This window comes from Heptranchias perlo, chromosome 10 (genome assembly GCF_035084215.1).
Source record: "Heptranchias perlo isolate sHepPer1 chromosome 10, sHepPer1.hap1, whole genome shotgun sequence".
NCBI lineage: Eukaryota > Metazoa > Chordata > Chondrichthyes > Hexanchiformes > Hexanchidae > Heptranchias > Heptranchias perlo.
Window position 1 is genome coordinate 78,076,679 of NC_090334.1, and position 72,089 is coordinate 78,148,767.

General features: G+C 47.7%; 1 protein-coding gene across 2 annotated transcripts; it reads left to right on the forward strand.

The window, feature by feature from the left end:
• Nucleotides 1-18,058: 18,058 nt before the first annotated feature.
• Nucleotides 18,059-38,857, forward strand: kcnk13a (potassium channel, subfamily K, member 13a). 2 transcript variants are annotated; one of them, XM_067991067.1, is made up of 3 exons: nucleotides 18,059-19,061; nucleotides 37,829-38,246; nucleotides 38,342-38,857. In XM_067991067.1, exons 1-3 carry the CDS (start codon nucleotides 18,734-18,736, stop codon nucleotides 38,697-38,699), a joined length of 1,104 nt encoding a protein of 367 aa, XP_067847168.1. In that variant the 5' UTR covers nucleotides 18,059-18,733; the 3' UTR covers nucleotides 38,700-38,857. The 2 variants fall into 2 exon arrangements, with proteins under 2 accessions (XP_067847168.1, XP_067847167.1); XM_067991066.1 differs by having other exon boundaries at nucleotides 37,829-38,857.
• Nucleotides 38,858-72,089: the final 33,232 nt, after the last annotated feature.

Consider the following 72,089-nt stretch of genomic DNA (forward strand, 5'->3'; position numbering starts at 1 on the left):
TTGTTCATCACGGTACAGACACTCCCCATCCCACCCGGAAGCCATGTGATCTCCTGGGAGAGGCAGCAAACCATAATTAGGGAGAAAAAATAGAATCATAGAATCACAGCACAGGAGGAGGCCATTCGGCCCATCGAGCCCATGCCGGCTCTCTAAGAGCAATCCAGTTAGTCCCATTCCTCTGCTCTTTTCCCGTAGCCCTCCAAATTTTTTCCCTTCAAGTATTTATCCAATTCCTTCTTGAAAGCCACGAATGAATCTGCTTCCACCACCTTTTCAGGCAGCGTATTCCAGATCATAACTACTCGCTGCACTAAAAAGTTTTTCCTCATGTCGCCTTTGGTTCTTTTGCCAATCACCTTAAATCTTTGTTTTCTGGTTCTTGACCCTTCCGCCAATGGGAACAGTTTCTCTTTATTTACTTTATCTAAACCCTTCATGATTTTGAACACTTCTACCAAATCTCCTCTCAACCTTCTCTGCTCTAAGGAGAACCACCCCAGCTTCTCCAGTCTATCCTCATAACTGAAATCCCTCATCCCTAGAACCATTCTAGTAAATCTTTTCTGCACCCTCTCTAAGGCCTTAACATCCTTCCTAAAGTGCGGTGCCAAGAACTGGACACAATACTCCAGCTGTGGTCAAACCAGTGTTTTTTAAAGGTTCAACATAACTTCCTTGCTTTTGTACTCTATGCCTCTATTCATAAAGCCCAGAATCTGGAAGATTCCTCTCCACCCGCTTTAGGCAATCAACTACAACAACTTGCATTTATATAGTGCCCTTAACGTAGTAAAACGTCCCAAGGCACTCCACAGGAGCGATATCAAACAAAATTTGACAGTGAGCCACATAAGGAGATATTAGGACAGATGACCAAAAGCTTGGTCAAAGAGGGAGGTTTTAAGGAGCGTCTTAAAGAAGGAGAGAGGTAGAGGGGCGGAGAGGTTTAAGGAGGGAATTCCAGAGCTTAGGGCTTAGGCAGCTGAAGGCACAGCCGCCAGTGGTGGAGCGTTGAAAATCTGGGATGCGCAAGAGGCCAGAATTGGAGGAGCGCAGAGATCTTGGAGGGTTGTAGGACTGGAGGAGGTTACAAAGATAGGGAGGGGCGAGGCCATGGAAGGATTGGAAAGAATGAGAATTTTAAAATTGAGGCATTCCTGGGAGCCAATGTAGGTCAGGGAGCACAGAGGTGATGGGTGAACGGGACTTGGTGCGAGTTAGGATACAGGCAGCAGAGCTTTGGATGAGCTCAAGTTTATGGAGGGTGGAAGATGGGAGGCCGGCCAGGAAAGCATTGGAATAGTCAAGTCTAGAGGTAATAAATGCATTAATGAGGGTTTCAGCAGCAGAAGCTTACAGACCCATTCTGCAAGTTTATTAATGTCTTCCTGTATTTTGTCACAATCTTCCTCGTTATTAACTATACCCCCCAAATTGGTGTCTTGTGCAAATTTTGAAATTGTACTTCCGTTTCCCGAGTCCAAATCATTAATGTAAATTGTGAACAACGGTGGTCCCAGAACCGATCCCTGTGGAACACCACTTCCCACCTTTTTCCCACAAGAAGGTTCACTCGGTTAATCCCGGGGATGAGGGGGCGGACATATGAGGAGAGGTTGAGTAGATTGGGACTCTACTCATTGGAGTTCAGAAGAATGAGAGGCGATCTTATTGAAACATATAAGATTGTGAAGGGGCTTGATCGGGTGGATGCGGTAAGGATGTTCCCAAGGATGGGTGAAACTAGAACTAGGGGGCATAATCTTAGAATAAGGGGCTGCTCTTTCAAAACTGAGATGAGGAGAAACTTCTTCACTCAGAGGGTCGTAGGTCTGTGGAATTTGCTGCCCCAGGAAGCTGTGGAAGCTACATCATTTAATAAATTTAAAACAGAAATAGACAGTTTCCAGAAGTAAAGGGAATTAGGGGTTACGGGGAGCGGGCAGGAAATTGGACATGAATTTAGATTTGAGATTAGGATCAGATCAGCCATGATCTTATTGAATGGCGGAGCAGGCTTGAGGGGCCGATTGGCCTGTTTGCTCCTATTTCTTATGTTCTTATGTAACCCATCCATCCTTTGAGAATAGGAGACTATAAAAGCAAACTACACCTAATTTGCCCATCCATAAGAGCTTTTTGGCAACCAAAGGTATTAAGGGATATGGGCCAAAGGCAGGTATATGGAGCTAGATCACAGATCAGCCATGATCTTATCAAATGGCGGAGCAGGCACGAGGGGCTGAATGGCCTACTGCTGTTCCTATGTTTTAAAAAGAACTTTTTATAAAGAACAAAAAGAATATTGCGCCTTGCATGACCTCAGGACGTCCCGAAATGCTTCACAGCTAATGAAGTCCCTTTGAAGTGTAGTCACTGTTGTAATGGGGTGAAACTTGTCATTGCTGGAACACCTTGTGTGATTATGTGGGTCTGGGTGTCCCCTCCCTGCCTCCCCCCCCAACCAAGGGAGCCCTAACCTTCGAGTCGTGAGTCTACAAGATTCAGGCAGGCAGGCACTGAATGGATTCAGAGAACGTGACTTCACCCAGGCACAGAAGGAAGTTCAAAGAGCAAATCACCTTGTATGTATCTCATACAATTGAGGGCCAATTGAGTGCACGTTCTCTGGGCTGGGGAATGCTGCACCAACGGGGTCACAGAGAGGGGAGGGAAATATTTTAAAAGGGCACCAACTCAAAGAAAAAGCAAATCTTAAAAACAGAAAGTGTTGGAAACACAGAACACACGACAAAAGTCTCATTAAATCTCATCACGTCACTTGTCTTTTGTTTTATTAAGAAACGGATATAGGAACATAGGAACAGGAGTAGGCCATTCAGCCCCTCGTGCCTGCTCCGCCATTTGATAAGACCATGGCTGATCTGTGATCTAACTCCATATACCTGCCTTTGGCCCATATCCCTTAATACCTTTGGTTGCCAAAAAGCTATCTATCTCAGATTTAAATTTAGCAATTGAGCTAGTATCAATTGCTGTTTGCGGAAGAGAGTTCCAAACTTCTACCACCCTTTGTGTGTAGAAGTGTTTTCTAATCTCACTCCTGAAAGGTCTGGCTCTAATTTTTAGACTGTGCCCCCTACTCCTAGAATCCCCAACCAGCAGAAATAGTTTCTCTCTATCCACCCTATCTGTTCCCCTTAATATCTTATAAACTTCGATCAGATCACCCCTTAACCTTCGAAACTACAGAGAATACAACCCCAATTTGTGTAATCTCTCCTCCTAACTTAACCCTTGAAGTCCGGGTATCATTCTAGTAAACCTACGCTGCACTCCCTCCAAGACCAATATGTCCTTCCGAAGGTGCGGTGCCCAGAACTGCTCTCAGTACTCCAGGTGAAGTCTAACCAGGGTTTTGTATAGCTGCAGCATAACATCTGCCCCCTTGTACTCCAGTCCTCTAGATATAAAGGCCAGCATTCCATTAGCCTTATTGATTATTTTCTGCACCTGTTCATGACACTTCAATGATCTATGTACCTGAACCCCTAAGTCCCTTTGGACATCCACTGTTTTTAACTTTTTACCATTTAGAAAGTACCCTGTTCTATCATAGAGTCATAGAGTTATACAGCACGGATAGAGGCCCTTCGGCCCATCGTGTCCGCACCGGCCATCAAGCCCTGTCTACTCTATTCCCATATTCCAGCATTTGGTCCGTAGCCTTGTATGCTATGGCATTTCAAGTGCTCATCCAAATGCTTCTTGAATGTTGTGAGGGTTCCTGCCTCCACAACCCTTTCAGGCAGTGAGTTCCAGACTCCAACCACCCTCTGGGTGAAAAAGTTCTTTCTCAAATCCCCTCTAAACCTCCCGCCTTTTACCTTGAATCTATGTCCCCTTGTTATAGAACCCTCAACGAAGGGAAAAAGCTCCTTAGTATCCATCCTATCTGTGCCCCTCATAATTTTGTACACCTCAATCATGTCCCCCCTCAGCCTCCTCTGCTCCAAGGAAAACAAAACCCAATCTTCCCAGTCTCTCTTCATAGCTGAAGCGCTCCAGCCCTGGTAACATCCTGGTGAATCTCCTCTGCACCCTCTCCAAAGCGATCACATCCTTTTTTGGTCCAAAGTGGATGGCCTCACATTTGTCTACATTGAATTCCATTTGCCACAGTTTTGCCCTTTTTAAAAATTTGTTCATGGGATGTGGGCGTCGCTGGCAAGGCCGGCATTTATTGCCCATCCCTAATTGCCCTTGAGAAGGTGGTGGTGAGCTGCCTTCTTGAACCGCTGCAGTCAGAGTGGTGACGGTTCTCCCACAGTGCTATTAGTGGTCTGTCCGGTATTATTCTTATTATGACTTTTCATAGTGAGATTTTACAGCTGAGTGGCTTGCTAGGCCATATCAGAGGGCAATTAAGAATCAACCACATTGCTGTGGGTCTGGAGTCACATATAGGCCAGACCAGGTAAGGACAGCAGGTTTCCTTTCCTAAAGGACATTAGTGAACCAGATGGGTTCTTACGACAATCCGGTAGTTTCATGGCCACCATCACTGATACTAGTATTTTAATTCCAGATTTTTATTTAATTAATTGAATTTAATTTCACCAGCTGCCGTGGCAGGATTTAAACTCATGACTCTGGATTTTAGTCCAGGCCTCTGGATTACTAGTCCAGTAACATAACCACTATGCTACCGTACCCCCCATTCACTTAATCTATCAATATCGCTTTGTAATTTTATGTTTTCATATGAAGTACTGTTTTTTTTTAAATTAATTCCTGGGATATGGGTGTCGCTGGCAAGGCCGGCATTTATTGCCCATCCCTAATTGCCCTTGAGAAGGTGGTGGTGAGCCGCCTTCTTGAACCGCTGCAGTCCGTGTGGTGATGGTTCTCCCACACTGCTGTTAGGAAGTGAGTTCCAGGATTTTGAGCTGAGCCCCTGGTGCAGGATAGCAACCACAGCAGAAGATTAGGAGAGCAAAATGACACAAGGGCTTTTCTGTATCTCCAAACAAACAAAGATTTGCCAAACACATTTTTATAAAGATGCCGCCTCTTTAAAATGGGAGCCAGAGGTAATTATGTTTTTTAAAATTCCTTTATGCTCAAAAGACAACTTCAGTCAGGAGTGTGATGGAATATTCTCCACTTGCCTGGGTGAGTGCAGCTCCAACAACACTCAAGAAGCTCGACACCATCCAGGACAAAGCAACCCCATCCTCCACCTTAAACATTCACTCCCTCCACCACCAGCGCATCGTGACTGCAGTGTGTACCACCTACAGAATGCACTGTAGCAACTCGCCAAGGCTTCTTCGACAGCACATCCCAAACCCGCGACCTCCACCACCTAGAAGGACAAGGGCAGCAGGTACATGGGAACAACACCACCTGCGCGTTCCCCCCCAAGTCACACACCATCCCGACTTGGAAATATATCGCCGTTCCTTCATCGTTGCTGGGTCAAAATCCTGAAACTTCCTACCTAACATCACTGTGGGAGAACCTTCACCACACGGACTGCAGCGGTTCAAGAAGGCGGCTCACCCCCACCTTCTCAGGAGGCAACTAGGGGATGGGTGATAAATGCCGGTCTGATCAGCAACGCCCACATCTCCAGAATGAATAAAAAATAAGGTTGGTCTCAGCGTCAATGGTTTAGATATTGGTGTTTGGCGATGTCAAGTGTATGTCCTGTGGGCCTGTAATGGCGCCAACCAACAATGAAGTGGGAAACACTATTTACACAGTAAGAATTGACATTTTTTTTTTACTTGTTGGTGGGGGTGAGGGTACGGTTTTGCAGCGGACGGCTGGGCAACCTCACCCAAGTGGCTTTCATTCACGCCTGAGCTTAGGGAGAGTGGCAAATCTGTTTAGCACCCAGTTGACGTTTGCACACACACATTTCCAGCAGAGGTGTCAATGAGGAGCACTCATTTTCTCCTCCCTTACCTGGTATGGGGGTGGAGGGGCGGGCACGGGGGTGGGGGGTGGGTGCGGTGGTTGTAGCCAATCGTAGCGCCCCAACTGCTATCCTGGCTGAGATCAACTAGCTCGGCAGAGCCCAGGGATGGAACGTGACCCCCCCCCCCCACCTCTGCACCGTATGACTTAGCACTTCACTGAACACTGCACTCACCCGCACAGAGCCAGTAATGGAGGACTCCTATTTTTACCCTCATTCTCAGGATCTGGGTGTCGCTGGCAAGGCCGGCATTCATTGCCCACAGCCCTGTACTGAGTGGCTTGCCATGCCTCTTCAAAGGGCAGTTAAGAGTCAACAACAACAACTTGCATTTATATAGCCCTTTTAACGTAGTAAAACATCCCAAGGTGCTTCACAGGAGCGATTATCAAACAAGATTTGACACCAAGCCACACAAGGAGATATTAGGACAGGTGACTAAATGCTTGGTCAATGAGGTAGATTTTAAGGAGCGTCTTAAAGGAGGAGAGAGAGGTAGAGGGGTTTAGGGAGGGAATTCCAAAGCTTAGAGCCTAGGCAGCTGAAGGCACGGCCACCAATGATGGAGCAAAGGAAATCGGGGATGCGCAAGGGGCCAGAATTGGAGGAGCGCAGAGATCTCAGAGGGTTTTAGAGTTGGAGGAGGTTAGGGAGATAGGGAGTGGCGAGGCCATGGAGGGATTTGAAAACAAGGACCACGTTGAAAACCACATTGGTGTGGGGACTGGAGTCACATATAGTCCCAGACCGGGTAAGGACGGCAGGTTTCCTTCCCTAAAGGACTTGGTGAACCAGTTGGGTTTTTAATGACAATCCGACAGATTCATGGTCACTTTTTACTGATACCAGCTCTTTATTTTGTATAAATCTCAGCCTATATTCAGGATTGGTCAAAAGATTAAAAAGCATTGGACTTGTGTGATGAACAATGGAATAGATTATGGTGAGGCCTGTTGGGTGGAGTGACAGCTGCTTTGCCATTGGCCATTGCTGAAAACCTTGACCTAAGCAAGCTATTCAACCCTGCAATGATATATCAGTTTGACTATGAACGTTACTGCTTCATTCACACTGCAGTTACCCATCTGAGTCGAGTTTTCAACTCTGGTTGGACGAATCCCAGGAGCTTATGATTACCTGATCTCCTGCCTCCATCCGCCCCGCCCCCGCACTCCCGCCATTGGTCTCCCGGACACGTCAATCCTCACAGGGCCCGGCCATCCCATGGCCAATTGGAAGGCAAACAGACTTTGTTACCCGATTGGATGATTCTTGACTCACAGTCAAACAGCCTTATTTCCCCATCTCCAATATTTTTACAACTAAAACAAAAATGTTCAAAGAAAAAGAAAAAAACCCACAATCTTGTTAATGCCCCTGTGATTTTTCTCCTGGCTGTTGATCGCAGCAGTGTCCTGGAGATTAATCTTTAATTCCTGGAGAATCCAGGCCAATCCTGGAGAGTTGACAACCCTACTTTTAAGGCCCTTAGTAGCCATCCTGATCGAGCAGTAACCCTGCTTAGGCTGGCTGCAAAGGCCCAACCATCTTCAGCTGCTTCATCAATGGCCTTCCCTCCATCATAAGGTCAGAAATGGGGATGTTCGCTGATGATTGCATAGTGTTCAGTTCCATTCGCAACCCCACAGATAATGAAGCAGTCCAAGCCCGCATGCAGCAAGACCTGGGCAACATCCAGGCTTGGGCTCATAAGTGGCAAGTAACATTCACGCCAGACAAGTGCCAGGCAATGACCATCTCCAACAAAAGAGTGTCTAACCACCTCCCCTTGACATTCAACGGCATTACCATCGCTGAATCCCCCACCATCAACATCCTGGGGGTCACCATTGACCAGAAACTTAACTGGACCAGCCATATAAATACTGTGGCTACAAGAGCAGGTCAGAGGCTGGGTATTCTGTGGCGAGTGACTCACCTCCTGACTCCCCAAAGCCTTTCCACCATCTACAAGGCACAAGTCAGGAGTGTGGTGGAATACTCTCCACTTGCCTGGATGAATGCAGATCCAACAACACTCAAGAAGCTCAACACCATCCAGGACAAAGCAACCCGCTTGATTGGCACCCCATCCACCACCCTAAACATTCACTCCATTCACCACCGGCGCACAGTGGCTGCAGTGTGTACCATCCACAGCATGCACTGCAGCAACTCACCAAGGCTTCTTCGACAGCACCTCCCAAACCCGCGACCTCTACCACCTAGAAGGACAAGAGCAGCAGGCACATGGGAACAACACCACCTGCACGTTCCCCTCCAAGTCACACACCATCCCGACTTGGAAATATATCGCCGTTCCTTCATCGTCGCTGGGTCAAAATCCTGGAACTCCCTTCCTAACAGCACTGTGGGAGAACCTTCACCACACGGACTGCAGCGGTTCGAGAAGGCGGCTCACCACCACCTTCTCGAGGGCAATTAGGGATGGGCAATAAATGCCGGCCTCGCCAGCGACGCCCACATCCCATGAATGAATAAAAAAAACACATCTGCCCTCCTGGAAGGAGCCCTGGATATACCGCACTGCTCACAGAGCTCCTCTTAAATATGGAGAGTGTGGGGTGAGAGCAAGTGCACTTTCTATACGTTTTTAAATAGTTCACACTGCTTCCCTCCAGAATCGGGCTGGGTCCCGATTAGGGAATGCAGCTGCAAATTTAATATGATTGTGAAGTGGAAACTGCTTCACAGCCTCACGACTGTTGTTGTATAAGTGGATTAACAGTTAATGTATGACATAGTCAGTGTGATCTCTGGGACTGGTTTTGATCTCCTGGACTGATTTCTGATCTCCTGGACTGGTTTGTGATCTCCTGGACTGATTTGTGATCTCTGGGACTGGTTATTTGTGATCTCCTGGACTGGTTTCTGATCTCCTGGACTGGTTTCTGATCTCCTGGACTGATTTGTGATCTCCTGGCCTGGTTTGTGATCTCCTGGCCTGGTTTGTGATCTCCTGGCCTGGTTTGTGATCTCTGGGACTGGTTATTTGTGATCTCCTAGACTGGTTTGTGATCTCCTGGACTTGTTAGTGATCTCCTGGATTTGTTTGTGATCTCCTGGCCTGGTTATTTGTGATCTTCTGGACTGGTTATTTGTGATCTCATGGACTTGTTTGTGATCTCCTGGTCTGGTTTGTGATCTCCTGGACCGGTTTGTGATCTCCTGGACCGGTTTGTGATCTCCTGGACCGGTTTGTGATCTCCTGGACTGGTTTCAATCGTCTCAGGAAGTCGGAGAGGAATTTTCCAGATATTTTTGCCCTTATTGTCCCTGGGTTTTTCTCTTTTTTTGCCTCGTTCAGGAGGTTATATAACTGCGGGGGTTGGGGGCGGTATTATAGTGGTGTAGGAAGTGTCTCGTCACAATGCTGTAGGCATCATGTGTGTGGGGCAGGCTTGATGGACCAGCTGGTCTTTTCATGCCCATCATTTTTGTATTTTCGTATGTTGTACGAATGCACCTTTGGAGATATTCCCTTCGGTATCAGTGCTTCAGTTAAGTGGCATGTGTTTAGATGTAGACTGCAGTCGGTCAGTCTGCAAAATGGACTTTGTAAACTAGCAGTCAACTGTTTTGTACTGACCAGTGATTGGTGAATCCCAACAGAGCATCTACAAATGCCACCGCTAAGAGTCTGCAATTTCAAATCTGATCTCACAAGGCAAATCAATCCCACATGGCACTCACTGGACCAGTGGGCACTCTGTGCTCCCAATGCTGCCAACCCTGGCACGTACTAAAGCTCTAACCATGGATGAGGAATCAGAGGCACCCTGCCTGGTGATCCGATGCGCCCTGGAGCTGTGAATTGCCGAATTAAACAAGACCCACCGGTGCACTGTGGCTGCAGTGTGTACCATCCACAGGATGCTCTACAGCAACTCACCAAGGCTTCTTCAACAGCACCTCCCAAACCCGCGACCTCTACCACCTAGAAGGACAAGGGCAGCAGGTGCATGGGAACAACGCCACCTCCTAAATTCCTCGCCAAGTCACACAACACCACGACTTGGACATATATCGTCGTTGGGTCAAAATCTTGGAACTCCCTGTGGGAGAACCTTCACCACACGGACTGCAGGGGTTCAAGAAGGAGGCTCACCACCGCCTTCTCAAGGGCAATTAGGGATGGGCAATAAATGCCAGCCTCGCCAGCGACGGCCACATCTCGAGAATGAATAAAAAAAAGATCTGTTAACGTACTCAACCTGCGAAGCTGCTGAACCTTGATAAGCCTTCGTGTTTCTTATCACTAGATGCAGGATTCTTACAAACCCTAGCAACAACAGAGACGGAGAGAAACACCTGCCAGATTTATACTTAGCTACCAGTTTGTGCTCCATCCATCTCCGCCTCGCATTCTGCTCAAACTCCCCCATATTTAAGTGTCTTGTCCCTACTCAGCCTTTCAATGACCGTCCTTTACTGATGACTTAACTCATTTATTGCCATTTCCCCGCCCCAAGTCCCCCTGACTTCCACGATGTTGACCGCTTTACATCATTGATGACATTTGTTGCCTGGCAGGGAAATGTAAACAGTAATTTACAAAAAGAATCTACATGCATTTCAAGAGGGAGAGGGGGAGGGGAGGGAGAGGAGGAGGGAGTGCAGTGGAGAGGGGGAGAGGAGAGAGGGACAGGAGGGAGAGGAGAGGAGGGGAGGGGGAGAGGAGAGAGGGAGAGAAGGGGAGGGGAGAGGAGGGGAGAGAGGGAGGGGAGGGGAGAGGAGAGAGGGAGGGGAGAGGAGGGAGAGAGATGAAAGGAGAGAAGAGGGGAGAGAGGGAGGGGAGAGAGGGAGGGAAGAGGAGTGGAGAGAGGGAGGGGAGAGGAGAGAGGGGAGAGGAGGGAGAGGGGAGGAGGGAGAGGAGAGGAGGGGGGAGAGGAGAGAGGGAGATAAAGGGAGAGGAGAAGAGGGGAGAGAGGGAGGGGAGAGGAGAGAGGAGAGGAGAGGAGGGGAGAGAGGGAGGGAAGAGGAGGGAGAGGAGAGGAGGGGGAGGGAAGAGGAGAGGAGGGAGAGGAGGGGAGGGGGAGAGGATAGGAGGGAGAGGAGAGGAGGGGAGAGGAGGAGAGGAGAGGAGGGAGAGGAGAGGGGGAGGGAGGAGAGGAGAGAGGGAGAGGAAGGAGAGGAGGGGAGAGAGGGAGGGGAGGGGAGAGAGGGAGGGGAGAGAAGGGAGAGGAGAGGAGGGGGAGGAGAGGAGGGGGAGGAGAGGAGGGGAGGGGGAGAGGATAGGAGGGAGAGGAGGAGAGGAGGGAGAGGGGAGGGGGAGAGGAGAGGAGAGGGAGGTGAAGTTATCAGCTATAAAGATAGTGAGATACTGGATTTTGTTTCAGTGGAGTTAAAACACAAGGAGAAATCCGTGGATGCTTGAAGTAAAATTTGAGATTGGATTTATTTAGGTGGGAGGCAGTTATAAGACTTTAATTTAGTCCCGATTACTATTTTTAAATACACAGTTTAATGCAGTATTCATCATCCTCGTCCTCATTCTGCATCCCGCAGGTTTTATAGCATCTCTTGGACATCAAATAAAGTGACAGCAATTGCAATTGTTTTTCAATTTCAACACAACATTTCACAAGTGCAAAATTAAACGAACTATTCTGATCTAAATAAAGATCGAGAGGCTTTGTATATAAAAGTACCAGCTTTAAATACCCAGTCGCACTAATCCAGTTAAATGTGAAGGGAGGAAAGGAGTAAGGAGGGAGGGAGGAGGGAGAGGGAGGGAGGAACGAGAGAGTGAGGGAGGGAGGGAGGAATGAGAGAGTGAGGGAGGGAGGAAGAGGGAGTGAGGGAGTGAGCAAGGGGAGGGAGGGAGGAAGAGAGAGGGAAGGAGGAGAGAGTGAGGGAGGAGGAGGGAGGGAGGGAGGAGGGAGTGAGGAAGGGGAGGAGAGAGGGAGGTAGGGAGGAGAATGGGGAGGGTGGGGGAGGGAGTGAGGGAGGGAAGGAGGAGAGAGGGAGTTTGGGAGAACAGGGAGGGAGGGGGAGGGAGTGTGGGAGGGAAGGAGGAGGGTGTGAGGGAGGAGGAGGGAGGAAGGAGGACAGAGTGAGGGAGGGGAGGGTGGGAGAGAGAAGGGAGGGAGGAGGAGGAGGAGGGTGGATTGAAGGAGGGGGTAGGAAGGGATGAGGAGGGAGATCAGAGGAAATGGGAGGGGAGGTGGAAGTGAGGGAGGGGCAGTAGAGAGGAGGGAGCAACCGATGATGAGGGAGGGAAGGGAGAGGGAGGGAGGAGGAGGGGAAAGGAGGGAAAGAGGAGGTAGGGAAGGAGGAGGGTGGGAGTGGAGGGATGGTGAGAAGGGAGTGAGGGAGGGGAGGAGGAGGGAGGAAGGTGGAGGGAGTGAGGGAGGAGGAGGGAGGAGGAGGAGTGGGTGATGAAGGGATGAGAGGGGATGAGGGAAGGGAATGAGGAAGAGGAGAGAAGGTGGAGGGAGTGTGGAAGAGGAGGGAAGGAGAAGGGTGAGGGAGAAGGAGGGAGTGAAGAAGAAGGAGGGATGAAAGGAGGAGGGAGTGAGGGAGGGGAGGAGGAGGGAGGGAATGAGGGAGAGAGGAAGAGGGAGAGAGGGAGGAGGAGGAGGGAGGTAAGGGGAGGGAGGTTGGATGGGGTGGGAGGTGGAGGGATGCAGGAGGAGGAGAGGTGGGAGGAAGGAGGAAGAGGGTAGGTGGGAGGAGGTGGAATGAGTGAGGGAAGGAGGGTGTCAGTGAGGAGGAGTGAGGGAGGGTAGGGGAGGGAGGGAGGTGGAGTGAGGATGAGAGGAGGTGGTGGGTGAGGAAGGAGGAGTGGTGAGGGAGGAGAGGAGGGATGTGGAGGGATGTGGTTGGGTGAGGGAGGGAGGCATGGTGAAGGAGGGAAGGAGGAGGGAGGGAGGGAGGGAGGGAGGAAGGAGCAGGGGATGAGAGAAGGAAGGAGGAGGGTGGTGGAGGGAGTGAGCGAGGGAGGAGGAAGTTGAGGGAGGAGGTGTGGTAAGGAAGGATAGATGAGGAAGAGGAGGAGGGAGGATTAGGAAGGAGGGATGATGAGGAGGAGGGGTGAAGGAGGAAGCATGAGGGGGTGAGAGAGGGGTAAGAGGGTGGGGGTGGAAGGATGGATTAGGAGGAGGGAGGAGGAGGGGTGAGGGGGTGGAAGGAGGGAACAGGAGGAGGAGTGGGTGAGTCAGTCGTGCTGTGACTGAGGGTCGAGTCTGGGATCTCCCGAATGAGACATGAACCCACAGGTGACCGGAGAAATGGGAAATCTTTCCCGTCCGCATCTCAGGGAGGGGGAGAAATGTTTGAAATGTTTGAAATGCAACATCAGGAGTCCAAATAAATGGAAGAGTTGTTGAGAGTTGGAGCACAAGTTACAGATCGGTGAGAGGAACATTCATTCTCTCTCCTCCCCCATTCTCTCTCCTCCCCCATTCTCTCTCCTCCCCCAATCTCTCTCCTCCCCCATTCTCTCTCCTCCCCATTCTCTCCTCCTCCCCATTCTCTCTCCTCCCACAGTCTCTCTCCTCCCCCATTCTCTCTCCTCCCCCAATCTCTCTCCTCCTCCCCAATCTCTCTCCTCCCCCATTCTCTCTCCTCCCCCAATCTCTCTCCTCCCCCAGTCTCTTTCCTCCCCCAATCTCTCTCCTCCTCCCCAATCTCTCTCCTCCCCCATTCTCCTCCTCCCCCATTCTCTCTCCACCCCCAATCTCTCTCCTCCCCCAGTCTCTCTCCTCCCCCAATCTCTCTCCTCCCCCTTTCTTCTCCTCCCCCAATCTCTCTCCACCCCCAATCTCTCTCCTCCCCATTCTCTCTCCTCCCCCATTCTCCTCCTCCCCATTCTCTCTCCTCCCCCATTCTCCTCCTCCCCATTCTCTCTCCTCCCCAATCTCTCTCCTCCCCATTCTCTCTCCTCCCCCAATCTCTCTCCTCCCCATTCTCTCCACTCCCCCATTCTCTCTCCTCCCCATTCTCTCTCCTCCCCCAATCTCTCTCCTCCCCATTCTCTCTCCTCCCCCAATCTCTCTCCTCCCCCATTCTCTCTCCTCCCCCAATCTCTCTCCTCCCCATTCTCTCCCCTCCCCCATTCTCTCTCCTCCCCCATTCTCTCCCCTCCCCCATTCTCTCTCCTCTCCCAATCTCTCTCCTCCCCATTCTCTCTCCTCCCCCAATCTCTCTCCTCCCCAATCTCTCTCCACCCCCAATCTCTCTCCTCCCCATTCTCTCCCCTCCCCCATTCTCTCTCCTCCCCCATTCTCTCTCCTCCCCATTCTCTCTCCTCCCCATTCTCTCTCCTCCCCAATCTCTCTCCTCCCCCAATCTCTCTCCTCCCCCATTCTCTCTCCTCCCCATTCTCTCCCCTCCCCCAGTCTCTCTCCTCCCCCAATCTCTCTCCTCCTCAATCTCTCTCCTCCTCAATCTCTCTCCTCCCCCAATCTTCCCCATTCTCTCTCCTCCCCCAGTCTCTCTCCTCCTCCCCCAATCTCTCTCCTCCCCCTTTCTTCTCCTCCCCCAATCTCTCTCCTCCCCATTCTCTCTCCTCCCCCAATCTCTCTCCTCCCCATTCTCTCTCCTCCCCAATCTCTCTCCTCCCCATTCTCTCTCCTCCCCCAGTCTCTCTCCTCCCCAATCTCTCTCCTCCTCCCCAACTCTCTCCTCCCCAATCTCTCTCCTCCCCCAATCTCTCTCCTCCCCCAGTCTCCCTCCTCCCCCAATCTCTCTCCTCCTCCATTCTCCTCCTCCCCCATTCTCTCTCCTCCCCCAGTCTCTCTCCTCCTCCCCAATCTCTCTCCTCCCCCTTTCTTCTCCTCCCCCAATCTCTCTCCTCCCCATTCTCTCTCCTCCCCCAATCTCTCTCCTCCCCATTCTCTCTCCTCCCCAATCTCTCTCCTCCCCCAATCTCTCTCCTCCCCAATCTCTCTCCTCCCCCATTCTCTCTCCTCCTCCCCAATCTCTCTCCTCCCCCAATCTCTCTCCTCCCCCTTTCTTCTCCTCCCCCAATCTCTCTCCTCCCTCATTCTCTCTCCTCCCCAATCTCTCTCCTCCCCAATCTCTCTCCTCTCCCAATCTCTCTCCTCCCCAATCTCTCTCATCCCCCATTCTCTCTCCTCCCCAATCTCTCTCCTCCCCAATCTCTCTCCTCCCCATTCTCTCTCCTCCCCCAATCTCTCTCCTCCTCCCCAATCTCTCTCCTCCCCCATTCTCTCTCCTCCCCATTCTCTCTCCTCCCCCAATCTCTCTCCTCCTCCCCATTCTCTCTCCTCCCCAATCTCTCTCCTCCCCAATCTCTCTCCTCTCCCAATCTCTCACCTCCCCAATCTCTCTCCTCCCCCATTCTCTCTCCTCCCCAATCTCTCCTCCTCCCCATTCTCTCTCCTCCCCCAATCTCTCTCCTCCTCCCCAATCTCTCTCCTCCCCCATTCTCTCTCCTCCCCATTCTCTCCTCCTCCCCATTCTCTCTCCTCCCCCATTCTCTCTCCTCCCCCAATCTCTCTCCTCCCCCATTCTCTCTCCTCCCCATTCTCTCCTCCTCCCCATTCTCTCTCCTCCTCCCCATTCTCTCTCCTCCCCCATTCTCTCTCCTCCCCAATCTCTCTCCTCTCCCAATCTCTCTCCTCCCCCATTCTCTCTCCTCCCCCATTCTCTCTCCTCCCCAATCTCTCTCCTCCCCAATCTCTCTCCTCCTCCCCAATCTCTCTCCTCCCCCAATCTCTCTCCTCCCCCAATCTCTCTCCTCCTCCCCATTCTCTCTCCTCCCCCATTCTCTCTCCTCCCCCATTCTCTCTCCTCCCCAATCTCTCTCCTCCCCCAATCTCTCTCCTCCTCCCCAATCTCTCTCCTCCCCAATCTCTCCTCCTCCCCCAATCTCTCTCCTCCCCATTCTCTCCTCCTCCCCAATCTCTCTCCTCCCCAATCTCTCTCCTCCCCAATCTCTCTCCTCCCCCAATCTCTCTCCTCCTCCCCAATCTCTCTCCTCCCCCAATCTCTCTCCTCCCCATTCTCTCTCCTCCCCCATTCTCTCTCCTCCCCATTCTCTCTCCTCCCCCAATCTCTCTCCTCCTCCCCATTCTCTCTCCTCCCCATTCTCTCCTCCTCCCCATTCTCTCTCCTCCCCATTCTCTCTCCTCCCCCAATCTCTCTCCTCCTCCCCCAATCTCTCTCCTCCCCCAATCTCTCTCCTCCCCCATTCTCTCTCCTCCCCATTCTCTCCTCCTCCCCATTCTCTCTCCTCCCCCAATCTCTCTCCTCCCCCAATCTCTCTCCTCCTCCCCAATCTCTCCTCCCCCATTCTCTCTCCTCCTCCCCAATCTCTCTCCTCCCCCATTCTCTCCTCCTCCCCATTCTCTCTCCTCCTCCCCCAATCTCTCTCCTCCCCATTCTCTCCTCCTCCCCCAATCTCTCTCCTCCCCCAATCTCTCTCCTCCCCCATTCTCTCTCCTCCCCCAATCTCTCTCCTCCCCCATTCTCTCTCCTCCCCATTCTCTCTCCTCCCCCAATCTCTCTCCTCCCCCAATCTCTCTCCTCCTCCCCAATCTCTCCTCCCCCAATCTCTCTCCTCCCCATTCTCTCTCCTCCCCCATTCTCTCCTCCTCCCCCATTCTCTCTCCTCCCCCATTCTCTCCTCCTCCCCAATCTCTCTCCTCCCCCAATCTCTCTCCTCCCCATTCTCTCCTCCTCCCCCAATCTCTCTCCTCCCCCAATCTCTCTCCTCCCCCATTCTCTCCTCCTCCCCCAGTCTCTCTCCTCCCCATTCTCTCTCCTCCCCCATTCTCTCTCCTCCCCCATTCTCTTTCCTCCCCCATTCTCTCCTCCTCCCCAATCTCTCTCCTCCCCCAATCTCTCTCCTCCCCATTCTCTCCTCCTCCCCCAATCTCTCTCCTCCTCCCCCAATCTCTCTCCTCCCCCATTCTCTCTCCTCCCCCAATCTCTCTCCTCCCCAGTCTCTCTCCTCCCCCAGTCTCTCTCCTCCCCCAACCCTTCACTCACCTGACGAAGGAGGAAAGCTCCGAAAGCTTGTGATTTAAAATAAAACTGTTGGACTATAACGTGGTGTTGTGCATGTCCTTACAATTAAAAAAGACACCCGGAAGGTCGCGCATCAATTTCAGGAGCAGGAGGTCGTGTTAATTTCATCTTCAATGGGGTGAAGACGGTAAAAACACGTGGAGAACCAAACGGATCCGCAGAAGATCTTATAATAATGCCAAGAAAAAATTGAAGAAACACCGGAAAAGTGGATTGTACAATTAATTTAGAAACATAGGACCAGGCTGTGAGCAGAGTTTCAGATATTCTTTTGATACTCTCGCATCTCCGTGAGATGAGAAACTACAGTGCAAAACTATTCTAATTTTTTTTCGGGGGGCGCAGATGTGATCAACGCGGGAAACCCCCCCCCCCCCCGCCTTCGTTCCAGAACCAACATTACAGGGGGCTGAGGACCAACATTACCGGGGGGGGCTGAGGACCAACATTACCGGGGGGGGGCTGAGGACCAACATTACCGGGGGGGGCTGAGGACCAACATTACCGGGGGGGTCTGAGGACCAACATTACCGGGGGGGGCTGAGGACCAACATTACCGGGGGGGGCTGAGGACCAACATTACCGGGAGCTGAGGACCAACATTACCGGGGGGGGCTGAGGACCAACATTACCGGGGGGGGGGGCTGAGGACCAACATTACCGGGGGGGGGGGGGGGGCTGAGGACCAACATTACCGGGGGGGGGCTGAGGACCAACATTACCGGGAGCTGAGGACCAAAATTACCGGGGGCTGAGGACCAACATTACCGGGAGCTGAGGACCAACATTACCGGGAGCTGAGGACCAACATTACCGGGGGCTGAGGACCAACATTACCGGGGGCTGAGGACCAACATTACCGGGGGCTGAGGACCAACATTACCGGGGGCTGAGGACCAACATTACCGGGAGCTGAGGACCAACATTACCGGGGGCTGAGGACCAACATTACCGGGAGCTGAGGACCAACATTACCGGGAGCTGAGGACCAACATTACCGGGAGCTGAGGACCAACATTACCCCGGGGTGGGGGGGGCTGAGGACCAACATTACCGGGGGGGGGGGCTGAGGACCAACATTACCGGGGGGCTGAGGTGAGACCAGACACAGACTGGGAAGGAGAGGCGTGGAAAAGAGGGTGTCCTGGAAAGTGGTTGTGATCTTTCCGTGTGTTCGGGGGGAGTTGGACATGAGCCGTCGGGGTTTCGGGGGAGAAGATTTGAAAAGGCAATCGGTGCAAGACTGCCTGGCTCTTGACCGCGTGTGGCAGTCGCTGGTCTACCAACATGCCCAGAGATACAGGAGTGCAGACGGCAAACACGACCCGGTGCCTCGCCTTGTGTAGAGACTTCGAAAGTGATCCGAGTGGATTGGGCTTATTAGGAGGTGGGGTTTCTGTGTGTGTCTAAAATGAAGGAGTGAGTTCAAGAGAGAGAGATATGTGGATGGGTATCTACTGTAGCTGGCAGTGAGTGGAAAGAAGGTTCCTCTGTGTTCTTATATATATATATATATATTAAAAAGACAGCAAGACGGGTTCGGACTGCTTCCATGCGTTGACCTGACCAGCTGTCCAGAGTCTTTGCCTCGAAAAGGAGATCCAAGTCGCACATGTTACAGTTAAAGGGGCCACGTTGACCTCTCCAAATCAAAGAGTGACCAAAGGGTGGGGAGACTACGGTCCCTTCCTTGAGTCTTGCCCCCTCCCTCCCTCCCTCCCTCTCTCCCCCTCCCCTTCCCCTTCCCCTCCAGTGGTGAAGGTGATGGCCGGGCGAGGGGGCTGCTATTGCCATTTGAACGAGGACAACGCGCGGTTCGCCCTGTTGGCCCTGCTCATCGCCCTCTACCTGGTGTGCGGGGCGGCCGTCTTCTCGGCCATCGAGCAGCCCAAGGAGAAGGAAGCCCATCGCCAGTGGCTGCGGAGGAAGGAGAGTTTCGCCCAGAGGTACAACATCAGCTGGGCCGAGCTGAGGAACTTTCTGCGGGACTACGAGGAGGCCAATGTGGCCGGGGTCCGGGTGAGCGAGACCAGACCCCGCTGGGATTTCACTGGCTCCTTTTATTTCGTTGGGACTGTCGTTTCGACCATAGGTAAGGAGGCGATTGCTTAGAGATCTTTGAATCCCAAAGAATAACATTTCTACATCAATAACTGCACGGGAAAAAAAAGCTGTAAATTGTGAATAGATTCGCAAAAATAAAAGTTTGGAGTGAACACCATTGAGTTTGAACGTCTCCCCCTGGCGTTGCTCATAGTGAGTGGGCTGTGGCTCATTGGGCAGCACTCCCTCCCCTCTTGTATGTCAGAAAGGTCGTGGGTTCAAGCCCCTTTCCAGTGACTTGAGCACGTAATCCAGCCCGGTGCAGTACTGAGGGAGTGCTGCACTGTCAGAAGTGCCATCTTTTGGATGAGACGTTAGACCGAGGCCCCGTCTGCCCTCTCAGGGTGGCTGTAAAGGATCCAATGGTACTATTTCGAAGAAGAGCAGGGGGTGTTCTCCCTGGTTTTTGACCAATATTTATCCCCCAACCAACATTAAAACAGATTATCTGGTCATTATCACATAGCTGTTTGCGGGATCTTGCTGTGCGCAAATTGGCTGCCGCGTTTCCTACATTACAACAGTGACTACACTTCAAAAATACTTCATTGGCCACGAAGCGCTTTGGGGTGTCCTGAGGTCATGAAAGGTGCCATATAAATGCAACTCTTTTTACACTGCTTTATAAGGACAAGAGTGGATCACATGATCCACAATATATTGTTCAGCTAAGGTATATCCTGCACTGTCCCTTTAAGACGAGAAGGTCTAACTCAGGGGTATCTGAACCATGTGATGCACAAGGAGCTTAGAGGGTTAAATTATGAGGGCTGGTTGCAAAAACTTGGCTTGTATTCTCTTGAGTGTAGGAGATTGAGGAGTGATCTAATCGAGGTGTTTAAAATGATAAAGGGATTCGATAGGGTAGATACAGAGAAACTATTTCCATCTGGTGGGGGAATATAGAACGAGGGGATATAATCTTAAAATTAGAGCTGGGCCATTTAAGAGTGAAATCAGGAAGCACTTTTACACACAAAGGGTAGTGGAAATCTGGAACCCTCTCCACCAAATATCTTTGGATCCTGGGGGTCATTTGGAATTTTTAAGACTGAGAGTGATAGATTTTTGTTGGGTAAGGGTATCGAGGGATATTGAGCTAAGGTAAATGGGGTTGAGGTACAGATCAGCCATGATCTAATTGTAAACAATTTTACAACACCAAGTTATAGTCCAGCAATTTTATTTTAAATTCACAAGCTTTCGAATTTAAAATAAAATTGCTGGACTATAACTTGGTGTTGTAAAATTGTTTTACAATTGTCAACCCCAGTCCATCACCGGCATCTCCACATCATGATCTAATTGAATGGTGGAACAGGTTTGTAGGGCTGAATGGCTTACTCCTGCTCCTATGTTCTCCCCCCACACACAATCACCTACTCCCCCAAGCTTATATTTTGTACTTCCCAGGTTGTCCAGTTTAAATTTTGAGGGGCTGGTAGCTCGCAAAGGGCTGACTTTAACACTCTTGCCTCATCGGTGGATCAATCCTAAATCAGAACACCACGACCTCTTAGTATCAGCAACTTGACATATCTGGAGATTAATGGGAACAGGGATTTAACTTTAGATATGGCCTCTGAGTCTCTGTGAAACACACCTAAGCAGTTCATGAAGACAAGATGCTAATTGCTGTAAACATCACGAGGTGAGCTAGAGCGTAGTTGTTCTCTGTAGATTGGCAAATCCTCAGCTGTTCTCCAAGGTCAGTAAAAACACTAGGAAATAACTGGCTTTCTTTTGTTGCATGCATCTGACACTTCTTGAAGTGCAAAAGAAGCCTGCTCAATGCAAGACTTTTTATTTTTAAATATGTACATGTATATATAGATATTTTAATTTGCTTCCCAGAGCTTACATATCTTTTTTCTGGATTCCTTGTCCATTGATTTACAAGGTCCTTGTGGGGCATTTATGGTTGTTTGTTTGTACATGATGGCAATTATCTAGTAGTCAAAGCAATGTATTTGGTTTTGGTCCCCAGGGTTGAGCGGGGGTAAACATTCCCATCAATGGTAATTCCTGGTCCTGCTGGTTGAGGCTGCTATTCTTGCCTGGCTTTAGGTGGGCTGCTGTTATCTTATTTCCTCTCCCACTCTATTAAATTGAGCTTCCCATTAGTTTTGTCAAAAACCTTACTCGTTCAAGATCTAGTTGTTTGGAGCTTGTTGTTTTTCCCATTGTTGGATGAAAGGCTTCCCTTTTCTGCATTTGTCTTGTCTCCTGGTGGGTGGGCATTTGTGTGGTGGGGGTGAGCTTGTGTGGATTGAGCTTCTCAGAGTGGGCTCCAGACTTCTTGGTATCTCCTCAACTCAAGACCGAGTAGACTTTTCCTGCCCTGGTTTGCGTTTTATTCCTGTTTCCTTTCAACAATTAAGGGGTCTCTGGTGCTGTGTAATGCGTTTTATTGATTGTGAAGTCCAAAAGGTCCATTGTGTCAGGGCATCACCTCACACAATGGATGAAAAAAGGAGAAGCAAAGTGAAAATAAACCACAAACCAATTGTTAGATTAGTCGATAAATGCCTGTAGATTGTAAAAGGCAGGGAAAGACTGAAGGACTGATGGCAGGTTTAACTGATCAAAGTGCATTTGTTCATAAAAGTAAATCCTGGTTGATTGACAGAAACAACAAATTTGCAAATAATCAGTATTACTCAAGTTGATGAAAAGTGTTGGTAAATATTACCTGACGCAAGAAAAAAACAATTATAAGGAACTAATTTGACCGATCACTGTTCCCGTTCTTTATAGTATTTTGAACTCTTGGGTTGTGTTTGGTTGTAATTTGTCACAAGTAAAGGTTACAACTAACTGTTCGTCATCCCACATTGAATCAAGAGAATGTATTTTGCTTTCTACCTCAGTTTGGATTAGATACAGATGCAAGATGAAGTGGTGCTAACTTACTGCATCACTCAGTCTCCTTCAATTGAACGTTTCCAAATGTATAGGTAAGAAGCTGTCTCTGAAGAGAGGTGTTACATGCTGCACTGTGTCCATTTAAAAGGCTAGATAACTTTTTGCAGCAGATGGAGACCAGTCTTGTAAAATCTCTTGTACATACTGTTCATCTGTTTTATTCATTGTTGGGTTGCAAACTCAGATGGAGTGAAGGTCCATGGCATCAGTGATAGAAAGAAAAGAAAGACTTGCATTTATACAGTACCTTTCAATGAAGTATAGTCACTGCTGTAATGTAGGAAATGCGATAACCAATTTGTGCACTGCAAGGTCCCACAAACAGCAATGAAATAAATAACCAGATAATCTGTTTCAGTGATCTTGATTGAGGGATAAATATTGGCCAGAACACCAGGGAAACTCCCCTGTTCTTCTTCGAAATAGTGCCGTGGGATCATTGCGTGAGAGCGCAGACAGGGCCTCTGTTTAACATCTCAACCAAAAGACAGCACCTCTGACAGTGCAGCACTCCCTCAGTACTGGCACTGGGAGTGTCAGCCTAGATTTTTTGCTCAAGTCTGGAGTTGGGACTCAAACCTACAACTATCTGACTCAGAGGCAAAGAGTGCTACCCACTGAGCCACAGCTATAGAGAGAAAGAGGAGCTGTTTTTAAACGGCAAATGCAAGATGCAGTCACACTCCTTGTTCTCACCCCAAATCGGTGCAGTTTCGAATCCTGCATTTGTCGCTGTCACTTGATTGCAGGCCAGGCGAGCGTGATATGCTTCCAGAAATAGGCGGAGTACGGAAACCAAGCTTAATCTGTTTGTGATATTTAATTAGCTGATATTCAATTTGTGTTTGGAAATGTGATGCCAAAACCGGGCTTTGAGATGTGCTATCACTTATCATTTGCTTCAACAAAGTGCAATTGCCAATCTAAGCACATGGAATTCTCAGTGCCCATGCATCTGATTCAAGCATGGATGGGCATTTTTTACATATTACACAGAAATTACAGCATAGAAACAGGCCATTCGGCCCAACTGGTCCATGCCGGTGTTTATGCTCCACATGAGCCTCCTCCCACCCTACTTCATCTAACCCTATTGCCATATCCTTCTAATAAATCCATCTAAAATTTAAAGGGGCAACTTCAAATTTTTTTACATCAAATTTTCTACCTTCTTAAAGATGCTGAGTTATGGTTCCCACAGATGCTAGATGTCCTCCAGCACCTCACTCAAGTGTTCATTCTTCATGTGTGAGCCCAGGTGGTGAAAACCAGCACCATGGAAGACAACCCAATAGATGCACACACTTTAGAGCAGAGGTCGCTCAATAGTGATCAGAGGAGTGGGAGCTGCAGCTTCTTTTGCCTCTCCCCAGCCTCGGAGTGTTGAGTCTTTGTATCACCTCCTACCCCTGTGGCTGAGATGAGCTAACACAACACTGACAGGCTACTACTCAGGTATGTGCTGAGTTATCGAATATCAGCAACAACAGTCCTAAGGGCACTACAGCTGGTTCTAGTTTTTCACACAAAGGATAGTTGAAATCTGGAAATCTCTCCCCTGAAAGGCCGTGGATGCTGGGAGTCAGTTGGAGCTTTCAAGACTGAGATCGCTAAATTTTTGTTGGGTAAGGGTTCCAAGGGATTATGGAGCTAAGGCAGGTAAATGGAGTTGAGGTACAGATCAGCCACGATCTGATTGAATGGCGGAACAGTCTCGAAGGGCTGAATGGCCTACTTCTGTTCCTAGTGTTCCTATGTTCCTATTCCTATGTTGTGGGCCTGGGTTACAATATGGGGGGGGGGTTCCTATTACAGATTACTACCCAGTGACTCCTGCCAGTATATCTGGATGTATGAGCACAGGAACGGACTGAGCTGTGATCAGCTGCTTGACTGCATGGCAAGGTTCCACAATGGGCATTGCATTTACCAATTGAGTCATCTGGCGGTGGGGGGGAGGTTGTGACCAAACCTTTAAGAACGCAAGCATGCATAGAACAAGCAAAGGCCATTTGACCAATCACGCATTGCTCTATTCAGCGAACATGCACAGTCTACCTAGTGTGGATTCTACCCAATCCCATTTAACCTCTTGAGAGAAAATTCTGTGTAATTACTCCTTGATCCCAAGGAAATCAAGGAATAAAACCTCATCCATCTCTATATCTCCACCATTTAATTCCTGGCCTTCTGTCCTCCACAGAAAATCCCTTTCTTTCCTGTTCCCCTGCCCCCCCCCTCCACAACTCCATCACAACAGTACAGGAATTATCATGTTCCTCTTGAATTTCACAAGAATGTGAGTTGATGTATTTTCTTTCCCCTGGTTTTGGTTGTTGAGAGGTCGAGTATGTCTGTCATGAACCAGCGGACAGGATTTTCCTGGAAAAAGTCAAGCCTAAAACAGAGAGGAACAAAAGTCCTTTTTTTTGATGCACATCTTAAACTCGGGATCTTCCCCAGTGGGTAATCAATGTAAACATGGGGCAAAGAGAAGGCAGTGCTGGGTTAGACAAAGTAATCCAACCAGTGAAGTCCAGAGCCTTAAGTTTTACTCTCTGATATCACTATGTGGACAGTGGGTGAGTGGATGATTTACTATCAGGCTTCTGTTCAAAGCTGCTCTTGACACGGTCACTGGGAGATGAGTGAACAAACAGTCGTGACTCTCCCTTTAAATTTGGCTTTGGGTTTTTTTTGTCAGACGGGCTCACTTAAAACCCAATTTTGGCATCAAATTTCACAGCTCCTTCGAGAGAGAGAGATGAGAATATTGGACGGACAAAACACAGTCTCCGTGGCCCTACTGCTCTCCATACTGTAGCCTTATTGCAAAATGCAGCAGGAGCGAACGTGGGCAGAACCATCAATTTTCCATTGTGTCTCCTCATTGGGGTTATAGTTGAAAGATCATAGTATCACTGATGTGTTGATTAGATCCCCTGTATCACTAACGCCCCTTGTAAGCGGCTGCTGTATTATTGGGTGTTGAATGTAAATTAAATTGTTTCTTTTTGAAGATTGCTTTGTGTTTTATTATCTAGTTTGTAATTAAGTTAGGTGTTTAATGAGGGTGATTAGCCTCTGATATGTAAGTTTTTATGTGGTGTGCAGTATTCGTTCTCATTTAGAAGAATCTGCCCTCCCTCAAATTATCCTTTTTAATTACATTCCCATTTTACTTCCTATAGTCCAATCTGAAGTGCCGTTGTCATGGCAATGATTAGGGGAACTGTATTCAAAAATAATTACGCAACCCAAGAAATTATTTGCATTCTGTTTCAGGCACAGTTTGACTGGACTACCTCAAATCTTCGCTAGGGTCTGGCAATCTACTCCAAATCTCCAGCAGTTATCTAGACTCCTCTCAAATTGCTCTGTGCTGCAGTTGATATGATGTGGAGATGCCGGTGATGGACTGGGGTGGACAAATGTAAGGAGTCTTACAACACCAGGTTATAGTCCAACAGTTTTATTTGAAATCACAAGCTTTCGGAGCTTTCCTCCTTCGTCAGGTGAGTGAGTGAATCCCTCACTCACCTGACGAAGGAGGAAGCCTCCGAAAGCTTGTGATTTCAAATAAAACTGTTGGACTATAACCTGGTGTTGTAAGACTCCTTACATCTGCAGTTGATAGCTCACCCTCTGACTCTTCTATGAACTCATGCTTTCCCCAAAGCACTGTCCTCTCCCCGCACTCTGTTCCTTCTCCATATCCACAACCTTCTCCATCCCTGCTGATGATTCCACTCTACAATCCTCACCCTTCTTCCGATTAATTTGACGTTCACGATGCAGAACTTCCTGTCCCCTTGCAGTGCACTGGCTGAATCTCTATAGGTTGGCCGCCTCCATGTGGTCCCACAGGGTGATGAAAGTCTAAGTAGCTTTTTGGTGCCAAACACTTCTCTTCCTCTAAACAACTGCCAACGTTCTATGAAACCCAACTCTATCAATACTTGAATCCTCTTCCCAAAAGTCAGGAGGCTCATCGATCACCTCCCTCATACATACTCCTGCACAGGATACAAGAAATGTCATCTGATAGTTGAAGTTTACTGTTCCTCACCCCACTATTCCTCACCCCTCCTCTCCCTCCCGCTTACCTGAAGTTGCTGACTGCAGCTAGGTTTAGTTCTACAGATGCCTGCAGCCCTCTGGTACCTCACCTAAGTGAATGTGGGGTTTTTTTAATGCGTAAACCCTGACAGTGAACCTTGTAAGGCTATTCGACTTTGGGAGGGGTATTACTGGCCTCACCCAAAGCCCACACACATCTATTTTCAACAGGGACACTGAATAATAATCAGGAGCTGATTTATTTCTTCCCCCGCCCTCCCAACCACCCCCCCACCCCCCCCCCCCCACCGACCCTGTCTAACCTGGAATCATTGGGGCCAATTGAAGCTGCCTCAATCCCACCCTGTTGCAATCAGCTAACTCAGGACAGACAAGACTGTTTGGTCTTCCTACTCCGTCTGGCTGAGTATAACACATGGTGGGACTCTTCACCCAGAAACATGACCGTCTTAGCCTTGACTTCTGAAACTATATAAGGAATGCTCTGGAATTCCCTCCCTAAACCTCTCCGCCTCTCTACCTCTCTCTCCTCCTTTAAGATGCTCCTTAAAACCTACCTCTTTGACCAAACCTATCTTAATATCTCCTTAAATGGCTCGGTGTCAAATTTTGTTTGATAATCGCTCCTGTTAAGCGACTTGGGATGTTTTACTACATTAAAGGGGCTATATAAATGCACATTGTTGTTGTTGAATGCAAAATCCCAGCTTCTCAAAGCCGGAAGAAAAATAAAATTCATAAATATTTTCCTTCACTGTAAATTTTTATCTTTAAGTTATCGGATGAGATCATTTGTGACCAGGAAGTGGGATTATGAATTGGCCATTATCTTGTAGAAAATATGCAAGTGGTAATAAGACATTTTGCAGCAATTTGCAAATTCTTGAGGGACAAGACTTAAGGACATTACACAGCTAAGCTCTTGTGCAGATATTATTACACACCCATGGTGGGTAATCTCTTTTGCTAACAAGGAATGATAAACAGGGGATTCCTTTATCTGTCTGAATTTCCGGATCAAATAATGCTTTAATGGGCTGTGTGTTTAAAAATGCTGTTTGACTGGAGTGTAGGTTAAGCCTTTTAATGGGACCACCCTGTATGGAGGCAGTTAAATGTTCCCTTGATGCAATCATCGCCAAACATGATCACAAGCAGTAATCCAAGAGCTGCAGTCCTCCATCCATCTCTTTTCCCATTTATTTCTTCCGCCCCCTCCTTTGACCATCTCCCCTTCTCTCCTGGAAATGCTGAGGCATGCTGGGGTTATGGTCTAACGGGAGTGCTCATCCTGCAGTACTCCACCCAGGTGACCTCATTGACACTTCCCAGCTCGTGCGACTGGATAGTGAGGAGGAGCAGGTCGCCTGGCTGCTGTTGCCCTCCCTCTCTCTCCACTGCATCCTCGCCCAGAGATGCTGAGGCTAATTATAATGCAACAACTATATGCCCGACTGAGAACATAGGAACTGGAGGAGACCATTCAGCCCCTCGAGCCTGTTCTGACCTTCAGTTAGATCATGGCTGATCTGTATCTTAACTGCATTTTCCCGCCTTGGTTCCGTAACAAAAATCGATCAATCTCAGCTTTGAAATTTTCAATTGACCCGCAGCCTCAACAGCTTTTTGGGGGAGAGAGTTCTGGATTTGCACTGCCCTGTGTGTGACGAAGTGCTTCCTGACATCACCTCCTGTACAGCCGAGCTCTAATTATAAGCTTATGCACCATTCCCCCCCACCCACCCTTGTTCTGGACTCTCCCCACCAGAGGAAATAGTTTCTCTCTGTCTACTGTATCAAATCCCTTAATCACCTGAGATCAGCTATCTTAGCATAGACCAGGGAGCAAAGCGTTGTGAACTAGGCCATTGGGGTTGCCCAGGAACAATGAAGCTGAGTGAACAGTTTATTCTGGGTGACCTAGTCTCCATTGACCCTCTGGGATTGGCCATCTCGTTTAACTCCAGCAGGCTATTTGTTTCTCTTGCTCCCTTTGTGAAGCACCTTGGGATATTTTGCACTATTCAAGGTGGTTTTATATAACTGCACGTTGTTGATTACTGAGCGACCTCAGTCATTTTTAAGGTAATTGGCAAAAGGACCAGTGGGGAGACGAGGAGAATTTTTTTTATACTCAGCGAGTTGTTATGATCTGGAATGCTCTGCCTGAAAGGGCGGTGGAAGCAGATTCAATAGTAACTTTCAGAAGGGAATTGGATGAATACTTGAAGATTTGCAGAGCTATGGGGGAAAGAGCAGGGGGAGTGGAAATAATTGGATAGCTCTTACAAAGAGCTGGCACATGCACAATGGGCCGAATGGCCTCCTTCTGTGCTGTATCATATTCTATGATTCTACCTTTGCAGCATTTCACTCTGCATCTATTCTCTTCTAGTTTGACAAATATCCTTGACCTTTCCGTAACCGCCCACACTCTGGTTGACTTTCAGCCTCTTGGCATTAACTCTGCTCCACGCTCCAGCTGTGCAGGCACTTTTGCCTCGATCAGACATGTTTTTAGCTGTGCATCGATGCAAAATATCAGTTCGGAGATCTAACTCCCAAACGTACTAAAGTAAGACTAGAGCCTGCTTCCTGTAGCCCTGGACAGTTCGGGTTTCACACCATGTGCAGTGTGACTGCAGTCCAGATTGAAGCCACATTTTGACAGTCCATTGTACTTCCCCCAACCCTGTGAATCTTAGAAACATGCTTTTAGCTCTTTTATAAGCCAAGCAGCTCTCTTTCTTTCTCTCTCTTTCTCCCCTCTCTCTCCCTCTCCTCCTCCCTCCCCCTCTCTCTCCTCCTCTATCTCTCTCTCCTCGCTTTCCCCCTCTCACTCTCTCCCGTCTCTCCCTCCCTCCCTCACTCTCCCTCATTCCCTCGCTCCCTTCCTCCCTCCCTCTCACTCCCACTCTCTCCCACCCTCTCCCTGTCTCCCTCTATCCCTCTCCCCTTCTCGCTCTCCTCCTTTCTCTCTTCCTCCTCTCTCGCCCCCTCTTCCCAAATAAAACATGCCAGTCGAGAGCAGAGCTCTGTGTGATTGCCCAAGCACTGAGATCCTTTGAAGTCAGCAGAGTTATGTCTCCCCATTAATCAACTCCCCATAAAGATATCAGTCTGAACTGCCTACAGTATAACTATAGCCTTAAGCTCATTCGAATGGATTTATTAGGCAAAGTGGAAACAAATGCACTGTATTTAACGATCAAATGTTACCAAAAGTCACAACTCACAAAGACAGGCACAAATGAGAGAGGCCATTTCATTTAGCAGAAAAGCACTTTTGAATTATGGGATGTAGACAATATGGAAGAACATGGTGTGACTGGCTGTAGGGCTCTGTGGTGGAATGGGTTTGTGGCAATCTTAACCCAGTCCCTATTGGGCAAGGTCCACAGTACAAATATGTAATTCAAGATTAATTAGCATAATCCATAGACAGAAGAAAGACTTGCATTTATATAGCGCCTTTCACAACCTCAGGATGTCCCAAAGCGCTTTACAGCCAATGAAGTATAGTCACTGTTGTAATGTAGGAAATGCAGCAGCCAATTTGCACACAGCAAGATCCCACAAACAGCAATGAGATAAAGGACCAGATAATCTGTTTTTTAGTGATGTTGGTTGAGGGATAAACATTGGCTAGGTCACTGGGGAGAACTCCTCTGCTCTTCTTTGAAATAGTGCCGTGGGATCTTTTACATCCACCTGAGAGGGCAGATGAGGCCTCGGTTTTATATCTCATCCGAAAGACGGCACCTCCTGACAATGCAGCACTCCCTCAGTATTACACTAGAGTGTCAGCCTAGATTATGTGCTCAAATCTCTGGAGTGGGGCTTGAACCTACATCCTTCTGACCTCAAGGTGAGAGTGCTACCCACTGAGCCATGGAGATGTTAGTTACACTAACAAATAAATCTAATACTAGGAGGTGTCAGATTCTATCAGGATAGGTCTATCTTCTCATTAACCTCACTTAATTTTGCACGATTTCCCCCAACCCCCACACACTAAACTCCGTCCCTCAAATATTCTTTCAATTGACCCAGGATGTCTTTCCTTCTCCCTCACCATACCCAGAGTTGACTCCTTTTTTGGTGGGGGAGACGGAGGGGGAGGGGCCTCAGGAAAAACGACTCCCAGTTCTAGAAACCGCCCCGCACCAGTTGGACGCAATCTAGGATTCTATTTTGGAAGACCATTCTTTTGTTTTAATTGTGAAAACTAGGAAAAGGTTAAGGCCCACAGTGGAGAACGTCACTGACGCTGGAAGGAGTGGGAGAGAAGGGGAGGTGAAGCAGGAAGCAGTGGCTTAGTGACATCAAACTTGACCTTTAAAAGGATAGAAATTACGGGAGGAAGGTCTGAGAATCAGTGGGTGCCAGCCGTGGCTCAGTGGGTAGCACTCTCACCTCTGAGTCAAAAGGTTTAAGTCCCAGGCTAGAGACTTGAGCAGATACTCCAGGCTGACACTCCCAGTGCAGTACTGAGGGAGTGCTGCACTGTCGGAGGGGCTGTCTTTCGGATGAGACGTTGAACCGAGGCCCCCCCCCGTCTGCCCTCTCAGGTGGACGTAAAATATCCTATGACAATATCTGAAGAAGAGCAGGGGAGTTCTCCCCGGTGTCCTGACCAATATTTATCCCTCAACCAACATCATTGAAAGCATATTATCTGGTCATTTATCTCATTGCCGTCTGTGGGATCTTGCAGCGTGCAAATTGGCTGCTCTGTTTTCCTATATTACAACAGTGACTACACTTCAAAAGTTAACTAAACTTAGCTGGCAGCTGCAGTTGGCTTCAGTTCTTACTGGGCGAGGGAGAGGAAAATCAGCCAAGGTTCCTGCTCTGGATCGCCATCCAGTGACCCCAGCTGGGCATCAGAATCGGGAGCCGCACACCATGGTCAAATAGTGTCTGGGCTCACACGTGAAGAAGGGCAAATTGGATGGGATATCAGGGGTCTGCCTGTACTTGTGGAACTGTAGCCCAGCGAGAGTCGGAGCCTGAAGGGGAGAAGGAAAGATGGTTGCTATTTCTGACTGAGATGCTCCTCCTCTTCATGTAGCAGCAGGAATGAGGCTGTACATGAACCATGGATTTAACAATTGTACTGTTCAGGACTCTCAGGCCTACCAGTGACCTGGGCCCTTTTTATTGGTAAAGCTATCCCCCCCCTCCACCGTCTCTCCCCCCCCACTCCTCCTCTCTCCTCCCACTCTCTCCCCTCTTTCCACCCCTCTCTCTCTCTACCCCCTCTCTCTACCCCCTCTCTCTTCCCCCTCTCTCTCTCTCCCTTTCTCTCTCTCCCTTTCTCTCTCTCCCTTTCTCTCTTTCCCTTTCTCTCCCTTTCTCTCTCTCCCTTTCTCTCTCTCCCTTTCTCTTCCCCCTCTCGCCCCCTCTCCCCCTCTCTCTTCCCCTCTCCCTCTCCCTCTCTCTCTTCCCCTCTCCCTCTCCCCCTCTCCTGACCCCTCTCTCTTCCCCCTCCCTCTCCCCCTCTCTTTTCCCCCTCTCTCTCCTCCCTCTCCCTCTCCCCCCTCCCACCCCATCTCTCTCCCTCTCTTTCTCCCCCCACTCTCTCCTCTCCTCTCTTCCCCCCCGCTCTCTCTCTCTCTCTCTCTCTCCCCTCCCCCCTGGGCTGGAAACATCAGTCCCATAAACCAGATGTTTGGGATGGGGCTTCATGCTCTCTCTTCTATGTTCAGCTCAGGTCAAACCAAAAGTGAAACTGACTGCACAATTCACCAGAAAGATCCCACCTGAGACTTGACTGGCATTGTACGACAGGCCGGTTTTTAAACACGTGTCTGTAAACGTTCGGAAATATAAATCAAGAATCTGTGTTTTTATTCCCCTCTCTCTCATCCTGAGTCCAGCGACACAAAGTCAGTCATTGACCCTCCCAGAACCTGGCTGAGATCAGCTAACTTAACACAGCCTGGGCTTCAAACCAGGAGTCTTCCTGATAACAAGGCATCTTTATTTGGAACGATAGATAGAATAAATAGAAATCAGTGCCGAACAAAAGGAGTGATTCTCTTAATTATATGACTTCTTTCCCCCAGTACAAGGTGCCCTAGAACAATGCTCCGTGATTCTGCATTGGTGCTTGACGAGCAATTGAAAGCTGATCAGTTTGGGTTTTCACGTCATTGCAAATGACCTCTTCTCAAGAGACTGAAGGAGACAACATATCAGAAACACTTTATGCGAGGAACCCGTTGTGTTTTCCACTTGCATGCTGGGTGATCCATTTGATTATCATGGCCACTGAGACGGATTGTACTCCAATGAAAAGTACCATTCACTGGCAAAACAGTGGCCGTTCACTTTGACCAAATTGCCTCACCCCCTATCTCCGCAATCTCCTCTGGCCCCATATCTCCTTCACCAAATATTTTGTTCTTCTGATTATGGCCTTTTGTGCATTCCCTCACTCACCTTGCCACACCATTGATGCAGAATCTGGGTCCCACTCTCTGGATTTCCCTCCCTAAACTCCTCCTCCTCCCTCTTCGCCTTTAAAATCCTTCTCAAAACCCAAGTTTTTGGTCACCCCTTCTCCCTTCTCCCTTCCTAACGTGATGTTCATTTTCTGGACATCTATCTGTGAACTGCCTTGGGATGTTCTTTATATTAGGTGACAGCTGTGTCTCAGTGGGTAGCACTCTTGCCTCTTGAGTTAGAAGGTCGTGACTATGGGGATCGGGCCGGAAAATGGAGTTGAGGTCGAAGATCAGCCATGATCCTATTGGATGGCGGAGCAGGGTCGAGGGGCTGTATGGCCTACTCCTGCTCCTATTTCTTATGTAGGCCAATATTTATCCCTCAACCAACATCACTAAAACCGATTATCTGGTCGTTTATCTCATGCTGTTTGTGGGATCTTGCTGTGTGCAAATTGACTGCCGTGTTTCCTACATTACAACAGCGAATGCACTTCAAAAATACTTAATTTACTGTAAATCGCTTTGGGACATCCTGAGGTCATGAAAGGCGCTATATGAATACAAGAGCTTTCTTTACGTTAGAAGGACCATCAATGCATGTTGGGTTTTGCTTGATTAATGTCCAATGGGACTTGTGATAACTAACACCAATAACAACAGCCCATTTTTGTGCCTCAAGTGGCCCTGGGCACAACCACAGCTTGGTGTGTCTCTGGACTTCTCTTCACGCTCTGCCTAATTCTGAGATATTCCCAAGATGGGATCCAAATGCAGTTTAGAAGTGAGGCCATCCCAGCATCCAACTGAGCAAGTGAAAGGCCTCCATTAAACTATAGAATTCACGGCATTGATAGAAATATTGGTCCTGTAGCTTTGTTTTTCCTACTTCCTGTGATGAAGTAACTGGCTTCCAAATCACTACTGAGCAATGCAAATTAGAGATGAGGAGCTCACCATGTAGGAATCATAGGCTTGGACCTGTGCTCTATCTCTCTGGTGCAGTATGTGGGACCATGACTGAGAGTGACACTTGAGCAAGATGCTATTAGGGATTGGGGCCCTTGGTGAAAAATGAGTATTGAGCACTGATCTGTCGAAAGCCGTCACTGACTGTCATCTATACATAAGATGTTGACCTCTTGAGTTACCTTTATGGCCCACGCTCTCCTAATAAAGTCCAGCTGTCAATTATATGAAAGTCAAGATTTTAATAACCTGCAAAAGCTGGAAAACTGAAATAAAGGCTCGGACTTACCTGGTGTTTAGAAATGACTGTGTTTCACGTACATTGGATTACTTTGAAGTGCAGTGGGTGTTGTTACGTGACAAGGTCCCACCAGCAGCAATGAGATGAATGACCCAGTTGAATGAATCCAAAACTAGGGGCCATAAATATAAAATAGTCAATAATAAATCCAATAAGGAATTCAGGAGAAACTTCTTTACTCAGAGAGTGGTGAGAGTATGGAACTTGCTACCACAAGGAGTAGTTGAGGCGAATAACATAGATGCATTTAAGGGGAAGCTAGAGGGAGAAAGGAATAAAAAGAAAGACTTGCATTTATATAGCGCCTTTCACGACCTCAGGACGTCCTAAAGCGCTTTACAGCCAATGAAGTATTTTTGAAGTGCAGTCACTGTTGTAATGTAGGAAACGCGGCAGCCAATTTGCGCACAGCAAGATCCCACAAACAGTAATGAGATAATGACCAGGTAATCTGTTTTAGTGATGTTGGTTGAGGGATAAATATTGGCCAGGACAATAGAAGGATATGTTGATAGGGTGAGATGGAGGAGGCTCGTGTGGAACATAAACAACGGCATAGACCACTTGGGCCGAATGGCCTGTTTCTGTGCTGTAAAATTCTGTGTAATTCTATGTAATACTTTAGGTGATGTTGATTGAGGGAGGAATGTTGGCCAGGATACTGGGAGAAAGTCCCAACTTGCCTTCAAATAATACCACGGTGATCTTTGACATCCACCTGAACAAAGATAAAATGCTGCACATAGACAGTAGACAGATCAGGATCTGAAATGGGTCAAGTAATTTGATATTTTGCGTGCAGGTTCTTTATCAGAACTCGTTAATGATCTGACCGTTACTGTTCTCAATATACCTTCCAGCCACTATGTAAGGCAAGATATTTAGTGGTTGAAGAATCCATTTAATCACAGTGAAAGTCAGAGTATTAAACGAGTGTGGAGCGCCATGTCCTCGGGCCTTCCGATTCACCATGGCAACGATGGCAATTTGCTTCGGGAAGCAAGGTCTAATCACTTCAAAACGATCTTGTCAAAGAGCTGGTAAGCTTCAGCTCATTGGGCACAACAAGCTATCTGCTGGTTTCCTCTTATCTAAACTCTTACTGATAAGATGATGCCATCAGCTTTTCCTGTGAAGATTACATACTGGCAGTTGAACTTTACTGTGTTCACTGAGAGTTCGAGCTCTTCCTTTGCCACCCAGGTGGCATCTTCCTGCTCTAGGTCTCAACACTCGATTAGTCTTCCCTATTTCTATTGACGGTGTGATAAGCACCCGTTCGACAGCTTCCCTGGTGGCTCAGTGGGGAGATGCACCACCGACTGCAGCACTGAGCGATAGGTATGAACAAGAAAGAACTTGTATTTATATGACATCTTTTATGACCTCAGGGTGGCCCAAAGCTCTTTATAGCAAATGAAGTACTTTTGAAGTGTAGCCGCTGCAGTAATGCTGGAAAAGCGGCATCCAAAATGTGCACAGCAAGATCCCACAAACAGCAATGAGATAAATAACCAGATAATCTGTTTCAATGACGTTAGTTGAGAGATAAACATTGGCCAGGACACACTTCTCTTTGAATGATACCATAGCATCTTTTATGTCCACCTGAGAGGGCAGACAGGACCTCAGCCAACAGCCACCTCCAACAGTGCAGCACTGGGAAGTATCAGCCTAGATTTTGTACTCAAGTCTCTGGAGTGGGACTTGAACCTATAACCTTTTGACTGAAAGGCAAAGAGTACTACCCACTGAGCCACAGCCGAGACTGAAGCACAGACTTTGCTATTTTGGGTGTTATTTAGCCAGTTTTGTCTTAACTGTACTTGTCAGGACGTGCTTCGGAAATTGAAACAAACCTGAAAAGTCCCATCAAGTTGGTTCTTCCCTCCATTGTCCATTTTTTTTTAACAGGGAACAGTCTTGTTTTGTTTGTGTCCAGCTGTGGCCCGGTGGTGTCACTCTCACCACACAGTCAGCAGGTCGTGGGTTCAAGTCCCGTTCCAGAGACTTGAGCACAAAATCTAAGCTGATACTCCCAATGCAGTACTGAGGGGGTGCTGCACTGTTGGAGGTGCTGCCTTTCAGGTCTGATGTTAAACTGAGGCCCCGTCTACCGTCTCAGGTGGACGTAGAAGATCCCATGGCACTATTTCAAAGATGACCAGCGGGAGTTCTCCCCGGTGTCCTGGCCAATATTTATCCTTCAACCAGCATCAGTTTAAAAAAAACAGATTATCTGGTCATTATCTGATTGCTGTTTGTGGGATCCTGCTGTGCGCCAATTGGCTGTCGCATTTCCTTACATTACAACAGTGACCACACTTCAAAAGTACTTTGTTGGCTGTAAAGCGCTTTGGGACATCCTGAGGTGGTGAAAGGCACTGTAGAAATGCAAGTTCTGTCTTTCTTTCTTGTGCCTTTGTTTGATGTCTTGTACAGCAAAGGCTATGGGCCCCGACAACATCCCAGCTATAGGGCTGAAGACTTGTGCTCCAGAACTAGCCGCACCTCTAGCCAAGCTGTTCCAGTACAGCTACAACACTGGCATCCACCCGACAATGTGGAAAATTGCCCAGGTATGTCCTGTCCACAAAAAGCAGGACAAATCCAATCCGGCCAATTACCGTCCCATCAGTCTATTCTCAATCATAAGCAAAGTGATGGAAGGTGTCATCAACAGTGCCATCAAATAGCACTTGCTCACCAATAACCTGCTCACCGATGCTCAGTTTGGGTTCCACCAGGACCACTCGGCTCCAGACCTCATTACAGCCTTGGTCCAAACATGGACAAAAGAGCTGAATTCCAGAGGTGAGGTGAGAGTGACTGCCCTTCACGTCAAGGCAGCATTTGACCAAGTGTGGCACCAAGGAGCCCTAGTAAAATTGAAGTCAATGGGAATCAGGGGGAAAACTCTCCAGTGGCTGGAGTCATACCTAGCACAAAGGAAGATGGTAGTGGTTGTTGGAGGCCAATCATCTCAGCCCTAGGACGTTGCTGCAGGAGTTCCTCAGGGCAGTGTCCTAGGCCCAACCATCTTCAGCTGCTTCATCAATGACCTTCCCTCCATCATAAGGTCAGAAATGGGGATGTTTGCTGATGATTGCACAGTGTTCAGTTCCATTCACAACCCCTCAGATAATGAAGCAGTCCGTGCCCGCATGCAACAAGACCTGGACAACATCCAGGCTTGGGCTCATAAGTGGCAAGTAACATTTGTGCCAGACAAGTGCCAGGCAATGACCATCTTCAACAAGAGAGAGTCTAACCACCTCCCTTTGACATTCAACAGCATTACCATCAACATCCTGGGGGTCACCATTGACCAGAAACTTAATGGACCAGCCATAAAAATACTGTGGCTACAAGAGCAGGTCAGAGGCTGGGTATTCTGTGGCGAGTGACTCACCTCCTGACTCCCCAAAGCCTTTCCACCATCTACAAGGCACAAGTCAGGAATGTGATGGAATACTCTCCACTTGCCTGGATGAGTGCAGCTCCAACAACACTCAAGAAGCTCAACACCATCCAGGACAAAGCTGCGCGTTTGATTGGCACCCCATCCACCACCCTAAACATTCACTCCCTTCATCACCGGTGCACTGTGGCTGCAGTGTGTACCATCCACAGGATGCACTGCAGCAACTCGCCAAGGCTTCTTCGACAGCACCTCCCAAACCCGCGACCTCTACCACCTAGAAGGACAAGAGCAACAGGCACATGGGAACAAGACCACCTGCACGTTCCTCTCCAAGTCACACACCATCCCGACTTGGTAATTTATCATTGTTCCTTCATCGTCGCTGGGTCAAAATCCTGGAACTCCCTTCCTAACAGTACTGTGGGAGAACCTTCACCACACGGACTGCAGCGGTTCAAGAAGGCGGCTCACCACCACCTTCTCAAGGGCAATTAGGGATGGACAATAAATGCTGGCCTTACCAGCGACACCCAAATCCCAAGAATGAATTAAAAAAACGCCTGAATTCAGTTATTTATTGATACATTTTTCTTTGTTATTCCCAGGTTTCGGGATGACCACTCCAGCCACCGTGAGCGGGAAGATCTTCCTGATATTCTACGGCCTCATCGGGTGCGCGGCCACCATTCTCTTCTTCAACCTCTTCCTGGAGCGACTGATCACGCTGCTGGCCTATGTCTTGAAGACCTGCCACGAGAGGCAGCTGAGGCGCAGCGGAGTGCTGCCCCAGAGGAACTGCCGGGACTCTGGGAATGTGGGCGAGGTGGACAGTCTGGCCGGGTGGAAACCTTCCGTCTACTATGTCATGTTGATCCTGGGCCTGGCCGCCATTGTAATCTCTTGCTGTGCCTCGGCCATGTACACCCCCGTCGAAGGCTGGAGCTATCTGGACTCCATTTACTTTTGCTTCGTGGCATTTAGCACCATAGGTTTCGGTGACCTGGTCAGCAGCCAGAACACGAGGTACGACTACCAGGGTTTCTACCGGTTTGGCAACTTTCTGTTCATCCTGATGGGGGTGTGTTGTATTTATTCTCTGTTTAATGTTATATCCATAGTCATAAAGCAGTTCCTCAACTGGACCCTGAGGAGGTTGGAATGCAGGTGTTGCCGCAGATACCAAAGGAGACTGTTCGGGAGGTGGCGGGGGAATGCCGTTGTGCCGGGAGGGAACCGCACCGGGCGCAAGATCTCCATCGAGACGGATGCCTTCAACGAGAGCGAGGGGGACGGGCGGCGACTGTCCGGGGAGATGATCTGCATGCGGGACTTCTTGGCGGCCAACAAGGTCTCGCTGGCCGTCATGCAGAAGCAGCTGTCGGAGACGGTCAACGGGCATCCCAGGGCCACTGGCCCGGCCTCCCGGCACAACGGCTTCTCCGAGGGAGTGGGGGCTCTGGCCATCATGAACAATAGGCTGGCGGAGACCAGTGTGGACAGATAAATCCTCTTGAGTGTCAGACACGTGAAGACCCGTTGGACAGATATCGATGTCAATCCCATCAGAGCTCTCAACTAAGCCTTAATGTGCTGCTGTGTTTTTAAAGAAAATTAAATTAAATACTTCTGGTTGATTCTGTTGCTGGTTAACTTTGATCTTCCCCTCACCACCGCGCTCATGTTTGAACTTTGACCTATAACTGACAAGGCACCTTGTGAAGGGAGTGGGGGGGGGGGGGGAGCGCTCGCTGCTGTTGCTCGGGCAACCGGCTGCACAGTTCCGGAGCTGGTTACATGTGACGCTCCCTCTGATGTATCTTTTGACCCAAGGGGTGAGATGGTGAGTTCTCCTTGATGGCCCGGTGGGTGTATAAACCGCCCGCTGTCATCCCTGAGCCACACGGACCAGGAAGGTCCGAGGTTCTGATCCCCGGCTCGGTGCTGAGTTGTTGGTTACGTTGGCGGTAAAACTCGGCACTCCTTGGCCGGGAGTCCCTTTCCCGGTTCCTGGCCACATTTGCGTGTGTGGGGGGTGGACATTGAGTTCTGGGCGACCGACCGGTGCAGCACGTTAGCTGATCACCTGTATATGTGGTCGGATGGTGGGGGGTGGGGGGGCTGCGATTTTGAGGCACCGGTCTCATCAGCATTGGGCACAGCGAGCTGCAGGGGGCGCCAAATGGGCATCCCGACTCAGTTGGCAGATTGAGGGCGCCCAATATGGGGCCACCATCGAGGTAAGTGTGGGGAGCGGATGGGATATGGTTGCCAAATCTGGTTGGACGTATTCCAGGAGGTTTCATCACAAGACCTCCCACCTCCAAACAAAGCCTAGAGGGCGGGGTCACGACCGCGGAGGGAGGGGGTCCCAGGGAGGCAGCGGCCCAGATTGTTTTTTGCGGGGCCCGGTGGAGCAGGAGTAAATCATTCCAAATTTCCCTAGGCTGAGCCTCTTCAGTTCCATCGACCGTGGAACTGGTCAGAGTGAGCACGGCACTTGCTCCAAACAGTTCCGACCGAAATTGGAATCAAGTAATGGGAATGGGAATCCTAGGACCATGATTTGCATCTCAAACGGGGCCTCCTGCCTGAGATAATGTTGCTGTTTTTTTTGTTGGAGTTAACGGGAGCGGTAAGGTTAATGGGGGTGGTAAGGTTAACCGGGGCGGTAAGGTTAACGGGAGTGGTAAGGTTAATGGGGGTGGTAAGATTAACGGAAGTGGTAAGGTTAATGGGGGTGGTAAGGTTAACCGGGGCGGTAAGGTTAACGGAAGTGGTAAGGTTAATGGGGGTGGTAAGGTTAACGGGAGTGGTAAGGTTAACGGGGGTGGTAAGGTTAACCGGGGCGGTAAGGTTAACGGGAGTGGTAAGGTTAATGGGGGTGGTAAGGTTAACGGGGGTGGTAAGGTTAACGGGAGCGGGGGTGGTAAGGTTAACGGGAGTGGTAAGGTTAACGGGAGTGGTAAGGTTAACCGGGGTGGTAAGGCTACCGACCCCATTTTGAGGTTACCACCTCATTAACAACAGACGAAAGAAGTGAAAATTGACTCCCGTGTGCCTGCATGCGCGCGTGTTTGTGCGTTTGTGGACATGTTTGTGCGTGTGCGCGTGTTGCATGTGTGCACGCGTGTGCATATTGCTTGTGTGCGTGTGTGTGCGTATGTTGGGCGAGGACAGGTCAAGCTGGCTGTGATCCCTTCCAGCAAAAAGTCAGCACCATCAGGAGAGAAAGTGAGACAATCAGATGGGGGAAAAGATTCAAGTTGCTCCCCTGACTTGAACCTTCCAGGAGTAATGATTGTTTTCAGGCATTATTTGGGTTGAGATTGGATTGGTAGTGCGGGGTGAGGGGAGAGGGGAGAGGGGAAGTGAACCACCTCTTCAGATAATGAGCCCCAAGGCTGTTTGTCACTCAAACTCACCCAATTCTCCATCAGGACCCTCGCTATATCGGAATGGTCAAGTTTCACATTTGATTTAATTACGATAAATTCCCCCAGGCCCATGAGATCCTCCAGAGTTGACTCACCCCACTGCAAGCACATTTCCTGTTGCATCTTCTTGAAGGAACAAGGGGAATGGTTTGGGCACAGTTCGCCCAACTCTCTGACATGTGATTTCCGTAGCAAAGAAAGAACGAACTTGCATTTACATGGCACCTTTCATGACCTCAGGATGTCCGAAGGTGCTTTACACCCAGTGAAATACTTTTTGAAGTGTAGTCGCTGTTGTAATGTAGGAAACCAGACAGCCATTTTGTGCACAGCAAGATCCCACAAACAGCAATGAAGTAAATGACCAGATAATCTGTTTTAGTGATGTTGATTGACGGATGAATATTGGCCAGAACACTGGGAGAACTCCCCTGCTCTTCTTTGATAAGTGCCATTGGATCTTTTATATCGACCTGAGAGGGCGGCACTGGAGAGTCAGCCTAGGTTATGTGCTCGAATCTCTGGGGTGGGGCTGGATCTTCTATCCAGTGACAGAAGGTGAGGACAGTACTGTGCTCGGATGTGACGCCTTCCACAGTGAAATGTCTATCAGCATCTCAGTGCTTGGCTTAAATATGATTATTTGGCTGTTTGGTACTGGGGAAACGATTACAAATGGGACTATTCCTCAGTAAGAACTTGCCTTGAGAGAGGGGAAAAACTGTGGGGGTGGGTGGGTGTCACATAGAATTACACAGAATTTACAGCACAGATACAGGCCATTCGGCCCAACTGGTCTATGCTGGTGTTTATGCTCCACACGAGCCTCCTCCCACCCTACTTCATCTCACCCTATCAGCATATCCTTCTATTCCTTTCTCCCTCGTGTACTTATCTAGTTTGCTTCAATGCCCCCGAGCTAGGTAGATTATAAATAAATCAGTGTTTCTGCTCCGGATCCGTATCCAGTGAGAGTGCCCGGAGAATGCACGTGTTTGGAAGTCGGGTGAGGACATGATCGGTCTGGGCCGTGATGCCACCCACTGTAGAATAGTCTGCCAAGCATTCTTGTAGACCCCAGAGTCTTGGTCTGTTAATGGTAAATCCTGTAAATAACGGCACAGAAGACGACATACAGCCCATCAAGCACATGCAAGTGACAGCTACCGAGCTGTAGATATCTACTCAGAGCCCATTCCCCCGCCCTTGCCCCAGATCCTTTTCCATTCCTCCTTTTCAAATCCTTCTCCACTTCCCTTTTATATGATGTCATATAGTCTCTGCCTCAATACTTGTAGTGAAGCATTCCATGTTTCTGATAACAATCTGTGTGAGAAGATAGATTCTATCTGCTGCTTCATTAATAAGAACATAAGAAATAGGAGCAGCAGTAGGCCAACCGGCCCCTCGAGCCTGCTCCGCCGTTCAACAAGATCATGGCTGATCTTCTACCTCAACGCCATTTTCCTGCACCATCCCCATATTCCTTGATGCCTTTAATTTCTAGAAATCTATCGATCTCTGTTTTGAATATACTCAATGACTGAGCCTCCACAGCCCTCTGGGGCAGAGAATTCCAAAGATTCACCACCCTTTGAGTGAAGAAATTTCTCCTTATCTCAGTCCTAAATGGCCAACCCTTTATTCTGAGACTGTGACCCCTGGTTCTAGACTCCCCAGCCAGGGGAAAAATCCTCCTTGCATCTACCCTGTCGAGCACTGTAAGAATTTTGTATGTTTCAATGAGATCACCCCTCATTCTTCTAAACTCTAGAGAATACAGGTCTAGTCTACTCAATCTCTCCTCATATGACAATCCTGCCATCCCAGGAATCAGTCTGGTGAACCTTCGCTACACTCCCTCTATGGCAAGTATATCCTTTCTTAGGTAAGGAGACCCCAAAATTGCAGTCTCACCAAGGCCCTATATAATTGCAGTAAGACATCTTTACTCCTGTACTCCAATCCTCTTGTAATAAAGGCCAACATATCATTTGCCTTCCTAATTGCTTGCTGCACCTGCATGTTAGCTTTCAGTGACTCATGTACAAGGACACCCAGGTCCCTTTGAACATCAACATTTCCCAATCTCTCACCATTTAAAAAATACTCTGCATTTCTGTTTCTCCTACCAAAGTGGATAACTTCACATTTTTCCACATTATATTCCATCTGCCATGTTCTTGCCCACTCACTTAGCCTGTCTATATCCCCTTGAAGCCTCTTTGCATCCTGATCCCACATAGTTTTGTGTCATCAGCAAACTTGGAAATATTACATTTGGCCCCCTCATCCAAATAATTGATATAGATTGTGAATAACTGGGGCCCAAGCACCGATCCCTGCGCTACCCCACTAGTCACAGTCTGCCAACCTGAAAAAGACCCATTTATTCCTACTCTCTGTTTTCTGTCTGTTAACCAATTCTCAATCCATGCCAGTATATTACCCCCAATTCCATGTGCTCTAACTTTGTTCACCAACCTCCTGTGTGGGACCTTATCGAAAACCTTCTGAAAATCCAAATACACCGCATCCACTGGTTCCCCCTGATCTATTCTACTAGTTACATCCTCAAAGAACTCCAGTAGGTTTGTCAAACATGATTTCCCTTTCATAAATCCATGTTGACTCTGCCAAATCCTATTATTATTTTCTAAGTGTCCTGTTATCACATCCTCTATAATAGATTCTAGCAATTTCCCTACTACTGATGTCAGGCTAACAGGTCTGTAGTTCCCTGTTTTCTCTCTCCCTCCTTTCTTAAATAATAGGGTTACATTTGCTACCCTCCAATCTGCAGGAACCGTTCCAGAATCCATAGAATTTTGGAAGATGACAAGCAATGCATTCACTATCTCTATAGCCACCTCTTTCAAAACCCTGGGATGTAGATCATCAGGTCCTTGGGATTTATCGACTTTCTGTCCCATTAATTTCTCTAGCACTATTTTTTTACTAATACTAATTTCTTTCAGTTCCTCATTCTCACCAGCCCCTTGGTTCTCTAGTATTCTGGGAGGTTTTTTCTCCTTCTGTGAAGACAGACACAAAAGTATTTGTTTAATTTCTCTGCCATTTCCTTATTCCCCATTATAAATTCTCCCATCTCTGTCTGTAAGGGACCCACATTTTCCTTTGCCAGTCTTTTCTTTTTTACACAACTATAGAAGCTTTTACAGTCTGTTTTTCATTAGTTTACTCTCATTATCAATTTCTTTATCAATTTCTTGGTTCTCCTTTGCTGAATTCTAAAATGCTCCCAATCCTCAGGCTTGAGATAAGCAATAAATGTCGACTTAACTCTGAGTCCTTGCCTGGTTACTAATTCCCCTACCAGCGGAAACTATCTTTTCTTTTTGTAATCTCTCAAAATCTTTTGTAATTTTTAAAGTCTCCGTTAGATCGGCATTTAACCCTCTCTGAGTCAATGGAAAAAAAATCCCCAATTTTCTGAAAAGGAATTTTTCAGTCAACATCCCAGGAATGCATGGAAAGGCAAATCGTAGGACCATGGGAAATGGGGGAGGGGCAGATGGCTCACTGGAATGAGAGGGATAAATAGTGTAAACCCACTTCCATTCTCACTTCTCAAGCTGGTAGACGTTCCAGTTAATGGTCTGCCCAGGACCTGAGCTGAGTGCTTCCAGTTGTGGCTGGCACATCTGTGTGATGTACACCCTTGGGATGCAGAATTTTAAAAAATTCATTCTTGGGATGTGGGCATCGCTGGCTAGGCCGGCTTTTATTGCCCATCCCTAATTGCCCTCGAGAAGGTGGTGGTGAGCCGCCTTCTTGAACCGCTGCAGTCCGTGTGGTGAAGGTTCTCCCACAGTGCTGTTAGGTAGGGAGTTCCAGGATGATATATGTCCACGTCAGGATGTTGTGTGACTTGGAGGGGAACTTGGAGGTGATGGTGTTCCCATGCGCCTGGGAACATGATCTATTCGATTTGGAAGCCTCTGCTACAGCAAAGTGATAAGTCATGTCGATCATTTTATTTATTTACTATTTTAAGATCGGAGTTTTGTACATTAAAATGTGGAGTCTGAATTGCATGTGAGATGTTCCCTTCTCAAATCAATAGTTTGTTGAAATATGTAGATAAATTTTACAAATCCACACTCTCACACACCGTCCCTAACCATATCAGAGACACTGTCATGGTACCTTGAAAAGCGATAACTATAGCCAGCAACCTGTTGGGAATGCTCAGGAAATGAACCACAGACTGTGTCTGCACTGCTGATAAAGAGGAAGGCATCTGTGACTGCTAGGATGGAACTGTGCAATAGATAGAATGGTTCTGTTCACGGCTGCAACCTGTGTCTATGTTTATTGCATATATTAATCCTATTTAAAATAAAATGTTCCTATTTTTCTATCCTAGTTAAAACGGCTCATGCAAAAACTTGCTGCTATTGGGAATTCATCCTTTTAACTTTATGCTGGAACAAATCAAAATTGGTTTCGGACCATAGTAACAGGAGTAGGCCATACAGCCCCTTGAGCCTGTTCTGCCATTCAATTAGATCATGGCTGATCTGTGGTTCAACTCCATTCACCCACCTCGTTCCATAACCCTTAATACCCATGCCTAACAAAAACCTATCAATCTCAGTTTATATTCCTTCCATATTGGGTTAACTTGATAATTCACCATGTCAAGAGTCCAACTGAGCCGAATAGACAGGAAGGTCCAGTGTTTGATCCTCCTTTTAGCCTCACTGGGAGTGGGGATGCTGGAATTGACCCCACCATCTCTAGGCTAGAATCAGGCAGGACTGCTCTTCCTGATTGATGCCGAGTGTTCCCAATTATATGGGGAAAGGGCAGGATAGTTTTATAATTCGTTTCTGGATGTGGGCAAGGTCGGCATTTATTGCCCATCACTAGTTACCCTTGAGAAGGTGGTGGTGAGCCGCCTTCTTGAACCACTGCAGTCCATGTGGTGGAGGTGCTCCCACCGTGCTGTTCGGTAGGGGATTAATCGATCTTGGCTGTGATGACTCACATGGATGACTAGCCTGCTGTCCAAGCTCACATATGAAAGTTGTCCATTTTGATGAAGTAGTTAGAATGCCACCAGCACCTGCGACACGTTTCACCAGTATAACTTACTGTGTATAGAAAGAAAAAAGTAAGAAAGGCTTACATTTGTAAAACACCTTTTGTGACCTCAGGACCTCCTAAAGCGCTTTACAGCCATTGAAGTGCTTCTGCAGTGTAGTCACTGTAGTCATAGAATCATAGATCATAGAAGTTTACAACATGGAAACAGGCCCTTCGGCCCAACATGTCCATGTCGCCCAGTTTATACCACTAAGCTAGTCCCAATTGCCTGCACTTGGCCCATATCCCTCTATACCCATCTTACCCATGTAACTGTCCAAATGCTTTTTAAAAGACAAAATTGTACCCGCCTCTACTACTGCCTCTGGCAGCTCGTTCCAGACACTCACCACCCTTTGAGTGAAAAAATTGCCCCTCTGGACCCTTTTGTATCTCTCCCCTCTCACCTTAAATCTATGCCCCCTCGTTATAGACTCCCCTACCTTTGGGAAAAGATTTTGACTATCGACCTTATCTATGCCCCTCATTATTTTATAGACTTCTATAAGATCACCCCGAAACCTCCTACTCTCCAGGGAAAAAAGTCTCAGCCTATCCAACCTCTCCCTATAAGTCAAACCATCAAGTCCCGGTAGCATCCGAGTAAATCTTTTCTGCACTCTTTCTAGTTTAATAATATCCTTTCTATAATAGGGTGACCAGAACTGTACACAGTATTCCAAGTGTGGCCTAACTAATGTCTTGTACAACTTCAACAAGACATCCCAACTCCTGTATTCAATGTTCTGACCAATGAAACCAAGCATGCTGAATGCCTTCTTCACCACCCTATCCACCTGTGACTCCACTTTCAAGGAGCTGTGAACCTGTACTCCTAGATCACTTTGTTCTATAACTCTCCCCAACGCCCTACCATTAACGGAGTAGGTCCTGGCCCGATTTGATCTACCAAAATGCATCACCTCACATTTATCTAAATTAAACTCCATCTGCCATTCATCGGCCCACTGGCCCAATTTATCAAGGTCCCGTTGCATCCTGCCAAATTGTGCACAGCAAGGTCCCACAAGCAGCAATGAGATAATGGCCAGATAATCTGTTTTTTTAGTGGTGTTTGTTGAGGGAATAATATTGGCCAGGACACCGGGGAGAACTCCCCTGCTCTTCTTCTGAAATATAGGAGAGGGGGTGAGGGGGGATACACAGGAACCCATCTGTTGAAACTTACTGATTATGATAGTTAATGACAACATCTATTATTATATCTATCCACCGTTATACATTCAGCATCTTGCGCACTTCCTGTTGGCCGACACTTACTTCCTGTAATGCTATTCTTCTACTGTCACTTATTCGCCATCACATCTTGCTGATTGGCTTGAAGTAAAACAGAATTGAAGAGGTAGGGAACGTACCCCTCAGAAGTGAGGAGATTGGCTGGGAATGGACCAATGAGAAAGAGCCAAACTGACACAAGGAAGTAGACAGTAATATGGCTGTGCTGGGTGGAATTGGTTCTCTGGCTGTTATTGGTGTCAGCTGACCACATACCACATGGTTAGCATGCACCAATCAGAAGATTGGAGGCATCCTACATACTCTGCACACATCTGTGTGGATAGTCAGATAGATTGTCAGATATGTGTGTATGTGTATAAACAGGTTTACATTGCTGATGTTATTAAAAATGTTTTGACGGCTGTAACATTATTTTAATGGTCTGATGATGTTACTAAACATTTTGTTTTGTGACATCAAAACTCTTTGATTGCAGACTGAGAAACACTTAAATATAACTCAATCCCAAAATCATTTCTGTGAAGAAGGAAACAAATGAAGAGAAATCCAGAAACACCACAGAGGAATTTGTATCTCTCATTTCTCGGCAGCAGTGACCAATGACGTCAATTTTGGAACGTTAAGCTGAGTTCTGTTTTATGGGGTTTTCAGGAGCTCACACACAGCTGACTGCCTGTTAGACTAAAACAAAAGGAAGATCTTGCATTTATATAGCGCCTTTCAAGACATCAGGATGTCCCAAAGCGCTTTACAGCCAATGAAGTACTTTTGAAGTGTAGTCACTGTTGTAATCCGGCAGCCAATTTGCGCACAGCAAGGTCCCACAAACAGCAATGTGATAATCTGTTTTAGTGATGTTGGTTGAGGCATAAATATTGACCAGGACACCGGGAAGAACTCCCCTGCTCTTCTTTGAATATGGCACAGGATCTTTTACATCCACCTGAGAGGGCAGGCAGGGCCTCGGTTTAACGCCTCATCCGAAAAATGGCACCTCCGACAGTAGAGCACTCCCTCAGTAAATGTGAGATAGATTAAATGTGAGATAGATAGCTTTTTGGCAACCAAAGGTATTAAGGGATATGGAGCTAGATCACAGATCAGCCATAATCTTATCAAATGGTGGAGCAGGCACGAGGGGCTGAATGGCCTACTCCTGTTCCTATGTTCCTATGTTCAGTACTACACTGGGACTGTCAGCCTAGATTTTGTGCTCGAATCTCTGGAATGGGACTTGAACCCACAACCTTCTGACTCAGAGGCGAGAGTGCTACTCACTGAGCACGGCTGACGTGGCAAAGGGAGAAGACGCCAAAAGACGGATTCGCCAACCATCGAGCGAGGCTCCCGTCTGGTTATGATTAGTGAATTTACCCTTCACTCTCCCAGTGTCCGTGTTCCTGCAGCTATTTATCTGTCTTTCACTTGTGTTGATCGCTGAGAAGTTCCTGGGTACTTCTCCTGCTCCACGCACTGTGATTCTGGCGGACACCCTGGAGGTAATTTTAACCCCCAAGGACGGGTGGGTTTGGGGTAGGTGGGAAGGTAAAAATTGTAAAAATGTAAAACTCGACCCCAACTCACCTCCAACACGCTGACTTCTGGTTTTAACGGAGGCGGGTCAAGGGGCGGGCGACCAACCCTTAAAAGGAGGCTGCGGGCCTCCATTTTATCAGCTTTTTATTTTTAACTCCTGGGGGTGTCGGGATTCCCGGGATTACGACATAAGAGGAGGAGAGAAGACCCGGAGCAACAGGTAAGTGACTTTATTGCACTGCTTGTGGGCCAGGAGGAGCAGGAGTGTCCAGGAGATTAGTCTTTAATTTCTGGAGACTCCAGGGCAATCCTGGAGGGTTGGTAACCCTAGGTGGAGGGGATGATTTTCACCCTACTCCCCCAGCGGAAACCTTACCCACCCTGAATCGACAGAGAGCTGAATAGTTTTCCATTTTGACCTGCTGTCCCTAACAGTCGCCCAAAGCTGGCCAGTTCCTTTTTTTAGCCTGTTCACAGCGATGACGTCATCGAGGCCGACTGTGAAATTTAGCCGAAGGCCTGAGTGGGGAAACGGTGGTTGGGATCGGGGCTGGAAGAGGCCCGTGAAGCAGGAAGTTACAAAGGGACACGGACGGATCCATTGAGTGGGCAAAACTGTGGCAGATGGAATTCAATGTGGGGAAGTGTGAGGTCATCCACTTTGGACCCAAGAAAAACAAATCAGAATATTTTCTTAATGTTGACAGACTAGGAGCTGTGGAAGAGCAAAGAGATTTGGGAGACCAAGGACACAAATCACTAAAAGTAATCAAAAAGGCTAATGGGAATGTTGGCCTTTATCTCAAGGGGGGCTGGAATGCAAAGGGGAGGAAGTGATGCTTCAGTTGTACAGATCATTGGTCAGGCCCCATCTGGAGCACTGTGTTCGGTTCTGGGCACTGCTCCTCAGGAAGGATATATCGGTCTTGGAGGGGGTGCAGTGCAGATTCACCAGAATGATACCAGGGCTCAAGGGGTTAAATTATGAGGACACGTTTCATAAACTTGGTTTGTATTCCCTCGAATTTAGAAGGTTGAGGGGTGATCTAATCGAGATATTTGAAATGATTAAGGGATTCGATAGAGTTGATAGGGAGAAACTATTTCCTCTAGTGGGGGGAGTCCAGAAGAAGGGGGGCACAATCTTAAAATTAGAGCTAAGTGGTTCAGGAGTGAAATCAGAAGCACTTTTTCACACAAAGGGTAGTGGAAATCTGGAACTCACTCCCCCAAAAGCCTGTGGATGCTGGGGGACAATTGTTAGGTGAGGGTATCAAGGGTTATGGAACCCTTGATACCCCCACCGGGTAAATGGAGTTGAGGTGCCGATCAGCCACGATCTAAGGGAATGGTTCGAGGGACTGACTGGTTCGCTCCTGTTGCTATGTTTCCTTAGCCAACCAATGTACCAAGGATTGAGCTAGACAGAGAGAAGTATTACCAACCCTATTTTATTTAACTACATTTACTAACATACAGTTAGTAACATCACTAGGTTGCAATTAGTAATTACATCAATATTGTTCCTTCAGAGTGCGGGAACATTAATAAAGATGGCACACGATGTTAATAATCTTCCAATCAAGGACTTTAGTACATGTTGCTATCAGCTAATAAACCAAGGAAAGAAAACATCTTTCTTAGTTCCCCTGCCTGCTCATTACTCTTGCCAGTACAACGTCAATGTTGTCTTCAAAATGGTACAGGCATCTATTAAAAGAAATTGAGTAAATTGACTCCATAATTTACCCTAAGAGTTGGGTGTCTCTGACATTGCTGTTAAAAGAGGTGACTGGAGGAGAAAGATCCAGGAAACAATGTTGCTTTGCTGAGTGAGCAGGCAAGGAATGAACTGAGCTAAGAACCTTATCAGGGACCAGTCAGCCTTTAATTACTGCAGACTCCTCTTTACATCACAGCCAGAAAATGACCTTTGAAGAAGATAAAACATTATGATGATTATGGTGAGTTGGCACGCCTGGTAAACATGATGCTTATATAACAATTTCTATGGAAACCAAACAATTAAAGGCTTTTTTATAAATAAACATTGGTGAGGAATGTTTCCAAATGACTGTGGGGGAAAAAAACTACCTTAAAATGGCAACTGTAACATTTAATTCATTAATTTTTAAACTTGACATACAAACATGTTCCAGGTACAACTGCAGACTGGATTCATTGATTATTTACAATAGATTATTTCTGAAAACTGCTCCCTTTCTTGCCAATATGTTTATACCACTTGCAATTGCTTCATCTTTGCTACAACATCCATCTATTGAAGATTAACTGTTAGAGTGCCAACATGCAGTAAAAGAATAGCTCTTACTACCATGTTCATGGTCTCAGTTGATAGCTCTCTTGCCTTTGGATCAGAAGGTTGTGTGTTCATAGTCTCACTCTAGAGCCTTGAGTGTTTCAGCTAGACTGACACTTCAGTGCAGTACCATGAGAGTGCTGCACTGTTGGAAGTGCCGTCTTTTGGATGAGACTAAAAACCGAAGCCGTTTGCCCTCTCAAATGGACGTAATAGATCATATGGCGCTATTTGAAGAAAAGCAGGGGAGTTTCAAATAGTGTCCTGGCCAATATTCGTCCCTCAACCAACACCTAAAAACAGATTATCCGGTTATTTAGCTTGTTGTTTGTGGGATCTTGCTGTGCACATATTGGCTGCACAACAACAGTGACCACATTTTATTTACCATGAAGCACCTTTGGATGTCCTGAGGATGTGAAAGGCGCTATGTAAATATAGCCATTAACCAAAGCCAACACATCTGCCAGCGGCCAAGTGGGAGGATGCTGATGCTGCCCAGGGTCATTACCAGTCCATGCTGATTACTTTGGGCAAATCCCTCCAAAACCTTTGACATTTCCTGCACAAACGGTGCTCAATGTCTCCCAATATTGGTTTGCCCACCAGGAGGATTGGAACATTGGTGTCAGGTCAATAAAGCAGGCCCAGTTTTCAAACATTGGGTAAATCAGCCAGTAAGTGTAATGTTTCTCACCTTTCATCAAAAGGAGGCTTTACCCAAGATCCACCCTTTAATTGTGACACTTAAACAAACACTAACATTACAGTGATAAAGCTACTCAGACATTAGGAATAGCTTTAACATTAATATTAACCTTAAAACAACTAAATTAAATGCTAAAAGGCTTTCCATCTCACCCTCATTTTGAGTGTGACACCCTCATATGTAGAAATACATAGAAATACACAGAAGGTACAACATGAAAACAGGCCATTTGGCCCAACCAGTCCGTGTTGGCGTTTACCCTCCAAACGAGCAAATAATAACCTTTACCCACTCTGTTCCGATATCCCTTTGACCCCTTTTCCTTCATCCACCTATCCAATCTAACCTTGAATGTTGACATAGTTTCTGCCTCAATCACTAACCCTGGAAGCGAATTTCACAGCTTCACAACTCTCTGCAAAGAAGTTTCTCCTGCCTTCTGTTCTCGATTTCTTACATTTAATCTTGTATCGATGGCCCCTCAACTACTGAAAACAGTTTGCTTCCAACACCTCCTTTCATAATTTTAAACAATTCTATCATATCGCCCCATTAATCAGCACTGTTCTAATGAAGGAGGACCCAATTATCGAAGTATTTCTTCGTTATTGGTATTCTTGATTCTGGTCAATCATCCACATACACTTATCTCACTACTTAGTTTGACTGGTGTATTTTGTATCAAACAGAATAAGTCACTCAGATATCAAATTACGACAGCCCAAAGCTTCTGGGTCCCTGAAGTAACGCTTGAATCCCCAAGAAATTTGGCTACACCTTGGACCTTTGGCTGAATCCTCACCCTCGGCAAATTGACTTCAAGTTGGACAGCTTGAACTTAGTGACGTGGAACGGGCCATCCGTGTGGAATAATGCGGGTAATCAGGGGAGAGGTGATTGGCTACCTTGTCTAACCCCAGGCTGTTTTCCCAGAGCTGGACATTGCTGAGTCAGCATTTAGAGGGGAAAGATCAGCTAGAAACTGTTCTCAAAACAAGACTTGTTTAAAAATCTGCTTGTACTGAAATCCAGGTTACAGTAGGGAGAAGGAAACTTTTCAGCAATTGGATCCTTTTGTTGTCTGCCAGATATAACAGTCCAGGATATATTTTAGTCCTACAACAACAACAACTTGCATTTATATAGTGCCTTTAACGTAGTAAAACGTCCCAAGGCGCTTCACAGGAGCGTTATCAAACAAAATTTGACACCAGGCCATGTAAGGAGATATAAGAACATAAGAAATAGGAGCAGGAGTAGGCCAGACGGCCCCTCGAGCCTGCTCCCCTATTTAATAAGATCATGGCTGATTTTCAACATCAACTCCACTTTCCCGCCCGATCCCTATATCCCTTGATTCCTTTAGAGTCCAAAAATCTATCTAACTCAGCCTTGAATATATTCAACGACTCAGCATCCAAAGCCCTCTGGGGTAGAGAATTCCAAAGATTCACAACCCTCTGAGTGAAGAAATTCCTTCTCATCTCAGTCTTAAATGGCCGACCCCTTATCCCGAGAATTTGCCCCCTAGTTCTAGACTCTCCAACCAGGGGAAACAACCTCTCAGCCTCTTCCCTGTCAAGCTCCCTCAGAATCTTATGTGTTTCAACGAGATCACCTCTCATTCTTCTAAACTCCAGAGAGTATAGGCCCATTCTACTCAACCTCTCCTCACAGGACACCCTCTCATCCCAGGAATTAATCTAGTGAACCTTTGTTGCACCGTCTCTCAGACAAGTATATCATTCCTTAGGTAGGGAGACCAAAACTGTATGTAGTACTCCAGGTGAGGTCTCACCAAAGCCCTGTACAATTGTAGTATGACCTCCTTACTCTTGTACTCCAACTCCCTTGCAATAAAGGCCAACATGCCATTTGCCTTCCTAATTGCTTGCTGTACCTGCATGCTAACTTTTTGTGTTTTTTGTAAGCGGACACCCAAGTCTCTCTGGACACCAACATTTAATAGTTTCTCACTATATAAAAAAATGTTCTGTTTTTCTATTCTTCCTACCAAAGTGAATAACTTCACATTTCCCCACATTATACTCCATCTGCCACCTTCTTGCCCACTCACTTAACCTGTCTATATCCCTTTGCAGACTCTTTGTGTCCGCCTCACAGCTTACTTTCCCACCTAGCTTTGTATCATCAGCAAATTTGGATACATTACACTCGGTCCCTTCATCTAAGTAATTAATATAGATTGTAAATAACTGAGGCCCAACACTGATCCTTGCGGAACCCCACTAGTTACAGCCTGCCAACCTGAAAATGACCCATTTATCCCTACTCTCTGTTATCTGTAAGTTAACCAATACTCTATCCATGCTGATATGTTACCCCCAACCCCATGAGCCCTTATCTTGTGTAACAACCTTTTATGTGGCACCTTATTGAATGCCTTTTGAAAATCCAAATATACGACATCCACTGGTTCCCTTTTATCCATCCTCAAAAAACTCTAAGAAATTTGTCAAACATGATTTCCTTTTCATAAAACCATGTTGACTCTGCTTAATTATATTGTGATTTTCTAAGTGCCCTGTTACCACTTCCTTAATAATGGATTCCAGCATTTTCCCAATGACTGATGTCAGACTAACTGGCCTGTTGTTCCCTGTTATCTCTCTCCCTCCTTTCTTGAATAGCAGGGTTACATTTGCTACCTTCCAATCCACTGGGACCGTTCTAGAATCTAGGGAATTTTGGAAGATCATAACCAATGCCTCTGTTATCTCTGCAGCCACCTCTTTTAGAACCCTCAGATGTAGGCCATCAGGTCCAGGGGATTTATCAGCTTTTAGTCCCATTAGTTTCTCAAGTACTTTTTCTCTACTGATAATAATTACTTTAAGTTCCTCACTCTCATTAGCCCCTTGATTCCCCACTATTTCTGGTATGCTTTTTGTGTCTTCTACTATGAAGACAGATGCAAAATATTTGATTAACACATCTGCCATTTCCTGATTTCCCCATTATAATTTCTTCTGTCTCAGCTTCTAAGGGACCAACTTTTACTTTTACTACTTTCTTCCTTTTTACATACTTGTGGAAGCTCAAACAATACGTTTTTATATTTCTTGTTAGTTTACTTTCATATTCTATTTTCTCCTTTTTTCTCAATGTTTTGGTCGTCCTTTGCTGGTTTCTAAAACTCTCCCAATCCTCAGGCTTACTACTCTTCTTGACAACATTATAGGCCTCTTCTTTTAATCTAATGCTATCCTTAACTTCTTTAGTTAGCCACGGATGGATCACTTTTCCCGTGAAGTTTTTATTTCTCAATGGAATGTGTATTTGTTGAGAACATTGAAATATTCCTTTAAATGTTTGCCATTGTTTATCAACCGTCATACCCTTTAATCTAATTTCCCAATCTACCTTAGCCAACTCGCTCCTCATACCTATGTAATTGGCTTTAGTTAAGTTTAAGACTCTAGTTTTGGACTTAAGTACATCACTCTTAAACTCAATGTGAAATTCTATCATATTATGATCGCTCTGGTGACCATGTGTGCAGGAAGTGTGTCCAGCTGCAGCTACTGGCTAACCGCATTTCGGAGCTGGAACTGCAGGTGGATTCACTGTGGAGCATCCGCGATGCTGAGATTATCGTGGATAGCATGTTTAATGAGGTGGTCACACCACAGGTAAGGATTACGCAGGCAGAAAGGAAATGGGTGACCGCCAGGCAGAGTAAAAGGACTGGGCACGTAGAGCAGGAGTCCCCTGGGGCCATCTCCCTCTCAAACAGATATTCCGCTTTGGATACTGTTGGGGGAAGATGGCTTATCAGGGGAAAGCAGCAAAAGCCAAGTTCGTGGCACCACGGGTGGCTCTGCTGCACAGGAGGGGAGGAATAAGAGTGGCAGGGCTATATTGATAGGGGATTCAATTGTAAGGGGAACAGATAGGCGTTTCTGCGGCCGCAAACGTGACTCCAGGATGGTATGTTGCCTCCTTGGTGATAGGGTCAAGGATGTCACGGAGCGGCTGCAGGGCATTCTGGAGGGGGAGGGTGAACAGCCAGTAGCCGTGGTCCATATCGGTACCAACGACATAGGTAAAAAAAAGGGATGAGGTCCTGCAAGGTGAATTTAAGGAGTTAGGAGATCAATTAAAAAGCAGGACTTCAAAGGTAGTGATCTCAGGATTACTACCAGTGCAACGTGCCATTGAGTATAGGAACAGGAGAATAGACCAGGCTGCAGGGATGGTGTAGGAGGGAGGGATTTAGATTCCTGGGACATTGGGACCGGTTCTGGGGAAGGTGGGACCTGTACAAGTGGGATGGGTTGCACCCGAGCAGTGCCGGGACCAATGTCCTCGCGGGGGTGTTTGCTAGTGCTGTTGGGGAAGGTTTAAACTAGAATGGCAGGGGGATGGGAACCTGAGCAGGGAGACAGAGGAGGGGGGAACAAGGATAGAAACAAAAGACAGAAAGGGAAGAAACAATAGTGAAAGGCAGAGTAAACAAGGGCGAGAAACAAATAGGGCCATAGTGCAAAATAAAACTAAGATGACTAGCAATCTTAAAAAGACAAGCCTAAAGGCATTGTGTCTTAATGCGCGGAGCATTCGCAATAAGCTAGATGAATTAACAGCGCAGATAGATATTAACGGTTATGATATAGTTGCGATTACGGAGACATGGCTGCAGGGTGATCAAGGATGGGAACTGAACATCCAGGGGTATTCAATATTTAGGAAGGACAGGCAAAAGGGGAAAGGAGGTGGGATAGCGTTGTTAGTAAAGGAGGAAATCAATGCAGTAGTGAGGAAGGATATTGGCTCGGAAAATCACGATGTGGAATCTGTATGGATGGAGCTAAGAAACACCAGGGGCAAAAAACATTGGTGGGGGTTGTCTATAGGCCCCCAAACAGTAGTGGAGATGTAGGGGAGGGCATTAAACAGGAAATTAGAGACGCATGCAAGAAGGGTACAACTATAATCATGGGTGACTTTAATCTACATATAGATTGGTCAAACCAAATTAGCAATAATACTGTGGGGGAGGAATTCCTGAAGTGTGTAAGTGATGGTTTTCTAGACCAATACGTTGAGGAACCAACTAGAGAACAGGCGATCCTAGACTGGGTATTGTGCAATGAGAAAGGATTAATTAACAATCTTGTTGTGCGGGGTCCCTTAGGAAAGAGCGACCATAACATGATAGAATTCCTCATTAAGATGGAGAGTGAAGTCGTTGAATCTGAAACTAGGGCCCTGAATCTAAATAAAGGAAATTACGAAAGTATGAGGTGCGAGTTGGCTATGATAGATTGGGGAACTTTACTAAAAGGGATGATGGTGGATAGGCAATGGCTAATATTTAAAGAGCGCGTGCAGGAATTACAACAATTATTCATTCCTGTCTGACGCAAAAATAAAACAGGAAAGGTGGCTCAACCGTGGCTTACAAAAGAAATTAGGGATAATATTAGATCCAAAGAGGAGACATATAAAATTGCCAGAAGAGGGGCAAGCCTGAGGATTGGGAGCAGTTCAGAATTCAGCAAGGAAGGACAAAGAGATTGATTAAGAGGGGAAAATAGAGTATGAGAGTAAACGAGCAGGGAACATAAAAACTGACTGTAAAAGCTTCTATAAATATGTCAAGAGAAAAAGATTAGTGAAGACAAATGTAGGTCCCTTACAGTCAGAAATAGGGGAAATTATAGTGGGGAACAAAGAAATGGCAGAACAATTAAACACATACTTTGGTTCAGTCTTCACAAAGGAGGACACAAATAACCTTTCAGAAATGTTAGGGAACCAAGGGTCTAGTGAGAGGGAGGAACTGAAGGAAACCAATATTAGTAACAAAATAGTGCTAGGGAAATTAATGGGGCTAAAGGCTGACAAATCCCCAGGGCCTGATAATCTACATCCCAGAGTACTAAAGGAAGTGGCCCTGGAAATAGTGGATACATTGGTGATCATCTTCCAAAATTCTATAGACTCGAACAGTTCCTACAGATTGGAGGGTGGCAAATGTAACCCCACTATTTAAAAAAGGAGGAAGAGAAAAAACAGGGAATTACAGACCAGTTAGCCTAACATTAGTAGTGGGAAAATGCTAGAGTCTATTATAAAAGATGTGATAACAAAACACTTGGAGGGCATTAACAGGATTGGACAAAGTCAGCATGGGTTTATCAAAGGGAAATCATGCTTAACAAATCTACTGGAGTTTTTTGAGGATGTAACTAGTAGAATAGATAGGGGAGAACCAGTGGACGAGGTGTATTTGGATTTTCAGAAGGCTTTTGATAAGGTCCCACACAAGAGGCTAATGTGCAAAATGAAAGCACATGGGATTGGGGGGAATGTACTGGCATGGATTGAGAATTGGTTGACAGACAAGAAACAGAGAGTAGGAATAAAAGGGTCTTTTTCCGGGTGGCAGGCGGTGACTAGTGGGGTACCACAGGGATCAGTGCTTGGACCCCAGCTATTCACAATATATATCAATGATTTGGATGAGGGAACCAAATGTAACATTTCCAAGTTTGCAGACGCTGGAGGAGATTACAGAGATAGGGAGCGGAGAGGCCATGGAGGGATTTGAATATATGGATGAGAATTTTAAAATCATAGAATCATAGAAATTTACGGCACAAAAGGAGGCCATTCAGCCCATCGTGTCTGTGCCGGCAGAAAAAGAATTATCCAGCCTAATCCCACTTTCCAGCTCTAGGTCCGTCGCCTTGTAGGTTACGGCACTTCAAGTGCACATCCAAGTACTTTTTAAATGAGTTGAGGGTTTCTGCCTCTACCACCCTTTCAGGCAATAAGTTCCAGACCCCCACCACCCTCTGGGTGAAAAAATTCTCCTCAACTCCCCTCAAATCCTTCTACCAATTACTTTAAATCTATGCCCCTTGGTTATTGATCTCTCTGCTAAGGGAAATAGGTCTTCCCTATCCACTCTATCTAGGCTCCTCATAATTTTATACACCTCAATTAAATCTCCCCTCAGCCTCCTTTGTTCCAAAGAAAGCGACCCCAGCCTATTCAATTTTTTCTCATAGCTAAAATTCTCCAGTCCTGGCATCATTCTCGTAAATCTCCTCTGTACCCTCTCTAGTGCAATCACATCTTTCCTGTAATGTGATGACCGGAACTGTACGCATTACTCTAGTTGTGGCCTAACTCGTGTTTTATACAATTGTAAACAATTTTACAACACCAAGTTATAGTCCAGCAATTTTATTTTAAATTCACAAGCTTTCGGAGATTTTCTCCTTCCTCAGGCAAATGTTTCAAGATCTCCTTGATCTTGAAACATTTGCCTGAGGAAGGAGAAAATCTCCGAAAGCTTGTGAATTTAAAATAAAATTGCTGGACTATAACTTGGTGTTGTAAAATTGTTTACAATTGTCAACCCCAGTCCATCACCGGCATCTCCACATCGTGTTTTATACAGTTCTAGCATAACCTCCCTGCTCTTATATTCTATGCCTCGGCTAATAAAGGAAAGTATCCAGTATGCCTTCTTGACCACCTTATCTACCTGTCCTGCTACCTTCAGGGATCTGTGGACATGCAAAGTCCCTCTGTTCCTCTACACCTCTCAGTACCCTCCCATTTATTGGGTATTCCCTTGCCTTGTTTGCCCTCCACAAATGCATTACCTCACACTTCTCTGGATTGAATTCCATTTGCCGCTTTTCTGCCCACCTGACCAGTTTATTGATATCTTTCTTCCTTGCTATCAACCACACGGCGAAATATCGAGGCATTCCCGGACCGGGAGCCAGTGTAGGTCAGCGAGCACAGTGATGATGGGTGAATGGGAGTTGGTGCAAGTTAGGATACGGGCAACAGAGTTTTGGATGAGCTCAAGTTTATGGAGGGTGGAAGATGGGAAACCGGCCAGGAGAGTATTGGAATAGTCAAGTCGAGAGGTAACAAAGACATGGATGAGAGTTTCAGCAGCAGATGAGCTGAGGCAGGGGGCGGAGACGGGTGATGTTACTTTAGTACCAGGAACAGAGACCAGATTTCAAAAAAATTCTCCTGGTTCAGCCCCAAGGAGTCCATGATGTTTCTGAAATTGGGTGTACCTGCCACAGTAATTCAATCCACATTGACCAGATGGGGTCTCCCACTGGGCTCCCTCAATGGGATGCAGGGACGAGCTGCAGTTAGGAGGAAACCCAGAAGCTTCCTTATGTTAGAATGAGAGAGGTTGGGGGGGGGGGGCGATGTGTTTGCGAGTGACAATAGAGAGGCCTAGGAAGCAATGGGTCTGGTTCAATGGGGTTATTGGTGATTTTATAGATGTCACAAAGAACCTTCTGCCAGTAGGCCTGGATCTTTGTGGGGGGAAACTCCTGTCTAATTTGGTAATCAGCAACTCGCTACCGAAATTGCCTTCTCGGAACTTGCAACCTTTCAAAGCTGCGCATTCCTGTGATTTTGTTAAACAGTCGGTAATAATGGAGAAAAACAGACATTAGCAACATAGGAACAGATGTAGGCCATTCAGCCCCCCCGCATAGCCTGCACCACCATTCAATTAGATCATGGCTGATCTATACATTCTCCTGCTTTTCACCCTCACTGTATGGGGCAGTCTGATGACGTTACCGTGCTCCACGTCAAGCATGAGAATAACACCAATCAGGCAGCTGAAACCACCACCGGGCCTTCACGTGAATCGGCAGAGCTGTTCTCAAACGCATGGGGCTTTGAAACAAAACAATGTTGCTTTGTAATTTGTTTCATGTGCGCATAAGTTAATAAGGATCAATGACTCTATCATAGAATCATAGAGCACAAAAAGAGGCCATTCGGCCCATCATGCCTGTGCCATCTCTTTGAAAGAGTTAACCAATCAGTCCCACTCCCCTGCTCTTTCCCCATAGCCCTGCAATTTTTTCCCCTTCAAGTATTTATCCAATTCCCTTTTGAAAGTTATTATTGAATCTGCTTCCACCGCCCTTTCAGGAAAAGCATTCCAGATCACAACTCGCTGCGTAAAAAAATTTCTCCTCATCTCCCCTGGTTCTTTTGCCAATTACCTTAAATCTGTATCCTCTGGTTACCAACCCTTCTGCCACGGAAACAGTTTCTCCTTATTTACTCTATCAAAACCCTTCATGATTTTGAACACATAGAATCATAGAAAATTTACGGCACAGAAGGAGGCCATTCGGCCCATCGTGTCCGTGCTGGCTGAGAAACGAGCCACCCAGCCTAATCCCACTTTCCCGTATTTGGTCCATAGCCCTGCAGGTCATGGGTCTTCAGGTGCACATCCAGGTACTTTTTAAATGAGTTGAGGGTTTCTGCCTCTACCACCCTTTCAGGCAGTGAGTTCCAGAGCCCCAGCACCCTCTGGGTGAAAACATTTTTCCCCATTTCCGCTCTAATCCTTCTACCAATCACTTTAAAACTATGCCCCCCCCACCCGGCTACTGACCCCTCTGCTAAGGGAAATAGGTCCTTCCTATCCATTCTATCTAGGCTGTTGGACTTATTGGAGGCCCATCATCTCAGCCCCAGGGCATTGCTGCAGGAGTTCCTCAGGGCAGTGTTCTAGGCCCAACCATCTTCAGCTGCTTCATCAGTGACCTTCCCTCCATCCTAAGGTCAGAAATGGGGATGTTCACTGATGATTGCACAGTGTGCAGTTCCATTCGCAACCCCTCAAATAATGAAGCAGTCCGAGCCCGCATGCAGCAAGACCTGGACAACCTCCAGGCTTGGGCTCATAAGTGGCAAGTAACATTCGCGCCAGACAAGTGCCAGGCAATGACCATTTCCAACCAGAGAGAGTCTAACCACCTCCCCTTGACATTCAACGGCATTACCATCGCCAAATCCCCCACCATCAACATCCTGGGGGTCACCATTGACCAGAAACTTAACTGGACCAGCTATATAAATACTGTGGCTACAAGAGCAGGTCAGAGGCTGGGTATTCTGCGGCGAGTGACTCACCTCCTGACTCACCTCCTGACTCCCCAAAGCCTTTCCACCATCTACAAGGCACAAGTCAGGAGTGTGATGGAATACTCTCCACTTGCATGGATGAGTGCAGCTCCAACAACACTCAAGAAGCTCAACACCATCCAGGACAAAGCAGCCCGCTTGATTGGCACCCCATCCACCACCCTAAACATTCACTCCCTTCACCACCGGCGCACAGTGGCTGCAGTGTGTACCATCCACAGGATGCACTGCAGCAACTCGCCAAGGCTTTTTTGACAGCACCTCCCAAACCCCCGACCTCTACCACCTAGAAGGACAACAGCAGCAGGTACATGGGAACAACACCACCTGCACGTTCCCCTCCAAGTCACACACCATCCCGACTTGGAAATATATCACCATTGCTTCATCGTCGCTGAGTCAAAATCCTGGAACTCCCTTCCTAATAGCACTGTGGGAGAACCTTCACCACACGGACTGCAGCGGTTCAAGAAGGCGGCTCATCACCACCTTCTCAAGGGCAATTAGGGATGAGCAATAAATGCCGGCCTCGCCAGCGACGCCCACATCCCATGAACGAATAAAAAAAAAGGCCCCTCATAATTTTGTACACCTCAATCAAATCACCCCTTAACCTTCTCTGTTCCAAGGAAAACAAGCCCAGCCTATCCAATCTGTCATCATAGCTAAAATTATCCAGTCCTGGCAACATCCTCGTAAATCTCCTCTGCACCCTCTCCAGTGCAATTACATCCTTCCTGTAATGTGGTGACCAGAACGATACACAGTACTCAAGCTGTGGCCTAACCAGTGTTTTATACAGTTCTAGCATAACATCCCTGCTCTTATATTCTATTGTAAACAATTTTACAACACCAAGTTATAGTCCAACAAATTTATTTTTAATTCCACAAGCTTTCGGAGGCTTCCTCCGTCAGGTGAACGGTATGGAAATGATATTTTCGAATCCTTCGCATTTTAAAATCACAGAACAATGCCTGGTGATTACTGCCCGTTGCCAAGGCAATCACAGTGAGCAGACAGAAAGGTGTCACCTAAAAAGGCCACCGAATATACAAACCCCCCAAAAAAAAGAGAGAGAGAGAGAAGGAAGACAGTCAATGACCCGTTATATTAAAAACAGCTAACATTTGTTCGCTGGTGGGGTTACGTGTAGTGTGACATGAACCCAAGATCCCGGTTGAGGCCGTCCTCATGGGTGCGGAACTTGGCTATCAATTTCTGCTCGACGATTTTGCGTTGTCGTGTGTCTCGAAGGCCGCCTTGGAGTATGCTTACCCGAAGGTCGGTGGCTGAATGTCCATGACTGCTGAAGTGTTCCCTGACAGGGAGAGAACTCTCCTGTTTGGCGATTGTTGCGCGGTGTCCGTTCATCCGTTGTCGCAGCGTCTGCATGGTCTCGCCAATGTACCATGCTCTGGGGCATCCTTTCCTGCAACGTATGAGGTAGACAACATTGGCCGAGTCACAGGAGTATGAACCGTGCACCTGGTGGGTGGTGTCCTCTCGTGTGATGGTGGTATCTGTGTCGATGATCTGGCATGTCTTGCAGAGGTTACCGTGGCAGGGTTGTGTGGTGTCGTGGACGCTGTTCTCCTGAAGGCTGGGTAATTTGCTGCGAACGATGGTCTGTTTGAGGTTGGGTGGCTGTTTAAAGGCGAGTAGTGGAGGTGTGGGGATGGCCATAGCGAGGTGTTCGTCATCATTGATGACATGTTGAAGGCTGCGGAGAACATGGCGTAGTTTCTCCGCTCCGGGGAAGTACTGGACGATGAAGGGTACTCTGTTGGTTGCGTCCCGTGTTAGTCTTCTGAGGAGGTCTACGCGATTTTTCGCTGTGGCCCGTCGGAACTGTCGATCGATGAGTCAAGCATCATATCCCGTTCTTATATTCTATGCCTCGGCTAATAAAGGAAAGCATTCCATATGCCTTCTTAACCATCTTATCTACCTGTCCTGCTACCTTCAGGGATCTGTGGACATGCACTCCAAGGTCCCTCTCTTCCTCTACACCTCTCAGTATCCTCCCATTTATTGTGTGCTCCCTTGCCTTGTTTGCCCTCCTCAAATGCATTACCTCACACTTCTCCAGATTGAACTCCATTTGCCACTTTTCTGCCCACCTGACCAGTCCATTGATATCTTCCTGCAGTCTACAGCTTTCCTCCTCACTATCAACCACGTGGCCTATCTTTGTGTCATCTGCAAATTTCTTAATCATGCCCCCTATGTTTAAGTCCAAATCGTTAATGTATACCACAAAAAGCAAAGGACCTAGTACCGAGCCCTGCGGAACCCCACTGGAAACAGCCTTCCAGTCGCAAAAACACCCATCGACCATTACCCTTTGCTTCCTGCCACTGAGCCAATTTTGGATCCAATTTGCCACTTTCCCTTGGATCCCATGGGCCTTTAATTTTTTGACCAATCTGCCATGTGGGACCTTGTCAAAGCCTTGCTAAAATCCATGTACACTACATCAATTGCGCTACCGTCATCGATCCTCGTTGTCACCTCCTCGAAAAGTTCAATCAAGTTAGTCAGACACAACCTCGCCTTAACAAATCCATGCTGACTGTCCTTGATTAGTCTGTGCCTTTCTAAGTGACAGTTTATCCTGTCCCTCAGAATTGACTCCAATAATTTGCCCATCATCGAGGTTAGGCTGACTGGCCTGTAATTACTCGGTCTATTCCTCGCTCCCTTTTTAAACAACGGTACAACGTTAGCAGTCCTCCAATTTTCCGGCACTACGCCTGTATCCAGTGAAGTTTGGAAAATGATTGTTAAAGCCTCCGCTATTTCCCCCCTTGCTTCTTTTAACAGCCTGGGATACATTTCATCCGGCCCTCGTGATTTATCCACTTTCAAAGAAGCTAATCCCCTTAATACCTCCTCTATTAATTCTACTAACACCTCTATTAAATCTCTCCTTAAAATTTACTGCTCTAAGGAGAACAACCCTAGCTTCTCTAGTCTCTCCACGTAACTGAAGTCCTTCATTCCTGGGACCATTCTAGGAAATCTCCTCTGTACCCTCTCCAAGGCCTTGACATCCTTCCTAAAATGTGGTGCCCAGAATTGGCCACAATACTCCAACTTGGGCCTAACCAGTGTTTTATAAAGTTTTAGCATAACTTCCTTGCTTTTGTATTCTATGCCTCTGTTTATAAAGTCAAGAGTCCCATATATTTTTTTAACAGCCTTCTCAACTTGTCCTGCCACCTTCAACGATTTGTGTATGTGCACCCCCAGGTCTCTCTGTTCCTGCACCCCCTTTAAAATTGTACCATTTAGTTTATATTGCCTCTCCTCATTCTTCCTACCAAAATGCATCACTTCACACTTCTCTGCGTTAAATTTCATTTGCCATGTGTCTGCCCATTTCACCAGTCTGTTACTATCATCCTCACTATGACATTTCTGAGTTTCATGTCATCTGCAAACTTTGAAATTATACCCTGTGTACCCAAGTCCAGGTCATTAATATTTATCAAAAAGAGCAGTGGTCCTAATACTGACCCCCAGGGAACACCACTGTATACTTCCCATCAGTCTGAAAAGCAACCATTCACCACTACTCTCTGCTTTCTATCTCTTAGCCAATTTTGTATCCGTGCTGCCGCTGCCCTTTTTATTCCATGGGCTTTAATTTTGCTGACAAGTCTATTATGTGGCACTTTATCAAACGCCTTTTGAAAGTTCATATACACAACATCAACCCTCTCCGTTACTTCATCAAAGATAGTAAATAAGCTGGAGGTCCTTGGATCGTGAATTCCATTAGTTATAACTGTTCGCACGAGTGACCATAACTCAGCCTGAAACACTGAGATTCTAAACTTGACCTGCTTATTGTTAATGCAACTTTAATTTGCAGGTTGTTAAAATTCTTGGCCCCGATAGTACCAGGGAGACGGGATGGCAGCAGGGGGGCGACTGGGCGCGTGGGTAACCCGCCCAGTGAAATCCGTCCGTTCCCCACGCGATCGCGGGTAAGTTGAAGCCACTTACCGTGGCTTCCGGGTTTCCCGTCGTCAACCTGCGCAGCGGGCGGACTGCGTACCCGCATCACAGGCTGTCAGCTGGAGGAGCCCTATTTAAAGGGGCAGTCCTCCAATGCTGCTCCTGCAGCAAACAACGACACAGCACCATGGAGCAGCTCATGGGAAAGGCTGCCCCCAGGTTTACCGATGCCTCACTCCAGGTCTTACTGGATGGGGTGTGAAGGAGGAGGGAGATTTTCTACCCGGCGGACGGGAGGAAGTGGTCTGCCTCTGCCAAGAAGGCCTGGCTCGAGGTGGCAGAAGAGGTCACCAGCAGCAGCAGCAACGTCTCCCACACATGGATACAGTGCAGGAAGCACTTCAATGACCTAACCAGGTCAGCCAAAGTGAGTACACTTACGCATTCTCCTACACTCCATCTTCCACATCACCGCCCCTACCCCACAACTCCTTTTGCACTGCCAACACTACTCTATCACATCACTCCTCGCACCCACTCAAACCTCATCCTCAACTTACCTGCACTTACTCATCTCCCCAGGACTCATCCCACCACTCAGACAATGTCATGGCTCTGTCTCATACTCACCCTCTGATGCATCTCTTTCACGGTCAGCCTCACCCAATCCAATGCATTCAACGGTTGGCCACGTCACCATCCCTCACTCACGCCTCTCTACTTTATCCCCTTATAGGAGAAGAGAGCCCAGAATGCATGACAGAGAGTGAAGATCGGAGGGGGGCCGCAACATCAGGTCATCCTCACGGACGCGGATCAGGAGGCTCTTGAAGTGAGCCGCACCCTCGAATGCCTGTCCGTCAGGGACGCCGAGACTGGCACCCAACAAACGGCTGGTGAAGGAGCTTTAACATTCAGCACTCACAATAGCAAATGATGTTAACATGCCTTGCCATCTTCAGCACCTCAACATCTGTCATCGTGCTTAATATTGCCTTCTGTTCTCTTACAGGGCCTTCAGCAACCGCTGTGACGGCGGAGGGCGATTCCTCAGAGGACCTGCCGGCCTCTGAGAGGGCACCGTCACATCTGAGCGAGCCATCCACCAGCGCAGATACAAACGCCTCGGTGGGTCCCCGTCCTCAGTTAGTTGGGGTTGCACATGGTGAGTCACCACACACATGTGAGCACGAGCAGACACTGGTGGCAGGGGCAGCTGTGGAGAGTCCGCGTCGGTGGGAGCACTCTTCTCCAGGCTCTGCTCAGCTGGATACAGATGCTGAACCCTGGGGGCCATCCTTTAAAAGGAGAATGATCGAGGGGCAGCAGCACATTTGCGAGGTGCTGGAACAGGTGCCACGCGCACTCTCCACAATCGCGCAGAGGATGGAGGAATCCAACTCCTGCATGAGTGGAATGGTGGCACAGGTACAGGAGGGGATCTCTGAGATACTGTCACAGGGACATGAGGGCATCTCTGAGATAGTGTCACAGGGACATGAGGGCATCTCTGAGATAGTGTCGCGGGTAAGTGCGGGAATGTCTGCGATGGAGGGAAGGCTAGCCTCCATCGGGCTTCAAGCACGGCTCATCAATGAGTCCAGGTGCAGGTGCAACAGTCTTTGGAGGGGCGCTCATGGGCACCAAAACCCAGAGGGCATAGACCCAAAGCATCTAATCGGTCAGGGCATGAACAAGAGCAACCTGCCACTACCTCTGCTGCAGCCACAGGGGAAGCACCACGTAGGAGTACTCGTAAGTGTAAGGCAAAGGTTTTGTGAGCACAAAGGGGATGCACAAGGGTGTTTGACGGTTTGTCATGTTTTTTATTTATATTTGATTTTTGTTCAACTCACATTAAATATTATATTGTCACCATGGCTGCCACGTCTTGGCCATTCTTGACTGGCTTGTGCAATAAGTCCCTTTCATGAGGTTCACCATGAACACCCACACTTGATGCCACTCATTGGATCAATCTACAGTGGGTGTATGTGTAGTTGCACGACTATCTTGTGCAGGGAGCGGGGAGGCGGGGGCCAGTGTGGCCGCTGCTCTGTCCAGGTGGTGAGGACTGGACTCTTCACACTGTCTGATGTTAGGAGAACCGTTCATATATTAGTGACTCCCTGGCCTCATGAGCAGCCAGGTGAGCCACTGTTCTGCCCATGGATTGCTCCTCCTCCTCTGCCTCCTCCTCCTCCTCCTCCTCCTCCTCCTCCTCAATGTGGGTGGCAAATGTGGATGGGGCCTCCTCCAGCGGAACCCCTCTCTGTTGTGCCATGTTGTGCAACTATAATGCGTCTCACTCTGTCTGGTGCATTTTGAGGCGCTCCCCCAGAACGATCAAGGCACCTGAAGCGCATCTTGAGCATCCCTATAGCATGCTCAATTTTTTTTAATTCATTCGTAACATGTGGGCGTCGCTGGCGAGGCCAGCATTTATTGCCCATCCCTAATTGCCCTTGAGAAGGTGGTGCTGAGCTGCCTTCTTGAACCGCTGCAGTCCATGTGGTGAAGGTTCTCCCACAGTGCTGTTAGGAAGGGAGTTCCAGGATTTTGACCCAGCAACGATGAAGGAACGACAATATGTTTCCAAGTCGGGATGGTGTGTGACTTGGAGGGGAACATGCAGGTGGTGTTGTTCCCATGTGCCTGCTGCCCTTGTCCTTCTAGGTGGTAGAGGTCGCGGGTTTGGGAGGTGCTGTCGAAGAAGCCTTGGCGAGTTGCTGCAGTGCATCCTGTGGATGGTGCACACTGCAGCCACGGTGCGCCAGTGGTGAAGGGAGTGAATGTTTAGGGTGGTGGATGGGGTGCCAATCAAGCGGGCTGCTTTGTCCTGGATGGTGTTGAGCTTCTTGAGTGTTGTTGGAGCTGCACTCATCCAGGCAAGTGGAGATTATTCCATCACATTCCTGACTTGTGCCTTGTAGATGGTGGAAAGGCTTTGGGGAGTCAGGAGGTGAGTCACTCGCCGCAGAATACCCAGCCTCTGACCTGCTCTTGTAGCCACAGTATTTATATGGCTGGTCCAGTTAAGTTCTGGTCAATGATGACCCCCAGGATGTTGATGGTGGGGGATTCGGCGATGGTAATGCCATTGAATGTCAAGGGGAGGTGGTTAGACTCTCTCTTGTTGGAGATGGTCATTGCCTGGCACTTGTCTGGCACGAATGTTACTTGCCACTTATGAACCCAAGCCTGGATGTTGTCCAGGTCTTGCTGCATGCGGGCTCGGACTGCTTCATTATCTGAGGGGTTGCGAATGGAACTGAACACTGTGCAATCATCAGCGAACATCCCCATTTCTGACTTTATGATGGAGGGAAGGTCATTGATGAAGCAGCTGAAGATGGTTGGGCCTAGGACACTGCCCTGAGGAACTCCTGCAGCAATGTCCTGGGGCTGAGATGATTGGCCTCCAACAACCACTACCAGACCTGGTAGCGATGTGGTTGTCGTTATACCGACACTGTTGCTCGGTGGTGGGGTTCCTCAGAGGTGTCATGAGCCACGTGTGCAGGGGGTGTCCCTTGTCCCCGAGGAGCCAGCCCTTGTGGGTGTTCAGCGCGTGGAAGAGGGGCGGGATGTTGGACTTCCGGAGGATGAAGGAATCGTGGCAGCTGCCAGGGTATCTGGCGCACACGTGAAGGAATCTCTTGTGGTGGTCACAGATGAGCTGAGTGTTGATGGAGTGAAAGCCCTTCCTGTTGATGAACATTCCTGGCTCGTGTGGAGGTGCTCGTATTGCTATATGGGTGCAATCGATTACACCCTGCACCCGTGGGAAGCCAGCCACAGCATGGAAACCCACTGCCCTCTCCGTCTGGCTGAGGTCATCCATGGGGAAGTTGATATAGTGCGAGGCTCTGCGAAACAAGCCGTCGGTGTCCTGCCTTATGCATTGTGTGCAGACGACTGAGAGACCCCAGCGATGTCCCCGGTGGCACCCTGGAACGATCCAGAGGCGAAGAAGTTGAGGGCAGTGGTGACTTTGACAGTGACAGGTAAGACGATGCTGCTCAGGCCAGCCGGGAGCAGCTCGGCATGAAGGAGGCTGCAGATGTCTGCGACTACCTGGCGACTGACTCTGAGCCTCCGTATGCACTGCTCCACAGAGAGGTCCAGGAAGCTGAGCCTCGGTCTGTAGACCCTGTGGCGAGGGTAGTGCCTCCTGCGACGCCGCTCTCTCTGTTGTTGCCCTCCGTGTTGTTGTGCAGGTGCCTGTGGCACAGCACTGTGTTGTGGAGCTCCACGTGGCGGAGGTGGGCAGCGTGCCTGGCGAGGCTGGTGATGTTGCTCGTCCTCAGATGAAGTGATGAATGCAGCTGTGGCCCCCCCCCCCATCCTGACGGTGTGAGTTTGAGGGGGTCCGCAAAGTAGGTAAATGTGTTTGCACAGCAGAGTTTAGGGTATAAATTAATACTTTTGAGTGGAAAGACAAAGGTGTTGCAGCCAAAACTTTGTCTGAAGTGACAGAGTGCCCTGCTGCAATAAATGAGGTTTTCCCCCAACTGTCAAATAATCCTTTGCATCTCCCACTGGCTGCTGACTGAAACACGTCTGCTCCAACAAGGAGTGTTTCCCACAGAACGGGAAACACGCTGAGAATCCTTCAAAATTGCACCCCTGCCAAAATCTCCAGTCAATGAGGTCTGTCAAGTACCTCAACTACCTAAAAAAGTATCTAAATTATCATTCCGCTGGCTTTAATTGCCGGTGGGAATCCCGCATGCGGGAGCTGCGCGTGCCCCCGAACGCATCATTGGGGAACCCGGAAGTGAGCGGGTTGGAACCTGCTCTGGGATTCCACAATTTTCGGAGCCCCCCTGCCCCCAACGCACCCGCTCGGCCATCCGAAAATCGGCCCCCTTATGTCCATTAAGGGTGAAAACGCTTGGAAATTGAACATTTGGTGATCGGAATGGGAATTCCTTCACCTCGAGCCCCATCAAGGGAAGCCATGCTTGCGGGGAATACAGAGCAGAGATGGGGCTACAACAATGTGGGCCCCATTCTCCGATCTGTGCTTCCTGGGAGCATAGAATTGTCCTTCCAGTGTCAGCTGTGGCTCAATGGGTAGCACTCTTGTCTCTGACGCAGAAGGTCGCGGGTTCATAGTCCCACTCTAGGAGACTTGAGCACACAATCTGGTCTGACACTCCAGTGGAGTGCTGCACTGTCGGAGGCGTCATCTTTTGGATGAGACATTAAACCGAGGCCGCGTCTGCCCTCTCGGGTGAATGTAAAAGATCCCATGGTGCTATTTCGAAGAAGACCAGGGGAGTTCTCCCCGGTGCCCTGGCCAACATTTATCCCTCAACTAACACCAGCAAGACAGATTATCTGGTCATTATCACATTGGTGTTTGTGGGACCTTGCTGGGCGCAAATTGGCTGCTGCGTTTCCTACATTACAACAGTGACTACACTTCAAAATGTACTTCATTGGCTGTAAAGAGTTTTGGGATGTCTCGAGGCCATGAAAGGCGCTATATAAATGCAAATTGTGCTTTCTTTCTTCCAGATCCAGCATCAAACACCCATAATAAAGTATAGCTTGATTAATGTAAATTAATGCCTGTTTTGCATGCAAGCAAAAGTCAAGTCACCTTCCATTCACGCATCACTGACTGCATTTCATTATCTGCCTTTAGAGATATTTTATCAGCTCTCCCTTTTGCTTTGATTTTCTCATTCCCAGTAATCAAAGAAGTGAGAAATATTTTAGTTTTGAATAAGTTTGGATGAGCTGTGTGTTGGGAGAACTACAAGCAATTACCAGCTTAAAACTGACCGTCTACCCCCAGCACAAGAGAGCTCCAGTTTAACTCCTGCTCTCAGTTGATGGCCTAGTTTATTTTCCCAATTTTCTCCCTTCCTCTGCTAAAGGTGCTGAGTTTTGTTGAGGTACAACTCCCTGGGTGCAGGTGGAGGTCTAGTTATAGCATCAAAGCGGCCATTATTTATAGAATCATAGAATCATAGAATGGTTACCGCACAGAAGGAGGCCATTCGGCCTATCGAGCCTGTGCTGGCTCTCTGCAAGAGCAATCCAGCTAGTCCCACTCCCCCACTCTTTCCCCATAGCCCTGCAAATTTTTCTCCTTTCGGTACCTAATCCTATCTAATTCCTTTTTGAAAGCCACAATTGACCCTGCGTCCACCATCCTTCCAGGCAAGGCATTCCAGATCCTAACCACTCGCTGCGTAAAAAAGTTCTTCCTCATATCGCCTCTGCCTCTATTTATAAAGCCCAGGATCCCGTATGCTTTCTTAACCGCTTTCTCAACCTGTTCTGCCACCTTCAACGACCTGTGTACATATACCCCCAGATCTCTCTGTCCCTGCACCCTCTTTAGAATTGTACCCTTTAGTTTATACAGACTCTCCTCGTTCTTCCTACCAAAATGTATCACTTCACACTTCTCAGCATTAAATTTCATCTGCCATGTGTCCGCCCATTCCACCAGCTGGTCTATGTCCTCTTGAAGTCTATCACAATCCTCCTCACTGTTTACTACACTTCCAAGTTTTGTGTCATCTGCAAATTTTTGAAAT

Bases quoted from the DNA above. Each gene is read 5' to 3' on its own strand.
- kcnk13a (XM_067991066.1), top strand. From the start codon at position 18,734: ATGGCCGGGCGAGGGGGCTGCTATTGCCATTTGAACGAGGACAACGCG. The intron at 19,062-37,828 runs GTAAGGAGGCGA...TGTTATTCCCAG, and splicing joins GACTGTCGTTTCGACCATAG to GTTTCGGGATGACCACTCCA.